This window comes from Colossoma macropomum, unplaced genomic scaffold, assembly GCF_904425465.1.
Source record: "Colossoma macropomum unplaced genomic scaffold, Colossoma_macropomum, whole genome shotgun sequence".
NCBI lineage: Eukaryota > Metazoa > Chordata > Actinopteri > Characiformes > Serrasalmidae > Colossoma > Colossoma macropomum.
In genome coordinates, this window is record NW_023494809.1 from 7,440,266 (window position 1) to 7,512,354 (window position 72,089).

A 72,089-nucleotide genomic window follows, 5' to 3' on the forward strand; every position below is an offset into this window, starting at 1 on the left:
AAATTCAAAAAATCTTCAAAAAGTTATATAAAGTTCATATTTTAAAAGGTAAAACTCATTATTTATCTTTTAGAATACCTTATTTAGAGCAGTGTTTTTAATCCTGCTCCTGGCCACCCACTGCACAGTTTTAACTATTCCCTGCCTAAACACACCTGATCCAGCTCATGAAGAGGGCCATAATCAATGGACGAGCTGGATCAGGAGTGATGCGTCAAGGAATACCAGGGGTGCACCAGTACACTTTGCTAGTTGTCTTACTCAAACATACCTGATAAACCTGCCAATTAACACAGGTGTGCTTGAGCAGGTAAATCAGCAAACTGTGCTGGACACCAGCCCTCCAGGACCAGATATGTGCACCCCTGCTTTAAACCATGCAGTGCTGTGGGCCACCAGAAGCAGGATTAAAAACAAGTTCATCAGTATTTGTTGACCTTGAAGAGTTAACTAATGTTTATGTTTTACGAATCTAAGCCTTACTACCTAATTTCTTCTTTACCCAATTTAGGTTCAGTAATCATGAAATTAGGGAAATTCTTCAACTACAATGTAAATATCATGAGTACAGTATAACAAAATTTGAAAATAGTTCATTTACTGTACCCTCGCCAAATAAAAAAAACATGATATGATGACCAAAAAGCAAAAAAACTAAAAGTTAAAACAACTTAAATATACAACTGTTACACGTTTCTGTGTTTCCTTTGGCCTTTGAAGCAGTGGTTCTAAAATCACTGTGGTTCTAAAATCCAAAAAGTGGATTGTTTTGGGGAGGAGGGGGTTGAAGACTAGTCACTACTTCACAAGATACACTTACCTTGTAGTTGTTTTGGCCATTTTATAAGAAACACCTACCATGTGTAGGCACATTTTGTACTAAGTAGTAACTAGCTGCACAATTCATCAGCCCCTCTTTAACCTATCCATCAATGCAAAGGGACCATCACAGACCTTGAGGAGAATAAAAACATCTGCAAAGCCCGTTCAATATACTTGTACTAGTGCAATACAAATGACCATGTTCAAGTCACCGCTATGTTGAGAATGGTCCACAATCAAAATAATATGGTCAGCGGTGGTCCTATTGTGGTCCCTTACCATAAATGCACACAGTCCTGTTGGGCTGATGAATTGTGCAGCATCAGATGGGCTACAGTCAGTAATTATAAACCTACAAAGTGCACCTATATACATATGTGGATGTAAAAATGTAGGTGCAAGGTAGGTAAACTGGCAAGTCTTAATGGTCATTAACAAATCCTCCGACACAGACATACTTACCTGAGATTATGTGGCCATTCCATGCGTCAACTACCCTACCAAGACCAAGCTGGGCCATTCTGCAAGTAAGGTTAGGCATGCAGTACTTGACTTTATTGTCCTCCATATTCAGGTCCTCTTTGTCCACCAGCTGCCTTTAGAGTGAAGTTCACTCTGTTGACATTGACCCACATTCTCTCGATTACATGGTTCTGCATTTGGAAAAAAAGATTTCAGAAGTTTCAGAAAAAAACCTCTTTACAAGAATTTGAAAAACATAATGCAAAGTATGATAACAATGGATCGGTATGCATCACACTTTGTTTTGACAGTGCCATATAGATTATTTACAAAATCTGGTAAAAGTTAGGTTTAGGGTTTTGGGTTCGAGTTAAGGTTAGAATTAGGTTTAAATTAGATTTCAAGAGTCTATTTAGAGTGTAGATCTAATATAATCTATTACGTTTTATCTTGAAGATCAGCTGCATGTGATGTTATGATCCAGTAACTGTGAAACTTTCACAGTTTTTTCACAGTCAAAAAGGCTGAACTAGAAAACAGGAGAGCCCACACTGCAAAATGCACATATACTGTACTGTGAAGTCAACATCTCTCTCTCAAATCCTCAGGTTCTTAGAAAGTATAGTACCCTGGTAGACGATGTCTGGACGAAAGGTGCCCTCTGCAGGTAAAGCCGACAGCCTGCAACCATTTCCTGAACAAATAAGGTAAGGTAAACTCCTTGCCACAGTCCACTTCGATCTAATCCCATAACCCATGTGAAAGGACAGCAGATCTAGACATAAAACAATGTTTTTCATTTACATGAGTGTCATTTACAGCACAGGTTGGTGGGTTTTTCACCTGTCAAACGCAGAACAACACCCCAGGACAGAAGTCCAGCCAATGCACTGGATGTCTACCGAGTTTACAAGTAAAGTTGTTCATTATCTTACTTTTAATTTTTTAGTTTTTGACAACATCTGATCAACAATACAGTCCCAAGCAGATAACAGTTAGCAACCTAGGATGAATTTGCCTAAAGCAGTGGTTCCTAACTAGGATTGTGGAGAACCCTGTGTATTATAGTGGAAGAATGGGAAACACTGACAGCTAGTGGACAGCAGAGATACTACATAATTGGAAATGTGACTTTTTCTAATATCCAATAAAAGTACAGAGCACAGCAAATTAAAAATCATGCATTTTAAACAGATGAAATATGCTTCCTTACCACTAATGTAAACTGTAATTTTACAGTGGGTTTCCCTGGTAATGTTTGAAAATGAATATGGAATTTCTCAGATATATAAATGTTAAAGCTTCTTCAAATGATCAAAACGTGTGTTCATTACTGCTAACAGTATGATGTATGATGTAGAATGGCTGTACAGAGACCCTTAGAGGGCTCTCAAAGTTTAGACGTTTATAATAAACATGCTTAAAAATGGCCGCAATACCATTTTATACTATTTTTAAAAGAAGCATGTAATCAGAATAGAACATTGTGAAGTAATGTTTCATTTTTTACACATAAAAATCATTAAAATTTGCTTTTTTGAGGAAAACGGGTGTCTTCCACAAGTGCACCATGCCAGAAAGGAGATTAAAATGCCTGCCAGGAGATAATGTGACCAAGTGTACGTTTTCTGTTGGGTTATTTATACTCCTCTGTTCATTATTACCCATTTCATTGTAGTTAAATATGTCTCATGTCATGGTAACTCAAGAAAAATTGGTTTGTGGCCCTGAGGCAACATCGTGAATACTTAATCTGTTTCACAGGAAAAATGTATATTTTTGATTGGTCAATGTTCATTTCTACCACAGGAGCTGACAGCTTAAAATATATTATTAAACAAGGTAATGAACACCAAGAACACGACATAAAAGAACAGTTTTGGAGACGAGGAAAGGTTTCAAGTAGAAATAGACAGCAAGGCCTTGACTGTGCATTAGAACAGGGGAATTAATTCTAGTCATGGAGGGCCAGTACAATGGTGATTTCCCTGCTCAAATAAAAAACCTGGCAATTAACAGTGTCATCATCTGGTGGGAAATCACCAAGATGTGCCAGACACCACCTCTCCAGGGTTGGTTTTACATAAATTGTACTAAATTATTTCAACAAATGGATGAGAGCCACATAAGAGGAATGAAGGCCCATCAGCTGTCCTTGCTGCTCTACTAGGCTTTGGCTGGACTAGCTAACTTACTTCATTCACTTATTAAAGTTGCTGCAAAGCTAACAGGGTTAAAGCGTTTCACATAGATAAAGAGTTTGACGATTAAGCAAAGAATAACAAGCAAGCCACTTGAAATTACGCTTGGATTCCTAAAGGGGACTTATTATGCTAATTTTCAAAGTTAATAGTTTTTTTGGGCTCTACTTGCTTCAATGTTCCAAAAACACATTATTTTTGTCATACTGTACATCTCTATTCACCCTTTCTCTGAAACGCTCGGTAAGAGGGCCTTACCACTCTGTAATGTCTTCCGGGTTTCTCAAACACTAGAGAGCGCTCCAGAGTGAGTTCAAAATGAATGGGTTAATATGGAGCATTTGAGCAAAACCATAGTTTATAAATGCTTAAACATTTTTAATACAAAATAATACAATCATTTCCTGAACACAGAACAGCATAAACCATTTTAACACCGCTGTTATATTTTAAGAGCTTTTGAAGTCCAGCTGTCAGACTTCATAACGGCGCCTCATGTACGGTAGTGAATGTAGCTGTAAACTCTGGACCTCCTTGAGTAGAAGTTTGGAAAACACACTGACAAAATTTTTGTGTATTTGTATTTATTCTATCTTTTTCGAACAAATAAACCCAGATAAATATATTTACATATTCTTTTTTCAGATTGCCTCAGAATTTGGGCACAACAATATAAAGAACGGCTCTTAAGTACGACTTGGCTCTCACTAGCAGACAGACCCTTCTCTTCTGAGCAGCTGTGGCTAGACAGCATTGGTTCTGCCATTTCTTTTTGAGCCAGAGTTCAAGTCAGGTCAGCATTTTCTCGACATTGTTACAAGACTGAACAAACTCCCGGCCTCCACTATGAGAGGATGTGCCGAGCTTGCCGATTGGCGGGCAATAAGGACTGCGTTACGAACTGACGTCACCTTTTAACAGAGAAAAGGGCTGGAATTCCAATGAGGCATTTCAGGCAGCTGAGAAAAGTGGTTTCTTTAGGAGGGAGTTACTCCCTCTGGCATATATTTTGGGCTTTATAACTTGGCAGACCTTTTACATCCACAAAAAGCTATCTAATGCACTACAAAAAGGAAAACCAGAAATGCATAATAGGTCCCCATTAACACTGCTGACCAGCATCCAAAACACAACATATTGTCACTGTCATACATACAAAAACTTTATATCTCTATTTCGTATCTCTATTTTTTTTTTTTTAGCAGGAAAAGCTGTGACAGAGTTTATAATGGAATATTCGGAACATAATGTGCATCATTTCAATACACTGTTTTGAATGTTTCTTTTTTTTAACGTTGTATTGAAATCATTTCACCATTGACTTCCAGTTAGATGCCAGAAGCCACTGTCTCAGAGGAGATTTATAGCAACCTTGCTGGGCCTCACGATTCAGACACTGTTGAGCCTCAGCTGACCTTCGCAGAGCTACGATTCCAACCAGCCATTTTAGACAGGTTAGTTGACAGAACTAATAAAAACATTACTTGGCAAATTTGTATAATACATTTCTTTCAGAGCAAGTTTTTCAATTGGCATATCTAATTTTTAGGCCACTCAGGCTTCTTATTTAAGGATAAATAGAGCAACAGAATGAAACCAATAAAAATCTTTTTGAAAGTCCCTGTTTGCAGACCGACCTGAACTAGGTAGGAAGACATCTTGGTGGTCTACACCAGGGGTGTCCAATCTTATCTGGCTGCAGGTTTTCTACTTAATCAATTGATCAGTCTTCAAACAACTGGTCGTGCATACATCTGCTTGGTTGGAATGAAAACCTAGAGCCACACCAGCCCTTTGTGGATAAGACTGGACACCTCTAGTCCACAACATTGTAAGAACACATAACATAGCAACATGAGAGACGGAATAACTTTCTGTGACAAACTCAAATTTATACACAAAAGATTTGTTTTAATATCAAATTGACAACATAACTGTAAATATATAAATTTCACACCGTCCACAATGCTTTTATAAAATATGTTACAGTGCATAAAAAAGAATGACAAAATATGTATGTACAAAAATATACAGTGCATTCTGAAGCCTGAATTATACAAATATGTTTGTACATCCACTTGTAAGTTCCTATTAACAATCTGCCTTCAGCCAGAAATGAACAATAAAAAAACAATTTCAGCAGTTTCAAATAAAGACATGTTCTTCAGTAGCTGAAGCTAAAAAAAAGAAATAGTTCATTTGCACAGAACTGCAATAAAACATTCAAGATCTGTTGCTGTTAATATTATAAGCATATATTAAATGTACAATAAATTAGCAGTAATAATGCATGAGTTAGTATACTCCCATAATAATTCCACAATACAGCATGCTGAAATTTACAAAGCCAAACAAATTGTAGTTTTTGAAAAACTACATGCAGTATGTACAGCATATCAGAGAAAAGCAGCGTAATGCACGGCCTCTGAACGAGCATCAAACCCCTCCCCTTAATACAGATCATCCAATCGCAGCTTAGAAACTGTAACTAGGTGGTGTGGGCGTCTCTGACAAGCTTTCAGAACTTTAAAATGATCACATGGTACAACAATGGTACAAACAATGGTTACTTCAATGTACACTTCAAATAATGAAAATAAATTAGTATTTATTAACAGCTATGAACACCTAGAGAACGCTGGGGCAAACACAATACGTTATCTTTAAAATCATCTACACTGATCTGCATTATGTAGCCTTTCTATAGGAGACCTTTTTTATGTACTCCTTACTAATATTTTGGATGTATTTTCATCTAATTATTACTAAAACATTCACAGGTTAATAGTCTATCCTTGCAAGTTAACAAACTTGAAAGCTTGTCAGATGAAGCAAGGGGGTGGGGCTTAGTCAGGGTCAATTCATTATGCATTGTTGCTTTAACAGTGAACAATATTATTAATTAGGTACTGTAGAAACAGTTAGCTGCTTTCTTAAACTCACAATCCACTCCATTTTAATCCCATTTTGGATTTGAAGTAACAGTGCCTTCCTTATCTGCACCAACTGTGGGCTTGGCATTACATACTTGGGCTTGGCATTACATACAACTGTGGTTATCCATCTCTGTCTCAAGATGATTTGCTATTATACAGACACATACCTCCTACTTTCTTGAGCTACACCTTAGCATCTGTTGTCCAGAAGATGATTTGCTATTATACAGACAAATACCTCTTACGTTCTAGAGCTACTTCTTGGCATCGGTTGTCTAGAAACCTATGTTCCTTGGGCCATTGTTTTGAGTTTTGAGTTGTGTTTCCTCTAAAAATGCAATGAAGTAAAGCCTTCAAAGTCGTGCTTCGTTGGACGAGTCACCGTTGACGGGCGGTTTCCTGAAAGAAGGGAATATATAATGATTATTCAGGCTGAAATACTTATATATCATGTTCTGATTATGTTAAAAAACTACAGAGAATGTCAATGTCAATGTAAAGTCGCTGTCTTAAGAAAACCTTGTATATCCAAAATGGTAAAGAAAAATCATTCTTAACTGTAATGTACATTAATATAACATCATTTGTATACTGTGAGTTAAGACCATTCCTATAAGTTCATTCATCATGAAATGTCCACAATGTATAGGGCAGCTACAGAGTTATAAGGTTTTGACATGACAGCAATGACATGTTTGTGATATGTTTCAGGTTCTGATCACAATCACAATCACAATTTTGAACTACAATGACTGCAGTAAGATGGGGAGCAAAAAATGGCTGACAGAGCTGCTGAGACTCTAACAGGGTTCAGGCTGTCACATCCTGAGTTCCTGAGTGCCATTTTTTGTGGATGGCAGTTCTAGTCTGCATCCACCCTTCTGAAAAGAGGACCTACTCGAATTTGGTGAGGGGAGCTTTGTCGCACGTGACCTCCGAATGTACCCCGTTCGTCTCCCTCTTTTGTGCCTGTAGTTTTGGGATGCTACCCCTCGGTTTCTCTAGCCCTTTCATGTCTCTGGATCAAAGCATACACAGACACAGAGACTCAGCCAAGGCAGGCCAGCTCACAGTAAAGGGTCACTCTTATATCATAAAAGGTCCCCTCTTTCATAAACACTTTCTGCTGTCTGTATTCTTTGTTTTCCCCATAAACCAATAGGCCTTCCATGGAGCACATGAAGAGAGCAGTTGCCAGTTTCAGTACATTCAGCAAACAAACAAAGAGGTGTTCATTAAAACTCAGTCATTATTCAACTTAAAAGAGCAAAAAAACACATTATCCATCTGTTCATCACAAAAAAAGATGTGAAGTTTTAATGAAATTCGAATAGAATAAAAGGACAAGATTGCTTACACAGCAGCATTGTTGATCACCCCTTCCTCCAAGCTCTTAGCCTCAGACAACTTGTGGCCAAACAGTTTTCTGGCCAGGAAGTTGAGCAGGCCACAGTGGTTTGTATAGCAACAGAACGCATCCACTGCCACCAGCAGCACCAGGAAGACGATTATGACAATTCCAGCCACTCCACCTTTACCCAAGCTAGGCTTACTCACGGCTGCAAGAGAGTTGAGCACATACATGTTTGTTAAAGAAATAGTTAATGCAAAAATGCAGGTGCAATCCAGATTTAACTAGTCCCAATAAATGTTTATGTATTGTCATCACAGTATCAGCATTGGCAAATATGTACATGGAAAGTATTGAAGGTTGACAATAGCCACAATTCCGATGTCAGTGTTCCCATACTGTTAGATATGTGTAAGAGTCAATGAATTATCAGTGAACACATGCTTATGATTGCGGTAGTCTAGTGAACCTTACCCTGTGGAATGGTGAAATTGAGTTTGGCTGGGCTAGAAGAGCCATTAATGTTAAATGCCAAGACCTCCATCTGGTAGTCTGAGTTGTACTGAAGATTCTGTAGCTGAATCTTAGTGGAGCTGGCAGGCATTTCCTTTTCTATCCAGTTCTCACCCTCCTTTTCCTGTCAAAGTGAAACAGATGATGTTAATTCTGAAAAAGTGTTCCTCTTAGCTAGTTTACCAAAACAGGTTTGAAAAGTTTGAAAAAGCATGAAAGTTTATGGAGCCGGGCACAAGTAGCTTTTTGGTCTAAACCTCCTCAAGAGGCAGAAACTAATGGGCTTTAGGGGCTGCAGCTCAGGATCCTGGCCACCAGGGGGCGTGATTGCAAATTAAATAAATAACTAAAATTAGAAAGTGCTGTATATATACATACATAAATGGAGGTTTGTCCTAGATTATGTGTAGTTTTGTGGAGAATTTTATATTGATATTTTATATCTAATGTTACTTTTATGACTTACATGCAATCACTGTTATAGCTAGATAAGCTTGAAAAGCAAACAATGAGTTCTTAATTTTAATTTCTTGTATTCTGATTTATTTTATGGCAATGGTGAGTGGTAGAGACCCCAAGGTAGAGTCACAAAATCCCTGAGCCAAAATACATGGATTTTATACAAGTACCCCAACTACAGAGAGAAACTGCTAGTTGTTTTTGATGAAAAATGACAAAGGTAAAATTATTCAGTTTAACAACTGACCATCCTGTAGCGCACTAAGAAATGTTGAATGGGATGTCCTCCATCGTCCAGCTGTTTGATTGGGATGGAGTAGGAGTTTCCCTCTAACTTGCCATCAGTAGAAGACAGCACAGGCTTGTCCGGCTCCCCTGCAGAAAGTGAAGAGACAGAAGAGCAAAAACACGACAAAATTAATGACAACAAGAATTTGGTGGCTAGAAATGTGCACAATACTGCTGGTTGCTAACAGGCTTCATTCATTGTTATACCATCAATTACAAGGAATGACAAAATATATGTTGTACTTCACAGCAGTTTAAAGCTACCCAATACATAGTATATGTTATGTCTATTTAATGAATTGACAGGCCTACTGATTTACCCTCTGTGATGGTGAGGATAAAGGAATGGCGAGGACGTCATCAGAAGCAGATTCATAATGCAGGGTGAAAGGTCATCAGCAGGCAGGTGAGGTCATGTATGGTCATTGGTCAGTTAGATGAGTGATGGATGGAAGAGGCAAATTATAGAGACAATGGATGAGCAATGAGATACGTACACATGATAAGAATGTAAAAACATCACATTCTGTATCAAATGTATATATATATATATATATATATATATATATATATATATACACATATAGTCAATGATCATATTGTGTGTGTATATACATATAATCATATATGGTTCACTAACCACATTAGCATGTTTAATCATGCTTTTCTACTATTCTAGTCTTTTGGAGACCTGAAAAAAGTTAAACCTGCTCCAATGTCAGAATATTTCATTGGCTATTTCAAAGATCCAGGCAAATACAGAAGCCAAAATTTGGAAATCTTTTGAAAAACAAGCCCCAGATCACATCTACCACAAGTGTTAGCAGATAAGATGGAATGGGAGGATGAAGGCAAAAGAGTTTCAGTGACACTTACGTCTGGCCTGGGTGCGGATCTTCTTCTCAGCAGACAAGCCACCAATAAAGTGTTCGCTTTTGGCAGCAAAGCGCACAGAATACTCAGTGTATGGAGCCAGAGATGTGACTACCAGCGATTCTAGAGATTCAAACAATATCTGTCAAAATCTCATCATGTAAGAGCCCCGCATGTGTACAATAATTTAAAGCATTGTAATTCGCTTGTTTACTCGCTAGGGCTATGTCTCAACAGTGTTGGTGCCTGAATGTAGGAATTAGTATGATAAGATATGGTAGCTATCCATGAAAAAACGCAACACAACAACAACAAAGTAAAAAATAAAACCACTCTGATTCTGTACTGAAGATGCTAAATATTGTGCCAATGGTGAGTAAATTACCAGAAGAAGGGATGGCAATCTGACTCCACTCATCTTGTGGTTGTTTTCTCCACTGGATGACAAACTTGGTGATGGGAGACCCTCCATCTATAATGGGAGCGTGCAGGGTGATGTGGGCTGATGTGGGTCCAGGTGAAACAGTGAAATAGATGGGCACTGCAGGTGCAGCTGGAGATGAGGGCGAAAAATTGATGAAGATAAACAAACTTAAGATATACATTTGATTATGAACTCACACAATTTAGTGCTCTGCTGTGTTGACTATTTTGTGGGTTATTGCAAAAAAATATATATTTCCCTTTTCTAGAAATTAATAATTTCCCTGATGATAAGCAAACCTTAAATCATTTATATTATAGCTTGGTAACTGTAGGATACTGTGTATCTAATTATAAATACAGTGGTTCCCAGCTCTTACTTATTAGCCTGAAATCCTTTGTGGTGCTGCCTGCCTTGTTGTGGGCTTTGCAGGAGTAGACACCGCCATCAGAGGGCTTCACATTCTCGATATTGAGCTCAGACTCTGATCCTTCTATTTTCTGCAGACCAGCACAAGAAACACAATAAGAAACAAGAATGTAATATATATATATATATATATATATATATATATATATATATATATATATATATATATATATATATAATATTGTAGAACATAATCATTATATGCAGCCATGCAGGACAGTTGGTCCTTTAAACAAAAACTCAGTTTCCTACCTTGCCCTCAGGGTTGAGCCACTCAATGGTGGGTGAAGGGTGTCCTGTGGCATTGCAGGACACAGACACGGACCCTCCAAGCTTCACTGCCATCTCCTCCTGGCTCAAGATCACTGATGGGCGTTCTGAGAACAATCAGCAACCCCCATTACAAAGTTAACAAACTGCAGAACAACCATCATGCTCCCTAAACAAGGTGATACACTGAACAACTATGTGATCCCTTAAACCCAAGATAAAGAAGTTAACAGTGATATGTTTTCACAAGAAATGACCTTTGAGGAACTATTTGACTACCTGACTTGATTAAAGGAGGTTTTACTACAGGATCAGAAAAAAAGGTCTATTTAAAAGGGCCACCAAATGCTAAAAATAATGGACAAATGGTGAATGACGGCACAGACAGAAAGGATAAAAATGTAGAGGAAATCTAGAAGCTGCTCTAAACCATTGAAGTTGGATTAAAAGAATAAAAGTTTCTAGTAAGGCCAAATGGAAATATTTGCTTACACTGCACCAAATTTTCCATGATATCTCTGTTTATCTCTGCAGTAAACTTTTGATGTAAGAATTGATTTGTGGTTGTCAACATCAGAAAAAAAAGGAAATGGAAATGGGCACAAAGCACTACTCAGGCTATGGTATCAGCTTCCCATATCAGTTTACTTTCTTGGTGCCAAAATAGGTGATACTGTTACTGTAAGACCCAAGCGATCCATACCAACCATGCAGGAACTCTAGCTTAGCTCACTGTTTTTCTTTTTAAGGAAAGAGGATTATACATGTGGTTTCAGCCTCCTTGCTTAGTTTAACAGCCAAACGATTTCTCACCTGAGACGTCCAGTATGAACGCTGCACTGTCATCTCCAAGCTTATTGGAAGCCGTGCAGGCGTATTCTCCAAAGTCACTTCTGGCCACAGCTGGGATGATGAGCTCACTCTTGTCTGAGTTGTATATGTAGCGAGAGGAATCTGAGGTAGAAGGCCTGAGAGGGAAGATAGATACAAGTTTAATCAAACCCATAACTGCACAATGTGAAAATGCTAACTGATTAATGCTGCTAAATGAATCATGGTTACTGGTGTCTACTTACAAAAAAGAGATACAATACTGTGCAAAAGTCAGAGACCACCCTTCATTTATTTAATTTCCTTTTAAAACGGCCATTTAGTACATTTTATTTATTTTTAAGGACATATTTCTGAGAAGGTTAAAGATAAGATAATCCACTTGGCTAGGAAAGAAGAAAGTCAAAGGCAAATACGTGGAAACAAATGGAGTTTTCAAAACCGGAGTTCAAAAAATAAATTAAAAATTAAGAGAAAATGGGCCTCCTCACAAATGTGCACAAGCTAGTAGACCACCAAAACTCTAATTATCAGATAAACAATAATTAAAGCTTTTTCATTTTGAGAGAGAGGAGAAATTAAGCTCCACTCTTGCTTCAGATTTGGAAAAATCCACAGGTGTTTCTGTCAGTCTCTCCTTTGTGAGAAGACAACTCATAGAGTTGTTAAACAAGAAGCTAGTGGTGTTTTCAGAACAATGGACTGTCCACCCCAGAGTCCAGAGCTCAATTTCACTGCATGAGTTTGGGGTTATTTGGATTGTGAGAATCAGAAAGTGCAACCAACTTCTAAGACTGAACTTTGGAGGTGTGGAAAAATATCCCTGCAGATTTCTTTGAAAAACTAAAAAGTGAGTGTCTTTGGAGAATAGAAGCTGTCATGAAGGCCATGTGGACACACTCAATACTAAAAAATACTGGATATTCTACTTAGTTGTTTTAGTCATTTTCTGTTTTTCATGTTGGTAAATAACTTGTGCATAATGGTCAATTTGACTATAACTAAAGGAAGTGAAGGGTGGTCTGTGAGTTTTGCACAGTAATCGGTGTGCTACTATATGAAAGTACTTACACTGTCCAGATAATGGTTGGTTGCGGATATCCTGAAACCAGGCAGATTACTGTCACATTTGTGTCTGGTCCCGCATGAACATTTGTCCGCTCACTGCGAATCATCACGGTCGGTGGAACTAGAGGAGCAAGAAAGTGGAGGAAACAGTTAGGAGAATAACTCTTTGCAACATTTATCTTTCACCAGATCCTGACATGATCAATGAGTTCTAGAGCAGCCTGTCGCTCTTGGTTTAGCTTCTTATTGAGCCATGTCTCTGTACAGTGTAAAAACTCTCACACCTTACCGTTTACAGCAACAGAGATGTCCAGCACCTTCTTTATGGTCGGTCGATCTTTTATGTTCGCCACACAGGTGTAGGTTCCATGATCACTCTTACGAATGTTCGTAATTTGCAGATTCCTATTCGGCAGAACTGTGAGATGACCACTGCCTGTGGAAAAGAAGGAGTGAGGGAGTCATCACTGTTGACCACTACCTTCTTTTTTTCATTACAATGAAATGAAGGCTTATAAAGCACATGCACTACTTAGGTTGTCAATGGTGGCATTTCGTGACATGGGGCAGTGCAGCTTTTTCGGAGTTAGTATTCTCTCACTCTCATTGTTAGACAGATGAGAAACTGGGTCAAATTTTTGGAGTTAGTATTCTCTCACTCTGAGTGTTAGACGGATGAGATATTTGATCAAATGGACAGAGCTGTGAAGATGTTGTCCAGCCGCTGGCCAGAAACATCCCTCAATTTGGCAACAAATTGGGTCATGACATGAGCCGGTGACCTCCCGCCCCATAACCATTGTCGTCCACCATCGCCACCCCTCCGCTCTGCCAGCTGCAGGCATCACAGAGAATGAGGAAGGCGAGGAGACTCCCGTACCACATGGATAGCCTGTACCGAGGGTCCTACCGTCATTGCTCAAAAGGTGACCATCCCGATACCAGTTGATCTCCACATCAGGCTTCCCAGTGACCACACATGGGACATGCACTGTCTGGTTCACCAAAAACTCATGGTATGTCTTTGTCTTGCCAAAGTTTGGGTCCTCTGACAATGAAAGAGCAATGAAAAGCAAATGTGAATCAAAGGGCTTCTTGGAATCACTTACAAAGCTGTAGATGCATGGAACTGTGCTAAAGTCTCATAGCACCTGGCAAAATGACATCTAGAACCAAATTGATGTATACATTTCTCACAAAACCACCAACATTTGAATAAACATTGATACAATAAATTGTGATTGTATATCTACCAGATCGGGTTCCTTGAAGCAAATACAGTTTTTGTAGTAACCATCCAATACCTGGCTGGGCTTATCAATATATATTGATAAGCCCAGCCAGGTATTGGATGGTTACTACAAAAACTGTATATATATATATATATATATATGTGTGTGTGTGTGTGTATATATAAAAAAATACATATGTATATATATAAAAATATATATATATATATACCTGTGATCGTCTAACCAGATCATAGATACCAATAAAATCACTGACAATTTTTTTTAAATGCTGACTAGGTCAGAATATTGACTTTTTTTGTTACAGTACACTTAGTATGTCTTGAATGACTTATTTTCTCAAAATAATGACTCATGAGGTCAAAATAAAGACAAAATCACAACTTAGTGTTTAGTATCTTGTAATAATGACTTATTATTGCAAAATAAATAAATACAAACTTGTTATTTTTACATCTCAAAATCTTGAGAAAATAAGTCATTTTGAGATATTAAGTAAATATTTCAAGAAAATCAATATTTTGAGAAAATGAGTCATTATTTCCAGATAGTAAGTTGATATCTGACATGATGCTGTTTTTTTTCCTCTACCTCCATAAGAGCAAGTACAGGCTCAGCAAGGAAACAAACAAAATAATTGATTTATATGTATTAAAAATGGTTCTTTACAAAATAACAGCACTGGTAACACAGTTATAAATGTTGACAGCACTTTCTCACACAGTATGAATATTAGATTTACGAAACACAAGGTGTCTTACCGTAGACAAGGATTTTGATGGATGCCTTGTCAGTGTGAGTTTCATAGTCACAATTGCATGTGTACGTTCCACTGTCTGTTAGGTCAACCTTCTTCAAGTACAGTTTACTCGAAGTTTCATCTACTTTCTCCACTACATGGCGATCTTCGTCCACGTCCTCCCCATCCTTCTGCCAAATAATATCTGCCTCTTTACCAGCTAGAAGTTATAAGGATAAAGAAAATACCACATGAAATAAAGATACAACAGAACATCATAATTCCTTTATGTGCCTTCTAAATGTTGTATGAATTTCTTACTAAGAGTGCTGCAGGTTTGTTTTGGAAGTTCTGGAATGTTTAGCTTGGACTAGGAAAGACTATTAACTGGCATACAACATTTACATTATGCTGTGACTCTTTAACCTTGAAAACTTTCTTCACATTTGCACATCTTGCACACTAAAATAGTTATTCACTGATGAATTCCACAGATTTTTCAGACTTTTTGCATAATTAAATAGTCAGGATGTAAACAAAGTCATTTAGAGTGATTTGATATGAAAATGTTGTTCTAGAGAAACCTCAGAATCATTCACAGTGATGGTGATAGGAACCAGACGTCTGAAGAGTTTACTTTACTTTGTTTACATCTCAACGACTGAATTATGCAGAAGTTTTGAAATGTCAGTGAAATTCCCTTTTAAAGAGCTGCTTAAAGTTTCTTTAGGCAGCCAAACATGTTCTCTCTGGCATGAACCCTTTATTTGTATATTTGTAAGAGTACATATTATATATACATCAGAAAAAAAGAGAACAGCTGACTAACCTTTGCACAGTAATAAATGTTCAGTTCCGACCTTGATGTCCGTCTCACTGGTGATGATCTCTATTTTAGCATCTGAAAAAAGAAAAGAGCATTTTATTATTCGCTCCTCGCTAGGAACAATGAGACTGAGAGGACAGAAAGAAACGCAGAGAGAGAACACACACTGAGAGAGACAGCATGTCTTTAACAGTTATTATTACGCTTAAGCATTCATAAGCCCTCTATTGTTAAGTGAGAGACAGAACAAGACCAGAAATAGCTCCAAGAGACTAAAAGCAGATAAAAGACAGGCGACCAGGAAAAGAGTGAATGACCCTTGGCAGTAGTGGACTTCCTTTACAATGCACTATTTCTTCCTGTATAGTAGCTCAGACCTCCTCTCAGTCAGAGATATCTACAGTGAGATGCATGTAAAGTGAAATACAATACAAGCAAATTAAGCAAGATGATAATCTGATAATATCTAAGGTTTGTACCTCTTAATAGGGACATTATCCTTATTAATACTTGGATTTTATAAAAGCAAAATGCTTTCCACCATATGGGAAAACTGTACCTTTTGATAACACTGATATAAAATTGTGTGTTATTATTATATAAATTCATACAATAACATTTTATTTGAGTGTTATGCCACTTTTGTTTTATTGTCCCTGCCAATAACCTTTTCAATAAACGTTTATATTATGTATAAAAAGTGCTACATAAATAAAGTTATTTTTTTAATATTATTATTGTTTTTATTATTATTATAATACATTCAGAAAGCAATCATTCTTACCTGCTAGTCCTGAATACAGAAAGAAGAGGGCGAAGAGTCTCAGTCTGAAGAGAGATGCAGCCATTGCTGTAAGAGTCATATCTTCCACAGTTGTTAAACTCTGAACACCTGCTGTATAAATGCGCACGATACCCACTGGCAGCTGCGGTGGGCTGCAGGCTTTATACTCTACGAGGAGGCTGAAGACAGAGACAGACAGGAACCACTTTATCAGTAAAATCTTCGCTGTTCCCCAGCCAACACTCCCACCTCCTGATCTTTTATTCAAATTATCCACCGACGAGCAGGGTCCCAAAAGCTGCCCTGCCCTCACAGGCGCCGAATGTACCCCCCTCCCACACTCACTCCCACCACTCCTCTCCAGAACACCGGATGGAAGGAGGTTGACTGTCTCTTGAGAGTTGATAGAAGGAGATAATTTATCATACTGTCATCTGCTTTATTAAGGGGCTCATCTCTGAAGACGCAATACAGGCTCCTTGATTGCTGATTCCCATGTACTTTGTACATTTCTTCCTAAAATTCATCAGTTTTCCCTGTAATGTGTAGTGATTTGAGGTTGTTCAATGTGGAGCAGTGCTTTAGAACCCTGGCCCTAGAGTAACCCCTGCCCTGCACAGTTTTCCCTGTTCCCAGCACACCTGATCCAACTTATCAGCTCATTAACAAGCCCTCTCTTATGGACTCCTCACCCTGCTGCCATCTGACAGAAGGTACCAGAGTGTCCGTTCCACCACCACCACCACCACAACAGCGGACAACTGATGGCCCCCAACATATTCCTGGACTAATCTAGACCCTTTCCAACGTTCACCATGGACTGATCACAGTCTTACCATCACTGCATGCCTTCACTTTCAAACTATTTGAATCTGCTATTATACAATATTTCTATACAGTTTACAATGATAATGTTTACACTTGTTCCTTCATTACTAACATGCTACTTGATGCCAATTCATGCATATATGTGTATATACACATATATGATGCCTAATCATATGAACTATTTTGTGGTCCTGCCTAGTATTTACTGTCCTTTATATTTATTATCTGCTGTGTTTATTGTATGTTCAGCACTCATTTCACTTTATGTAGTCCTGTGTAATGTTCTGCTATCATGTGTTGCACCAACGAGGCCTATAGAACCTCATTTCATTCCGATGCATAGAAGCTACGCTGTGGAATGACAATAAAGACCACTTGACTTGACTTGACCTAACTTGACTTGACTCTCTGAGTGGGGTTGATGTACAGCAGGAAAATGCAAACATGTGCAGAACAGGGTTTACTCCAGGACAAGGGTCGGAACGTGCTGTAGAGGACGTGTTAACTTATTTTCACTTATAAAAGAAACTAAACATGATTTGAAAAGTGTTAGTTTTCCATGATATGAGTGCTTTTAAGGAGAAGTAAACTGAGTATAATTTAGGAAGTTGTGCAGTTGAGAGTGGGGTTACTACTGGTCCTTATGTCACATATTTGTCATGGATTTTTCAGTTTCATGTGAGACCAAATATTTTCCATAGGGTTTTAATCTGGACTCTGACCAGGCCAAAATCTTCAATATAAACCATTAGTATTTTGGGCTTAGTCTATTTTTTTTTCCACAGAGTGAATGTTAGCTATTACCCAGAAGACAATTAAACACAAAGAGGCAAACAAATGTATGTGTGAAAATGATCCTTATTTTCCCATATACTTTTTAAAACTAATTTTATTTTCATTGTAATTTGTGGCATTGTGTGAGTTTATATGTATTCAGAGCTTTGTGGGGATTCTAGGGATTAAAGAACATATTTGTTTTACTCACATTTTCTTTACAATTACTGTTTATTTGTTCAATATTTAACATACTGGAAATAAAATAAAACATAAAATGTGCTGAAGTCTAAGGTTTTAGTACATTTTAATATATATATATATATATATATATATATATATATATATATATATATATATATATATATATATATTATACATTTTAAGCTGTATGTTTTATTTTTTCTGGTATGTTAAACTCAGCAAATAAACAGAAATTGTTCACTAAAATTTGAAATTATATATATATATATATATATATATATATATATATATATATATATATATATATATATATTCTTCACATTTTCTTTACAATTACTGTTTATTTGTTCAATTTAACATACTGGAAATAAAATAAAACAAAATGTGCTGAAGTTGAAATTCAACAAAACATTTTGTAATTGATGGAGTGTTTTTCAAACTTTTGCATACAACTGAATGGTTTTGAAACTTTAACAGCTTAATAAAGTTTACATAACACATTACACTGTTATTCTAAAAAAAGAGGAAGGTTTGTTTTTTCCATTATATCAGCTCTTTATAGGAGAAGTAACTTAGTTAAACTGAATAGAATTTAGGAAGTTGTGCAATCGGTGTGGGATTGTCGGTTCGTATGCCATGTGATGGTATGGCATGGATTTTTCACTTTTTCAGCCTCAAGAACCATAAACTTTCAATAAATTTGCACTGTCAAGTGCTTTTTGCTTTATGCATCATGTTACTATATTAGCTGTTAACAAGAAGGCAATGAAACACAAAGAAAGGAAATAAATGTGTGTGTGGAAATTGAATTAGCATCTAGCTATTTATCAATCTGCTTATTTATTGTAACCAAATATTGGTATTGTAACCTGTTATATTAATATACTGTATTATCCAAATACATTTTATATGATACAGATATTTCTTATTAACCTACTAATGTCTATAAATGATTTTTTTTTTCTGTAGGTTATTTACATTTTTTCAATCAATCAACAGCCACTTAATGTATCACAAAACAAAAAACAATCCAAATTTGATTTTGATTGAAAGTATTTAAAATTAAATGAGTACTGTTAGATGTTCGTCCAAGGTATAACTATACAAAATGTAATCACTTTGAACCAATCAGAACAATCTCTCTAGGCCTTTTGTCCCATCATACTACATTTAGCTGTTGGACTTGAATGGGTTAATATATCATCCATATATATCTGTTATGATAAGTATGTCATGTTCACACACTTATAAATCTAGTATTTTGAACTGCTGATTTTAATCATGCTGATTTTTAAACATGATTGTGAATAAAAGCCTGCGATGGACTGGCGACCTGTCCAGGGTGTATTCTGCCTTCCGCCCAATGACAGCTGGGATAGGCTCCAGCACCCCACCGCGACCCAGAAGGATAAGCGGTTTAGATGATGGATGGATGGATGAATAAAAGCATGAAAATTACACATAGGCTGAATAATTTCAGTGGGTACTGATAGATGTTCCTCTATAACTATACAAAACTTCACTCTGGACCAAACATAACACATTCTGCCGCATGTTTATAATTATATAAATATATTTAATATTATTCAATCAATGTCCATATCCGAAATTTGAAATCTCATTTGGTCCATATGTTCTTTGACTTTTTTCACACAGATCAAACCATACGGCTAAAAAGTGATTTAACTTTAATTAATCATATTAAATTTTGGTCACAGGTGACTATATTTGGAAAATCCAAATTCGATTCTGAACAAAAGTATGAAAATTACATGTAATCAAAAAAAGAAGAGGAATAGATGATCATCCATGGTATAATAACACAAAATTACATCACTTTAAACCAAATAGTTCTGCCACACTGTTCATTATTATACTAAAAGTAGCTGTTGGACGTGAATGGGTCAATATATTATCCAGACTAATCTGATATGATGTATTTCTGTTGTAGTAGTAGTAGTTTATTGTACTGTTAGAATAGGATGTGCCTCCACCTCCTCTAACATTGATATGACATTGTGCGTCAGTTCCACAGCAGAAGGAGCCGTGTGTCTGGACAATGGGCCAACACTCCACTACGTGTTGTCTACTGTATACGTGAACACTTGCCACGAGCATACGTGGTTATGCAGTCACGCACTGTAGTAAGCGGCAGGACAGGACTTTAATAAACAGGCGACAGGTTATTTTTAGGTTTTCCAATTGTTTCTCTCACCTGCTCTGGCACAGGACAACACACGGCCTGTTGCGTGCAGAAATACAATGCGTTATTGTGCTGGGCTCATCCTCATGGGACATGACCAAGCATCTGCCTGCACGGCTACACCGTCTTACATGAGGGCATTTTAAGGAATTGTTGAAGGCTAAACCAAACTTAAATGCCATATTTGACCTAATTTTAAACAGCTTTGTGAAACATTACCTTTGTTGACTTTGCTGGCATTAACAATGACTAGGTTCCCTCTAAACACATAGAGTTCTTACTAAACTCAAAGAATTCTTACTAAACACATAGAGTTCACTCTAAACAGACTTCACTCTAAACAGACTTCACACTAAACAGACTTCACACTAAACAGACTCCACACTATGCTACTCATTGTATGTGCACTTTGTAGTTCTACAGTTACAGACTGAAATCCATGCTGTTCTCAGCATACTGTGTTAGCCCCCTTTTACCCTGTTCTTTAATGATCAGGACCACCACTGAGCAGATATTATTTGAGGGGTCAATCATTCTCAGTGTACATGCTAATTTAAAACTGGCCATTTTTAAATAAGGGACATATATTTCAGCCATATATCGACAAATACAAACATATATGTGTATCACTATTATGATAGAAAACATTATAAGTAATGTAATAAAATGATTAAAACATGTAATAAATTAAAAATACTGTTCCCAGACAATTTAAATAATTTAATCATTAAAAGCTGATAGATAACAGTAACATGGTAACTGTACTGGGACATATTCGACCATATATCAAGGACGTATTTAATTTTATGTATATGATAGCAGAGGAGGGTAAAGTTCAGCTTCTCACTGCTGGGCTTTAGTTACATTTAGGGCATCATATGCCTTCAAAGAGGGGGGACAATTATTTATTACTGCCCAACACTAATTCTTCAGTGATATGAAGCTGAAGTCCACCAGCTTCTTGCTTGAATTTTCCTGTTCCACCTTAAATGGTGCCTCTGAAAAACCTCTGTTTGGAGGGCCATGTAGCCCTAACACTTCGCCCCATCCCTCTGTCTCAACAAAAATCAGGACACCCTACCCCTAGATGTGAACGCACAAAACTGAGGATGTAAGGGTAAAGTGGTAGGGGCAAGGGGTAAAATGGCATTGGGCCTCAGCCAAGAGACCACCATAACAAGAAAAAATAAGAAAGTTACAGCTGGGGGGCGACCAAAATGAGAAAAACACAGCTTGTCGCCCTAACAAAGAAAAATTGATGCCAGTTCCAGTAGACTGGCTTTGTTGTGCCAACTGGGGTGGCGGTGCCTCAAATAAAAAACTAAAACTAGAATGGTGCATATAATGAAAACACATGATGAAACAGCTAAATAGTGCATATTATCTGTATTAAAAGGCAATTCTACCAATTTTCCAAACTTTCTGAACAATTCAGTCCTTGAGATGTAAACAGAGTCATTTATATTGGTTTGATGTGAAGTGGTTCATTTGTAGAGAACCTTATAGTGGTGGTGATAGGAACCAGAGGTCGCAATGTCTACAGCACAAATATAGCCATTTTATTTACTGCCCAAAACCATTTGTGAACCTACATGTGTCTTCTGAGTTTTACATGTAACGTTGATGATGGTAAAATAGTGATAAATCTGAAAAAAGTACATTTTCTTTGGGGGCTATTTTGCCTTACAACACCCTGCATGTACCCCTCCACCATGAATGGATTAAAACACATTTTCAGCCAAAACTTTACCACAAACTTATCGGAAAACAATGTCTCAGATATCCTGCAGTGTGTTTATAACCATTTTGTGTAATAACTTTCTGTGAGGGAGCTTTAAGAGGTATTAATCTATTCAGACATCTGGTTTCTATCACCACCACTGCGGACAATGCTGACTCTGTAAGTTTCTCTAGAACGGACCATTTAACACCAAACCACTCTGAATGACTTTGTTTACATCTCAACCATTTAATTATACAAAATCTTTTAAAAATGAGTGGAGTTGCCCTTTAAGCACATCAACCTAGAGATAACCAGCACAAGACCAACTGAACTCTATCACGACCGGCCTGCTCAAAAACACAACCGACACAGCATTCAACAAATACCATTAAATGAGGTAATATGAAAATACTAGCAGACAATTATAAAACTCCCATGGAGATACTCACCAAAATTGATATTTGTCCTATTAAACACGATTTATCTCCTCTTAATATTACATTTTTTACATTATTTACCTCAATACTTTTTTCAATTAGCACCTTAGCTGCATTAGTGGGCTGTGTTTACTAAAGCTGGCACTAGAAGCTTTTGATAGGAGAAAATGTGGCCAATCATTTTAAAGCAGTCGTTTAATTTCGCCTAGCAACAGCCTCTCGATTGGTCGAAAGGCTTCTCAGCCAGTACTTTTCGGTGCTGCTGACTGGCTAACAGCAGTGCACTGAATCTAATGGAGACTTAGGAATCCAAAGAAATTATACACTGCCATTCATTTTTAACCCTCCAGCCAGTTTCATAAACACATATCAAAAATCAAAAAATGATTTAGTATAAAAATACTTCTATATTTCAGGATGTTTTTCTTTTCTGTTATTTCTTTTTCTTGTGGTAACCGGTAGAGATGCATAAACACCACAAACTCCGGGGCTGACAATTTCTTTTCTTAACCACAACTAGGCTGGTCAGTCAGCTGGCACCATCATTAATATCACTTGCTTAAATTAAAGTACTTACGATATGATTCACTGTAAAACGGCAGTATAAAAGTCTAAAGAATGTCACTTGAATGGGCTTAGACGCTTCAAATGTCCATGTTTTAGTCAGATCCGCCTTAAGCAGAATCAAACCCTGATCTGAATCCCAAATGGCTCCGTGTTCCCTAAATAGTGTGCTAGGAAAGTTTTGAAATTCCAGTTTCTGCAGCCAAATAGCACAATATTTGTCGAGTGTGGAAGTAGCTGAATCCAAACATGATTTTGAAACTATTTTTGGCTATATTATCCACTGTTTGGACGCATAATTCGTAGTGCACTATGTAGGGAGCAGGGAGTCATTTGAGATTCAGCCCAGCGTGAGAACAGGGGTGCCGTTAGCTTGGTGCTATACAAGAACAGGAAATCACATTGAGGCGCTAATGTAAATTAGTTGTCACGGTGGTAATTTGGTGACCAAAAATACTTATGATTGAAGTGTTTTGGCATTAAACAGTGCCATGATATGATATGTTCATTATTATATGAAAAAAAGTTAAACAGTTAATGAAATGACCGCAATGTGCAGAGGTGGGTGACCGAATGTTCTTCTCTTAATTCAGTAGTCCGCGGCTGCTCGGGAACACATAACTACATTTCTTCGGGGAGTAATTGTTTATATCAGTTATTACAACTTAAATTATTTACTGAAAAATTGTGTCTTTTGTCATGTTTTATGTTCTCCACCCTTCCTCATGATAAAATCGCAGTAACTCGCGGCCTCTCAGGGCTTATTGCGTAATTTATGATAACACTTGCTTGATGACACTGACAAAAGCCGGTCATGGGAGTCCACATATGGGAGACAATGTAGAATGACCACATCCCTCAGGTAGAAGCTTGTTTTTCCGTTTTCCCTAAAAATATTAAAAATACAAACATCAACCACTTATTTAACCCCTCAAGCTGCAGGATTCCATGGGTTGCACTTCAATATCTGATTCTCATAAGTACGTAACCTACAGATTAGCTTCATAGCAGTCACAGAATATATCCTGATTGGTAAGTCTTAGAATTAAAGGTGTAGTTCAGGCAAAAACGGTAATGTTGCTAACAATGAATGAAATCAGGAAGCCACCAATAAGAATTATGCTGATTACATCATGCTGCTTGGTGGTTGATGGGTTGCATTTATTTTAAAGCCAGGTTAGCATCTTTGGTTCACTTGTTCCTTTAATGACAGAATCATGAGTCTGAGTTGAAAGGGTTAAGTGGGTTAAATGCGCCAATGCTTGGTAAATAAGTAAATAAATAAATAATTGGCAGATAAAAAAATACAAACAAATTGATACAAACTTCTTTCAAAATAAGCTTTAAGAAGCAATGCTAGCCTTAAAGTGAAGCTCAACAACATATGGCTCTTGGAATCTTTGTAACTCCATGTTTGTAGTTTTTAAGTTTTTACATATGTTAAAAACGCTGAATTCCCTTTACATCGTGTTAAAATTCTATAATGAACGGACCAATAAAAATGTTCCACAATTACTTGGAATGCAATTTTTTACATTGACTTCCATTCAAAATTCTCAATGTTTTTTCCTTCTCCTGTAAAGTTGCCACATACGAGGTTTTGTCCTAACAGCGATGATGAGTAAATGTTTCAAAGCATGATGCCCACATATTCAAAATAAAGGAAGAGAAAATGCTGGGCAGTGATTACTGTGCAGAGCGATTAAAATGATTTCATTTTTTGGCATCGGGTCAGACACAGTCTCGACTTAGGGACTGAGGGATGGTCGCCTCATTCAGATCAGTGTCATGTCGCATTTTCTGAATGATGTCTGAAAGTGAGGTCAAAACAAGGCTGGCCTGTATTAACCTAACGACTCTGACCGCAGCTGCCCACTTCCTCTACCTCACACTGATGTAATAATGAAGTCATTTCAGCCATTGCATGCTGGAATGTGCCGCGGGCATTTAAGGAAATTCATTATCATACAATGCAGGGGCAATCAGGCAGAATGCTGTGTGCCACTGCAGAGCACGTCCGCAGAAGTCCCTCTACTGCAGAAACCGGGAACCGGGCCAAGTCATCCATCATGGTCTGAGAGTTAAATAAATCAAAGTCATGAGAAAAAAAATAAAAACCTAATGTGTTTTTTTCCGGTGGTAATGATTTGTTTAATTGAGGACATAAAATAAAAAGCATGTCGCTTCGATCTGTGTTTGGATCAAAACTGTCATGCATGAAGCCCCCCCTTGATTCAGATCCTTAACTTCAAAGAAAAAAAGGTGGAGAAAAGCAGAGTAAATAAGATACATTACTAGAGTCGACTTCCAAGCATTCATCAAAAGCTAACCACTGCAAGTCTCATCATGCTCTGATTGGGGATATCCTGAAAACTAGGGCACCATTTACTGTAAACTGAGAAAAACAATCTGGGCCCAAATTAAGTAATTCAAGTCCAAAAGCAAGATAGCACAGATCAGAACCTGTTTTTGACCTAAATATAGGAGAAACTGTTGTTTATGTATTTTAAATCTTGCTTGATATTTGCTGAGTGAGCATTTTTTTACAAACGCTTAAGCTACAACTGTATCTTACAGGCTGTCATATCTTTTACAACCCATTATAAGTGCTTGGCCCCACTCAGAATTCAGCCGACTGATATCAACTTGTGCATAATTGTGCCATGTTTTGTGTATCTATAGGTCAGTTCATATGCACATACAACATATGATCGTATGCAAAAGTTTGACAGAATATGGTCAGTTGACATGTTTTATTGATTTTCTAAGTGAAAATAAGTCAGTGCAACATCTACAGGTAACAAACTTAAATATGGTATTTTTTGCAAACTTTAGTGCACAGTTTCTATTTATTGCTGACTTTAACATATTGGAAAAAAATAAAATGTAATGTAATAATTGTGCCATAACATTTGCACAGGCCACATTGTATGTTTTATTTTTTTCCAATATGTTAAATTCAGCAAATAAACTGTAATTGTACATTAAAATGTGGCAGAAATGTGTTCTCTGTAGAGGATCTGTACTTATTTTCATAACAACACAACAACAAATCAACAAAAACATAATATGACCAGGGTTGCCCAAACTTTATCATATGATGCAAAAGAGTAGCTGTATGTTTAAATAAGGAGTAGCTTCATAAATATTTGCATAAGTTAGCATGTATTCAAACACTATGGGTCAAACTTTTGCAAACACAAATGTTTCTTCTGAAATCAATTGGATTATACAAACTGTGTGTTCACAGTTGAACACCTGTGTCAGCAATGGGTGTCCCTTAAAATGCACTTATTACAGGGGGTGGCTGGATACTTTTGGACATTAGGGGATTAAGGAAATGCAGATTTCTTGTTTTTGCATCGTGATACGATACATACAACATTTATTTTTGTACTTATTTCTTTTTTTGGTAATGTCCAAAATACAGGTGGACTCCTCAACTAAATACAGGTGGACTCTACAACTGAATAGAGGTGCAAATTAGTAGCTATTAATATCTGATGCTGACACTCATGTTGTCTCCACAAGGCTGAAGTTGGCTTTCTGTTCACCAGCTTCTTAAAACAGTTTTCTGTTCCACCTTAAATAGAACAGCCATAACATGTAACTGATGCACAATTTAAGGTGGAATCGGAAATTCGAATAAGAAGCTGGCTAATTTTTGCATTTCTCTTCATTCTGGTAACTGACATGTTTAGGTGATGTCTTCACAAACATGACATCAGCAATGATGGCACTTTGTCACCGTTTGGTCTGCTCTTTACCCATCAATACTGTACTCGACTGAGAAACCTCACCATTTCAAACAGCTTGGCTTAATCAACCATCTGAGTTAGCTAACCAGCGCAGTTGTTTTTCCAGTTACAAGAGCTGCACAGTGAATACATTTAGGGTTAACACTTTTAGGAATACAATGGATTGTATTAAATAAAATTGGGTTATAATAGATTATACAGTAGATTAAATAGTAGTTATTAAATAGAACTTACTAAATAGATCTCACAGCCTGTACCATTTTGCAACTCCCCATTGAAAAAAAAAATATTATAACACTTATACTGGACATATAGTGTAAATTATAGCTTTATTTTAATATCATCCAACTAAGAACTGTCCTTTGGTCAAAACCAGTTCACTCAGGCCAACAAAAGCTGACCCAAAACTCCAGTACAGTTAACAAAGAGGCCAAAGCGCATGTTACAAGACAGAGGGTTCTTTGAGTAATGCCATAGGAGAACCATTTTTGGTTTCCAAAAAGACCTTTCAGTCATTGGTTCTTTGGAGAATCATGTTTGTAAATTAGATATTTAAAGTTTAAAGAGCTGCATAATGTAAAGCATCTAGAGAGAACCAATGAATTAATAAAGAACCTTTAAAAGGTTATTTAGAGAAGCAAAGCAGTTTTTCTATGGAGCCCTTTTTTCAGCTTTTTGTTATGAGTGTATATAAATCTTTCTGAATATTTGCTCAAGACTGAATTCAGCCGAATCTTTTTTTGGTTCATTGCTTAAGACCTGTGCCTGAGTGGGTGATCAGGAAAGTTGGGAGATGTCCCAGTGGGCCAATAGCCTTTTGGGTCAGTTACTGTGGGGCTAATAGACATAAACCCATGCATATAAACACAAAACACTTCGCATAGATAATTTAATTTGGGAGTTAAATCAGTGGTTTGGTGGTACAGCCTTGGATTGCTGTCTGCAACCGATCTGTTAATACCATATGGAAAAATACCATATGGAAAAAATATAATATACATATTAAATGTTTTTTAAATGTATTAAGTAAAACATAAAATATATGATTTAATATATTTAAAATACATTTCAAATACATTGCAGTCCAGGCTGAAATACACACAACAATGTACCATACAAAAATAAATAAATGTAAACGTATTTATAAAATACATTTGAAAATGAATGAACACAGTCAAAATACTGTCTAAAGCACTTCACTGTTTGGATAACTTTTGACATGGGTTAATGCAAAGTACAATGCAAAACACCGAAGTTATGTATGTTTAGTTATATCTGTTACCTTTGTTGAAACTATATACAAAACTATATATAAATCAGGGCATTTTAATGTGTATATATATATATATATATATATATATATATATATATATATATATATATATATATATATATATACATTAAAATGCCCTGATTTATATATAGTTTTGTATATAGTTGTTTCCATTTGGGTTGTAGAGTGTTTACAGATATGCCTGTTCAAATTCAGTGTAGCGGTGTGAAACTGGGTCTGGCTGGCACGACAGCCAGTACACTTTTTTTATCACTCACTGATATAGCAGTTTCCATACTTTAACCATATGAAGATGTACAGCAAGAACAAAAAAAGCACTTAAAGAGGGTTCAGTGAAATCAAAATTAATATCGGACATACCTGAGCGGGTGGGCAATGAGAAATACTGACAGGAACTTGGCTTGTCAAGAATTTTTAGAAATGAAAAACAGCGAATGGAATTTGGCGTAAATGTAAGTAGTGTTTCATCAAGCTGCTCAGTTCACATCAAAGAAAGCACCCAGTTTTGCCTACGTGACTCAGTGGACGCCTGCATTGGTTACTACCTCACTTACCGTATGTCGACAGGGAGAGTGGTTCTCTGGCATTCATCCCATGGCCAATTGCGCTGTGGAGGACCATTGACACCACTGGGATTTCAGCTGATGTTGCAGTAGACCTCACAGCTGCACGCCAGAAGTGTCGTCTTATTTAGCTGAGGTAATCAGGAGTTGCTTGCAATGTGACTATGGGTTCTTACATTTGTATCCATGTCTATAAGTCTAAGGCCTGTTCCTATAATCAAGTGGCAGGGAGAGAACTGTGTTCTTTTAAAAATACACAGAACCTAAATGCCTTAACCAAAGAGATTCTTCCTCTTCTTTCAATATTGGGACACATTAATGACTTTAACTTTTAATGTCTGTCAGAAAGCCTTGTATTAGGTTCAGTTCCCATATAGGAATAAAGTTGGTAATATAGACAAAACTGCTTTAAATCCTAAATTTGAAAAATGTATATTAATCACTAGCTAAGTCACTATCTAGGTAAGCAGTGTTTAATCTGTTAAATCAGCAAGTGGCTTAGCAGAATAACCATTTGTCAACTGTACATGGGCTTGAGTAATTAGAAAAATCTGAATTACTTAAAAGAAGAGGCACTTAAACACATCAGCTAGGAAAAAGTGAATGAAAGAAGGGGTAACATTAGCAGTTCATAACTCCACTGTTTGGGAGTTTGTACTGATTCACACTGTTAATAAGCCTAGTTTTATCATTTTATAGTTGTTTGGCATCCCTGTGGAGATGGTAAAGATACCCTTCTGTGTCATTTTAGTCATTTTTTAAGCATAAAACACATGAAAAAACACAATGAAAAAAGCAATTTCTTTAAGCTCTCACAGTGTATATGAGCATCTGCAGCATGTAAATAAAGAAAGAACCCTGCCAATATGGCGGAATGATTCCATAATGCAGCGCTATGTGATGTCAATTGCCTTTAATTCAACCAATGAAATTCAGTACCGAGCTTCCAATGCAGCTCAGTCAATCCAATTTAAGGGCCAGAACTATCAATTTATAATAACTAGTATCAAATGACCATATGTCTTGTTGTCACCAATGATAAGTGTTATCTTTATCAATCCCTCAATGTAATCATTTAAAAAATGAGTCTTTTAAAAATAAGTCTTTTAAAATAATCCATAAAGCTAGCTGGCTAAAAGCTCACCTTCAGGACATAACTGACCTGCAAACCTTAACACCTTAGTGCACAGATGATTTATCCACATAGGGCTACAGCAGCTTCATCAGAAGTCAAAGTCATTCGTTCCACGTGATGTGAGTTCCTCCAGGACACAAGTAGCAGACGACAGTACAAGCAGACAATAAATACAGTAAATACAGACAAGATACTATACTAAACACTATACAATAAACCATAAAGTATAAACAATAAACCACTAAGTCATGGACAACAGAGACTAAACAGTGGACAATAGGGTAGGGAGGAATAGGACAACTGTTAGTCTTCAGCAGCAATGAGTATATCTATGACTATCAGTCTACAATGATAATACTTTTTAGTCAGAAACCCATTTGCTCTGGCAAAAACATTATGCTGGCTAACTTTCACTGCAGCTTATCTTTTCCCTTTGCAACTCAATCTCATCTTGACACAAACCCCCTTGCTCTCTCAGCAGCACAGGAGTGCTTTAATCAGTCCTGCCACCCAGTTTGAGCCCCACGTCGCTTCGGCCTTCTCCAAAGCGCCGCCACACCTCTGACCCTATCAGTAGAGGCGGCTGCTGGCAGGCGGCCCCCTTCCGACACTTCCATACCGATAGCGTATCAATCGCAGCGGCCCTGCACGGTCTCCTGCAATGGTCCGCCTGGTCACTGGGGATGCAGTCCACCCATTGAGGCCCTCGTATCACAGCGATTATCAGCTTGCTCATTTTGCCTCATTATGGGGGAGCGTGCACTTCCAGAGCTCGCCAACGGGAGAAGCCTCCATGGGGGTTTTTGTTTTTGTTTTTGTTTTTTGTTCCCCAACCAAGGCCCCTATTCTTCTAGGAATTTCTCTTCCTCGCAATTGTCCAGTCTGAGATTTATCTTTCATGGACATTTGAGCCTTGTTTTCGAGTACCTGTGTGGTATGCATTTGACCGCACATAGAGCAGTGGTGGAAGAAATGTTTTTGCCTTTTACCCAACATGTAGTCAATCGGCAAAGACATGTTTGGTGCCCAAAGTTTGCTTCTTTAGTTTTTCACTGGAGCTACGAGGTGGTGTGGCTAGCAAGTAAGGAAAGCTTTTATCCTACCAATTACCATCATGCAAACTGCGTGCCTAAATTATCACATACTCGCTCCAAATATGTTGAGTATAAAAAGGTATCTAAAATATATAAAAGTGTAAATGTAAACCTGTAAAAAGGCAGCATTGGTGCCAGATAAAACCTGTAAATTAGAAATACTTCTTAGAAATACTCCATTTCACTGTAATTCAAAAGTTTCACTAGTTCAATTTTACCATAATATTAACAGTAACAAGCATTAAAATAAACTATATTTTACATAAATCACATTTGTTTAACTTCCTGACAAAACTGCCATGTTATTCATTTCAGTGTCAGCAAAAAAACAAACAGAAAACATATTTCTACATAGAAGTGTCAACAAAATAGAAACTGGATAAGCTAAATAGAATATCATTTTTGTCAGTATTCTTGCTATACTCACTGTATGCTGTGGAGATAATGTAAACTGCATAATGTAGCTCTCAAAACCAAGGTCATTGTCAAAACCTAGATTCTTGACATCTTTTTTCACCTTTATGGACAATATGCCTTTGTTAACAAGCATTATTTTGTGAGCCTCGGTTCCAATAACAAGGATGTCTACCATTATTTTATTACAGGTCATTCTAAGACAACTGCTAGTTAATTGTTAGAATACGGACTGTAAACTGAATTCTGATGTTATATTTGTTAAGTATACCAGCAAGAGGACAAACATATGAAATAAATGATGTAGGACCCAGAACTGACCCTTATGGAACACTGCAAGGTATTGCATGATGCTTAGATGCCTAATGCAGCATAATAGTCATGGTCATTTAATTGATTTCAAAACCAGTCTAGCATTGAGTCAGAGATGCCAATTTTAGTTCAGTACAATACAGTCAGTCAAGGACAATCTCATGGTCAAGTGTATCAAAGCTACCACTAATATTTAAAAGAAGCCAAGACGGAGACCTTGTCCCTGTTGACTCTCAACTCATTTAAAACAGACAAGTTTTTGTGTCAAGTTTTTTTGTCTTTGTTTCTATGTTATCTTAAGGATTCTTTTTTTATTAAGATTTTATGTTTAGATTAGCCATTTAACAGAAATTCAATTATTTTGCCAAGAAATGGGATGTTGGAACACTAAGCACTAAGGGGTCAAGATTTTCATTCTTAAGGAGAGGCCTGACAATTGCTATATTTAGTGTAACTGTAAATATTATGTCTTAGATACTTTACTTTACATTAATTGCTTTTATAATTAAGTTTCTATTTCTACTGAATTTTTGTAGCACTCTCACTTGTGTCAGTAGAATACCAAAATATGAAATAGTAAGGTGTGAGTTTTCTCAGAAGCACCAAAGCATGAAGGTGATGGGCTTAAACACCAAGTGTTAAGTATATTGCCACTGTCCAAAAAACAAACAAAAAAAGCATGTCTCCATTTCGTTGATTTGTATTTTTCTACAATAAAGGACGCAGCGGCCGTCCTTTACTTCTTTACATTGTGGAAAAATGTCATGATGAATGAACCAAGAGAAATGCTCCAAAATTGCTTGAAATGAAATTAACTTGCATTAAAGGCTAAGAAAAGATTTGGCCTTCTCTTGTAAAGTTACCAATTTGGAGATACTTGTTTCTCTTTCAGCAGTGATGATATGTTAACACCATGATGCTTTGATTCTGTACTTCTGTTCAACTTTTTAGACCAATCCCCAAAACACACTGAGGCCACTGAGATTGTAAGGAATCAGCTAAAATAACCACAAGTTTCCTACATGTTGACAAAAGCCTAAAACTTAAAATATGTAATAAATTTAAATACATAAAATGCTGTTTTGTTTGCAGTAAATCCACTAAGCAACCCTTGGTATTTTCTGTATTTCTGGAAAACAGTGGTTAAGCTGCCCCAGTGCTGAGTTCAAACAGCCCTTAACTCTTTCTGAAAGCAGTCAGTCTGGCTGACCTTGATAGAAAGCATAAGCCGTACTCCCCAAAACAATGACCCCACACCCTTCACATTTTGGATGCCACTTGACGCCAGCTCCCAAAAAGTATCGTCCAGCGGCGGTTCCCGGCTTTGTCCTCTTTTTATTTCAGTAAACAAACAATGGTCGTGTAGACAATGGAGTAACGTTTTGGAGCCAGGAACGTCGGCCTTTCTAATAAACACACACTGATAACAGACGCATGCACACACACCCGCAGACACACTCCTCCGCGCCTGAGACAGATGCTCCAGGAAAAGGAGAAGGACAGATTAGGGGGTAAAAGCGTTACTGACGTAAACCATCCTGCACCTTCACATGTGCAGCCAGGGTCACAGTGAGACTCAATATTGTGTCTTTTTTGCACATTTTTGATGTTACACACTGTTGTACCTCATTACTTGGATTTTTAGTCCTTTTTCATAATTTTAGGGGTCCAAGCACAGTGCATGGAACCCTATTGCTTTTACTAGGATTTTTATGCTATTTTTACTCAGTTATAGCATAGTTTTTTGGGTGACACTAAATTGCAGTTGTGTAATTGTAAAATTAATTTATCTGTAATTACAGTATTGTGCAAAAGTCGGAGACCCTCCTTCATTTATTTAAATCAGTCAAAACAGCCATTAAGTACAAGTTATTCATTTTTTTCGGTGTCAGGAAAATGCAGAAAACACATAACACAAAAACATTAACAACTAAATACAATTTAATTTTGTTATAATTGTCCACTCTTTGCCTTTATTACAGCTTCCATTCTTTTCAGGAGGCTTGCGCGTTTAGTTTTTGAAAAAATTTGCATGAATATTTTTCCACATGTCTGAAGTTCAGTCTTAGTAGTTGGTTGCATTTTTTACTACTCTTTATCCAAGTAATCCCAAATATATTCCATGATACTGAGGTCTGGACTCTGGGGTGGTCAGTTAATTGTTCTGAGTGCTTCTCTGAGTTGCAGTGTTGTTATTTGTTTGTTGAATTTCTTTTCTAAGGGTTTCTTGACATCTACACATCCTTTCAGACTCATAGTGTTGTCTTCTCACAGTGGAAGGATGAACACAAACACTTACAAACACCTTTTTTGAAACAAGATCTGAAACAAGAGTGGAGCATCTCAAAGATGAAAGCTTTAAGTGCTGTTTATCTGATGGGAACAGTTCTGGTGGTCTACCAGGTCTTGTATGGTTGTACAGAGTCTAATTTTCTCTGTATCTTTTAATCATTTTTTTGAACTCCAATTTTGGCAGCCTGTTTTTCACTTATTTTCCTTTGACATTTCCCTTCTTTATGCAAGTGGATTATGCTATCTCTTTTCCTCAGAAATAACTGGATAACTTGTACTCTTAATGGCTGTTTTGACTGGAAATTAAATGAATAAATGGTCTTCAACTTTTGCACATTACTATATCATTTCAACAGACTTTTTTTTTTTACTATTTTTCAGATGAACAATTGACAATGTAGTTTTTTCGTGACTGGTGAAAACACTGGTGAAATACAAACATAAGGCACAGGATGTCAATATCACTTAAATTTATAGTGGGTTTTTTTGCTCATTTAGAAACAATGTAGTTATTCTTTAAAATTATTCTTAAGACCTTTTTACAGTATCCTTCTGACATTCACCATAGACATCCCTAAGGACAGTTTTTGTATTCCCAGAAGATTTACAAACCCACCGTATTGTGATTTTGTGGACACCAAACAATGATGCTGTAAGGCTTTTTTCACAATCGCCATAGAACACACTTCCTGCCTGTTTTAGATGCCCATCAATTTTAACGCTACACATTTTTTCCTTCAGTGGCATGCATGATTTACAAAGGAAACAAACTGGGTTTTCATCATCATTATGAGCAAACAAGTCAACATTTATTGTGTTTAAATGCTATTTTTATTGCAGCAGTTATACACATTTTTTTTTTTCAAGAAAGCTGCAGTTGTGCTGTGTTTTATCTCAGCATGGCGATCTTTGTGGAGAGTTGTTTTCACAGTGGGGGGTTCTCACTTCTCCACGTTTACCCCTCATTGCTCACTAGCAGCTCAACGCAGCATTTCACACATGGCGAGTCAACAGTGTCCGGGTTAATCTGACAACAGAATAATAGGGAACATACATAGTTTGATTATGTTCATTTAAATATATCTGAGTCAATTTCCAGAATGGCTGCTGGGGGGACTGCAGAAGGGGGCTATTTGACAAACATTTCCCTCCAACCTGAGTAAATAAGCATAGAAACTAGTGACCAAACAGGTCAGTGGCTTTTGAAATGATCACATCATCTGTCCAGAAATGGAAGACTGAGGTCACTTTTAATGCAAAAAAATATAAACCTGCACTCTTAAAATAGAAGTGCCCCTTTTGGTTCCCTAATGAACCTTTCAGCAGAGGGTTATTTGCAGGAATACTCCAGCGTTTTTCAACGCAATCTCTATCTGCTGCATCTGTAGCTCACGGTCGATTACCACGGACAATAATTTAGACACATTTCCCTGTACTTGGTGCAGAACAAACTGCCCATTGACTTCTATTATAAGTATGTTTAGAGTCAACATGTTTACTGTTCTTGTCCAAGTACAGGAAAAAGTGTTGTCCATGGTAATAGACCATATGCTACAGATACAGCAGATAGAGATATGGTTGAAAAATACTAAAGTATTCAATTAAAGAATTATCTGGTAAAATGTTGTCTAGGCTGTAATGGAGATGATGTGAGTATGAAGAACCTTTTTAATGTTTGAAGAACCTCCACATAATGTGAAGTTCCACACCAAGGAAAGATTTTTCCTGGAACTCTAGTCAGGTCCATAAATAGTTGGGTGTCTGTCTACCGCAGCATATTTAAGTTGAAATTAAGTAATGAATATGAGCTCAAAGTGCAGACTTTCAGCTTTCATTTCAAGGTATTTACACCCAAATTGGGTGAAGGGTGTCGGGGCTCAAAAATAATTGGGCAAACTAACATAATCATAAATTAAATTGTCATTTTTAATACTTGGTTGCTTAAAGTCAGCAACCCATAGACATCACCAGATGCTGGGTTTTTTTTCCCTAGTGATGCTCTGCCAGGCCTTTATTGCAGCTGCCCTTAGTTCCTGCATGTTTTGAAGGCATCTTACCTTCATTTTGGCTTCAGTTAGTAAAATTCACGCTTGATTGAATTGAGGTTAGATGATTGACTTGGCCATTGCAGAACTTCCATTTCTTTTCGCAATATGCTTTCGATGGTTGTCCATTCTATACTGTGCAGTGCCACGGAATGAGTTGGAAGAATTTAGCTGAATCTGAGTAGATAATACACAGCTCAGACTTAATCTTGCTGCTTTTCTCAGCCGTCACATCATCAATAAATGCAATGGAGCCAGTTCTAATGGCAGCCATATATGTTCACACCATAACACTACCTCCACCATGCTTCACAGACGAGGTGGTATGCTCAAGATCATTAGCAGTTGTTTCCTTCGTACTCTTCTCCTCCCATCATTCTGGTAGAAGCTTATTAGTGCCTCATCAAGTATGTTCCAGAGTTTGGCCTACTCTGATCTGGCCTTCCTGTTTTTGAGACTTACCAATGGTTTTTGAGACTTACCAATAGTAGTGAACTCTCCGTATTTATTCTAGTTTTATATGAGTTGTTGACTTTGACACAGACACATCTATGTGTGATCCACCACAGTTGTTTTCCATAGTGATCTGGACATTTTGGTATTTCTGAGCTCACCAGTGCATTCTTTCTTTTTATGTACTACATCATTTATTTGGCCACACTTAATTTTTTTGCTATCTGTTAGCTTTAATTTTTCAGCCTAATGATGGCTTTCTTCATGGGTGGTGAAGCTTTTTGGGCTTAATATTCAGAGTGAACAACAATAGATTCCTAATACAAATGGCACACTTGAAGTCAACTGTAGACCTTTTATCTGCGTATAAATAATGAGGGAATAACACATACCTGGCCTTGGAACAGGGCAGCCACTTGTCTAGTTACTTTTGTGTCCCTAAAAATGGACAGCTATGTATGAAAATGTTTGTAATTACTACACTGTTTGCCCATTTTGGATGTACATATCCTCAAATTATAACTGTCTGCACTTTTTCACACTTGTAATTTAATTTCAACTGTTCAACTGCTACAATAACAATAACCCTATTGATGTTTAAATATTTATGGACCTGACTATATGTTGAAGCCAAAAACTGTTAAGTAACCTTTATTTTGAAGAGTGCAAATGCTGGATTATCCCCTGTCTGGAGCTTTTAAGAGCTAGACAAGAATACAAATAGACTGCCTTGGTGATATTAATAAGGCAAATTCAATAACTCCATAATTCTCCATCAGTACAGACACTGAGACTCATGTCCTTTACTTTCTCTATTAATCATTTCCTGCTTTATTAAAAATACCTCAAGTATCTATATATAGTTTAGAGATAGCATTATTTGTCTAGTGGGCAGGAAGGAAAGAGTCACTGCTCTACAAGGTGGGACACAAATAGATGAATCCATAGCACAGCATGCATTTTTTCTACACTCAAGTTCCTACATGGTTCTTGGCTTGGGTGTACGGTTATAGGAAAACCTTTAGTAGGTCTAACTATTACTTTATGTGAAGGTTCTTTAAACTTTAAATATGTTCCTTACACTCATGCAGTTCATTTACAAAAATAGTTCTTGAAAGCTGCACTATGTAAGTTTTGGGGATTTAAATGATCAATTAAATGATTTTAGGCCTTACAGACCGACTCACAGTAGCTCATGCACACTATATTTTAATGTGTTTTTTCTTCCTGACTCAGTAACACTATTTCTTTCAGTTCTAACAAAAATATTTTGCATAGTGCAGCTTTAAGGTGAGACACTGCAGGTCTCAATGAATCAATTAATCTTTCCCAATTGATACTTTGATATAAATGATACAATTACTGATATTCCTACAAATATTTTTTTTGTATTTGAAGTTTTCCCAAAAACTATATTTAGACATGCAAATGAAGCTTTACTGTTGCATATTGTTGTCTAGTCACTGAATGATGTTAGAATTTAAATGTTGGAATCTCATTGTTTTATTGTTTAATTAAGAACATTTTCTGCACTGTTATTATAAGACATTGTAGTGTGTAATCTAGTATAAATCTAGCTATTAACAGTATATTAAGACATCTTTCAGAATATGGTTAGGAATGCACACACGTAAAGTTTCATGAAAGCAGGTATTCTAGAAGCTGAAATTTTGAAAACTGCATTACCCATGAATTGAGATCTCAGAAAACATGCACCAGTTGTATGAATGTTGTCTTTAGAATGAAGGTAAAAGACATTTTTACATGTAGTTAGATTCAAATGGACACTAGCTTTTCAGTGATATATGACATGAGGTGGTTGTCATGGTGTGGGCAGTAGTGATGTATCATTGGGCTCCTTGAGTCGACTCTTTTAGGAGGAAGCTGTTAGGCGACTTTTTGTTGAAGCTGTTTTTCTTTTTTTTGTGTAAAATTAAAACAAAGCAAATGGTTCTGCCCTCTCGTAATCCCCAACACCTGTTTGTTGTTTTTTTATTGTCTGGTTTTGTTCTTTGCCGTTTTAATTTAGTTCTTAGCCATGTTTTCAAGTCTGCCTTAAAAATTCTTCAGATTTTAGGATTTTACCTGTCTTTGTATGTTAATGACTAACAGGTTAATGGATTCAGCCGCATTTTGCTCATCTGTTCATCGTGTGCCATTCAAAATTCATCCAGTGAAACTACTTACGAGACTTATTAGATGTTTGTTTTTTCTTTACATAACAAATCTGAACAATAGTATTTCTAAGTTGGCTAATTTTGAGAGCAAAAAAACTGACAGTGCTACTGAACGAAGGGCCATTTGGGAGCCGAAAGGGGTGACTGTTGAGCTTTTGAGCTGCTTTTGAGTTGCTAACTTTAGGAAAATACAGTTAGATGCGAGTGGAATTTACAAATTAAATGTAATTCTGTTAAATGTTTGACTTGAGACCAAAATCATCAATTATACCTGTAGTGTCTTGCAAAAATACCCATTAAAATGTTCTTCAGGGAACCAAAAGTGGTTCTTCTATGCCATCACCTTAAGCCTTTATTGTGTCTTTATGTTTGAAATTGTGGAGTGGTTCCCAGTTCTGTAGACTTCCTGCTGGAAACATGACTTTCTAATAAGTGGCAAAACCAATTTTCTTTGTTATAATGTTCATATGTATTTGTTGACTCTAATGTTAGTGTTTTTCCAAGGTTCAAATAGATGCTTACTACCCAGATACACAGCACTGCTTTCAGTATAATCTCCTCAGGTGGCAAGACTTCTGCAGTCAAACCCATGATGTTAACGCTTCTGTTCATTTCAGTTGTTTGATGCAACTGGAACTTCAAACAGAAGGAAAAAGAGAACGTGAGGTTTTGGACTGGTGAGCATTATGGTTACTATTTTCTCATGTCTCTTAGAAACAAGAAATAGGCTTATCCTGGCTCCGAGGCTAGACGGCGTGGGCCGCATGTATCCTGCCCACTTAACCAGCTTCATGTTTTTGTTTTAGCATCAGTGAATAGACTAAACAAAGGTGGTGGCTTAGGATAGAAGATCTGATATAGTAAGAGGAATATCTGATCACCTAGGTGAAGAAAAGCAACAAAACAATAGAAGGAAGAGTCCAGCATTCCGACACAAGCGTGCACATGTTAATACTCCAGTCTTGATGGGGGTAAGATCTAACGAACAGAGTGAGTGGTTAATTATAGCATCGAGCCATAATGGTCCATCTATGTCAGTAAGTGCACTCACCAAAACACCATCCCTAATAGTACAGTGTGGACATTTTGCTATCTGACCTTTGGTGCGATCATGGCAAGAACTACTGCAGCCAGAGACAAAAGTTCACTTTTGTTCCTGAGTGGTCAAACATCTCATGACAGCCATGCAATTAGTTCCACCTCAAAAAGAATAACACATAAAATGCATTACTTGACTGAACATCAAGGCATGATGCAGGAATTCACTTTGGCAATATGGGACCCAGGATTTTTCTTTCCACCAAATTATCAATCAAGTAGTGATTTTTATAGATATTTCTAATTATATGATCAGCCAACTTCCAGCTTCATTAAAAACATATATAAAGTATGTGTGTGTGTATTGATATAACTCATTTTTGTGCACAGTTTCTATATTTTGGTTTAACATAATGGAATTAAATAAACCCTAAAATATAATACCAAAAAAATATATATGTTCTATAATTTTTGCACAGGCCACATTTCATGTTTTACTTTTTTCCAATATATTAAATTCAGCAAATAAAACAGTTTTCATTCAACTGTGTTCTTCTGTAGAGAAAGTTTAACTTCTTTTCACTTACAAAATCAAAACAACATATAATTTAGCTGCGGGTGTTCAAAGCTTTGCATACAATGGTATACATAAAAGTCAGAGACCAGCCTTTTGCTTACTTACTTTCCAGACAAAATGACCATCAACTTCCCCGTTATTCATTTTTCAGTGACGGCAAAAAAGCATAAAGTATACATTTTTTTCAGAAAATTACACAGAAGCCTCCAACACTGAGTATAATGTCAGATATATCAGTATTTAATTGATACACTCTTCACTTTACTCATGACAGTGTTGGTAAAGCAGCCCTGCAGTTCCAGAAATACGAGCCAGACCGCAAAGGAAAATTTGCATTATTACAGTCATTTATGAGCTTTTAAAATCATTATGAAGTTGTTCTCAGTCCCAGTCCTGGGAAACTCATGCTGAGCACATTTTTTATGTCACCCCTAATCAAGCACATCTCAGTCATTATCAAGCCTTTCATGAATTGGGTATGTCACCGCAGGGAAAACTAACAAATGGGCTGATGTTCAGATTCACAGTCACAAGGGACGGTGTCCAGATTCTGAAGACTTGATGTAAAATATTGTTTCTGTTGTTTTAACCTATTTCTTTGCTCTACGTTGTTTAATAAAAAAGTATTTGAGTTGAATAAAACATGTTAAATTGCTTGTTACCACATTGTCATTTTTATGCTGAGCTGCACTGACAAACTAGTGTATTTTATAAACAAATAAATAAATAAACTATAGTGTGGTCACTATTCCCACAAGGTCAAGCTCTAGAAGAACTTTGTGGTCATCCTAGCTATATACGAGTATGCACACTGTAAAAAACGGTTTGTCAGCATTTTGGTAACAAGCAATTTAACAATTTTTACTTAAATAAATATTTTAAGTGAAGTAATGCAAAGCAAAATAAACAGATTAGATGAACAAAAGCAATATCTTACATCAGTTAAAACCTCAAAAGCACCTCACTTTTACCGCAGAGTTGACAGAAACAGCTTTCCTCCAGGGCCTCGCTTCCCACATGCACACATGACTTGTGTTTACAGTCCTACAGCAAGACACAGGCTACAGGAATTGCAGTGACACAAGACAGTACAGAACAGTACCAATTATAATCTATAATATAACCCTACACATTAGCAAACAACTTGGTTTAAGAGCCAACTGTTAATACCACACAGTACAACAGTGACCCGTACCTGCTTTGTGAGCCTGTGCATGTGACATTTATATGTAAATGTGTATGATGTGGTCCTAAAACTCCCACTTTCAATTTATCAAAAAATAAAATCTAGTATTTTGATTTTAAACATACTTGTGGAAATTTCACATATTGATGAAAGTGAAATCTGGGATGAAGGCATGCATATTAACTTCAGGACTCTGCATATTGCAGAAGTAAGTAAAGTATTTCTGCTGTAAAAATGACTGAATTTGTTTGGAAATAAATATTCAGCATGTTTAAATGTTTTTTGTATTTTGTATTTTGGTGCACCCAACAATATCTTATACCCAAATGCTGTGTTTTGGCTTCAGTAGCGCAGCAGATCCTTAGAGTACGCTTTGAGAATGGCCAAGAAAAGAAAATAAACATGCAGGGAGTCAGGAAATGGCAGAAATCACACGCTAACATCGACAACCTCATCGCAAGCCCAGAAATCACGTCTCTCTCTCTCTCTCTGTGTTTGTAAGTATTTATTTATCTTATTCTTTATTTTGGAGAAAAATGTGCTTTGAGTTTGTAGTACTTTCCCTGACCTCCTTTTTTACACTGAGGTAAAAGTAAGCAACAATTCATGGATGTCTAAAGAGACAACATATCCTAAGAGATTGGGTATAATTAGAAACCAAACAGTTTTATACTCACTTTCCCTTTTTAACAGCACTGCTGTGCCAAAGTGGATGTGCAGCTGGTTTTGGAAGAGGTGGTGAACCCTGACTGAAAGGTTGTTGAACCCTGTAGGTTTTCTGCTGCTGTTACTCTTAAATGTACAAAACACACAAAAGCTGAGTACAAAACAGCATAAAAAATAATAAATAATAAAAAAAAAATTAAACAAATACAAAAGTGAGAACGCACATTCCAAAGTGAGGACACAAATACAAAAATGAGGATGCAAAATACAAAATAGAGGACGCAAATACAAAAGAGACAAGGCAAAAAACCAACAGGAAGATGCAATTACAAAAGAGACAGCGCAAAATACAAAAGTGAGGACGCAAATATAAAAGTGAGGACGCAAATACCAAAGTGAGGACTCAAATACCAAAGTGAGGACTCAAAGACAAAAGTGAGGATGCAAAATACAAAATAGAGGATGCAAATACTAAAGTGAGAATGCAAAAACAAAAGTAAGGATGCAAAAACAAAAGTGAGAATGCAAAAACAAAAGTGAGGATGCAAATACAAAAGTGAGGATGCAAAATACAAAATAGAGGATGCAAATACTAAAGTGAGAATGCAAAAACAAAAGTAAGGATGCAAAAACAAAAGTGAGGATGCAAATACAAAAGTGAGGATGCAAATACAAAAGTGAGGATGCAAATACAAAAGTGAGGATGCAAATACAAAAGTGAGGACGGAAAATACAAAATAGAGGATGCAAATACTAAAGTGAGGACATAAATACTAAAGTGAGGACATAAATACCAAAGTGAGAATGCAAATACAAAAGTGAGGATGCAAATACAAAAGTGAGGACACAAATACTAAAGTGAGGACGCAAATACAAATTTTTGTATTTGTGTTTGTTTTCTCCCTTAATGCTGTTGTGTTCTCAGCTTTTGTTGGCTTCATATATGTTGTTCTCACATGATTCAAAGGGCCACCGTATAAATTAAAGAGGAAAACAGAATTTTTCTCACTTTTCTGAAATAAAAGTTTGATGCGGTATGTAAACACAGTTAAAATTCACTTCCCAGCAAATTTATAATTTGTCTAATATAAAGAAAAAGAAGTGGACTAGCGGTACAACAGAGTCCAGAAGTCTTAAGTCCATTTCTTGTGTCATGAGTTATTAGAATGTTACAAAGCTGATCCCACACTATGTTATTTAGACAGGGATAAATCAATTTTTTAGGTTTGAGAAATCCTTTTTTGTGAAACTAGTCACAATACCTTATCACCACTGGACATCTTGACCTCAACATTAACATTTAAACATTCTTTGGTCTCTAACCAGCTACTGTAGGGTTTGTTTTTTAATTGTGCAGAAATGTCCAAATGTGCAGACATCGTTAAGGCACAATCAAATAATGAGACATCATGTAATTAGGGGTAGCTATGGGCCGGAACTCACTGGCACTCAGACTAGAAACTTCACATTGGAAATAAATGTGGTGGTTGCAAAAACATCATTGTTGTCAGCATGCAGAATTTCAGCTTTAGCATTTTTAATGGAGGATGTGCGCTAGATTAAAGCATTTATTAGTTGATCTGTGAATCTATGAATGGGATTGGTAGAGGTATATTTCAATTTTATGACATGCTCATGCATAAAAAAGAAACCTAGCCTTTCCATTTCCTCCGCTGGACATAATCTAATGTGAGCAATGTCATTTGACCAAAAAACTGCATTCATTTTATCATTCATTGATGGTGGCCTTGTTTGAACTTTACTGTATGGTTCTTCAGCAAAGCTATATATGGTCACTGAGATGGTGAATTCAGTTTTGCAGCTCTACTTGCTTTATTTGCACATCATTATTTTTATCAAACTGACACCTTCTTTCAACTTTCAAACCATCTAAAAGGAATTGACCTGTTCACGTTTCACCCATAAATGCATTCCTTCATAGCAACTGTTGCTAGGTGGGACAAGCTTTACAGAATGAAATTGAGAAATTCTAGTGATTTTTGTTTAGAGGTCCTGCATAATTTTGAGTCTCCAGTTTAAAATGCTGCACTACCGAGCTGATCTATGTTACTGAAGCTCGCTGAAACTAAGCAGGTGGGAAACGACAACAACAAATTTGCTAGCATGCTAACGTTAGCCTGCTTACATGACAGAAAACAACATCCAGTCAGTTCTGACAAAACATGCTTTCACAAGCATACATAATAAATATAATTATAAAAGTCCATTTATATATTATATATAAATATAAATGTATATGTATAATTATACATAAACATAAATATAATCATAATTGCAATCATTTTTATAACTATAATTTATATAGTATGCAAAGGTTTGGGCGTCCCTGGTCAAACGACATGTTTTGTTGATGTTTTTAAGTGAAAATATATAAGTAGATATAATATATAAGTGCCCTGCGATGGACTGGCGACCTGTCCAGGGTGTATCCTGCCTTCCGCCCAATGACAGCTGGGATAGGCTCCAGCACCCCACCGTGACCCAGAAGGATAAGCAGTTTAGATGATGTATGTATGTATGTATAATATATAAGTATATATGAGTATAGATAAATATTACATGCACATAAATACACACTTCTGCACATCTGAATGCACAATTACTGTTTATTGGCTGAATTTAACACAAAATGTGGGCTGTGCAAAAGTTATGGTACCTTTTATATTTATATGTTTCATTTTTCCAATATGTAAAATTGAGCAAACAAATAGAAACTGAGCGTTGAGCAAAAAATAATGGCATATTAAAGTGTGTTAATCAACAAAACATAACTTGACTGGGGGTGTTCAAGCTTTTGGACACAACTGTAGCTGTGTGGTACAACTTCCCTTTGATAGAATGAGATTTTTGCAGGAGTTCTGTAAAGCCCGTTCGACAGTTGCTACAAAAGAATGCTTGTGGGTGGAGCATGGATGAGTCAATTTTATTGAGGTGATAAGATCTTTCAATGCAATAAAATCAGTGCAGATAAAACAATTACAGTATCGCTTTCGCATTATCAGTATCAGGTCGTCACTCTGGTGTAATCACACTGAGTGTCATCCCCAGTCAGTGACTGATGTGGCTGATTCTTCATAAGGCACTTCAGTACACATTAAAGGCCCAAGCCCAGACAAATGAAGGAAAGAAAAAAAAAAAACAGATGCACCAAGGAACGCCATGTCTCTGCAAGTAAATGCATGTCTGATCCTCCCTCGCCCTCTTTCTTTTTCAATCTCTCTCTCCCTTGGGCTCAGACACCAGGGCATTTAAAAGCTGACCCCTGGATCCGGAGGGAGCAGAGAGAGAGACTCTGTCGCCCACACCCAAGGACACCCACAGTGGTGTGTTTCCGCTGGGATGGTAGCAGACTCTTTGATTTGCTGTCCCCTCTGCAGCCTGCCTGTCGCGGTCAGATTTCTGCCTGATTGCTGCTGCTGCCCATGCGGAGGGTTATCGTGCTTCGGCCATCCGCTGGCATGCGAGCAGAGAACGTAGGCCTCAGAAGCCCTCGTCCTTTGTCGTCAGTACGCTGATCTCAGCTGATTTGCGCAGACCACGAGGGTGCATGTGGGACCTATAAAAGCGGGATGTTATAACAAGTCTCCACGGTACACTTGGGCCGACCCTTGGACTCGAAGAATTGACCCCTCCCTTCCCAGCTTAGTGCTACTGTCTTTAACCCTTTAAAGGAAAGGTTTGGCACAACATGTGCTTCACATAATTTTCCACTTACCCCAAGACATGTTCGGTGTCTGAAGTTTGCTCCTTTATTTTGCACTGGAGCAACGACGCTAATGTAGCTAATGAGTAATGGATGGTTACAACCTAAAAAATTGCATTTTGCAAACTGCATGTCTATAATATCACATAATTGCTTTAACCCAAAGGGATTTATATAGAGAGTTTTCCAAAAATTCTGCATAATTAAATGGTTAAGATGTAAAAGTCATTCAGAGTGGTTTGATGTAAAATGTTGTGAAATATGATGTTCTGGAGAAACTTGCTGAGTCACAATGACAGAAACCAGACATCTGAGGCGTTTACCGCCTCTCAAACCTCCTCCTTGAGGTCTACTTTCCTGCAGAGTTTATCTCCATTACCCCCAAAACTAATACTTATGATCAAGCCAATTAAGGACTTCTGAAAGAGTTAATTACCTGGAAAAGTTACACTGGTCAGCCAGCTCCTTGTTTCTACACTCTTTGTCCATTTTTATCAGTTCCACTTACCATATAGGTGCACTTTGTAGTTCTACAATTACAGACTGTAGTCCATCTGTTTCTCTGCATACTTTAAACCCCTTTAACTCTGTTCTTCAACGATCAGCACCCCCACAGGACCACCACAGAGCAGGTATTATTTGGATGGTGGATCATTCTCAGCACTGTGGTGACACTGACGTGGTGGTGGTGTGTTAGTGTGTTGCGCTGGAAGGAGTGGATCAGACACAGCAGTGCTGCTGGAGTTTTTAAACACTGTGTCCACTCACTGTCCACTCTGTTAGACACTCCTTGCTTGTTGGTCCACCTTCCTCGGTTGCTACACAGTTTGTGTTGGTCATCCTCTAGTCCTTCAGCAGTGGTTACAGGACCACAGTTGTCTGGATATTTTTGTTTGGTGGACTATTCTCAGTCCAGCAGTGACACTGAGGCGTTTAAAAACTGCAGCAGCACTGCTGTGTTTGATCCACTCGTACCAGCGCAACACACACTAACACGCCACTGTAATGTCAGTGTCAGTGCAGCGCTGAGAATAATTCACCACCCAAATAATACCTGCTCTGTTGGGGTCCTGTGGGGGTCCTGACCATTGAAGAACAGGGTAACAAAGTATGCAGAAAAACAGATGGACTACAGCCTGTAATTGTAGAACTACAAAGTGCTGCTATTATGGTAAGTGGTGCTGATAAAATGGACAATGAATGTAGAAACCAGGAGATGTTTTTAATGTTATGGCTGATCGGTGTATGTCAGATGTGGTTGGAACCAGATTGAGCACGGAGGTAAACCAGGGTTGGTGACCACAGCTCTAAAAGCTCCCTCAAAATAGTTCCAAAGAGTCAGCCAGATTTATAATTTTATCATTATTTTCATGACGTGAAACTCAGACGAGTAGTGTGGGTTCACCGGTGGCCTTGGATAGTAAATGAAATGGCTATATTTGCATTGGGACATTGTGACCTCTGGTTCCTATTAACACCATTGTAAAGTATTTGGTAAGTTTCTCTGCAATTTTACATCAAACCTCTGTGAATGATATCCCAATGATGCAAAAATTTTGAAAAATTTATTTTAAATAATCTCAAATGGACTTCCTTATGAGGTTACACTGCACAACAGTGACACTGTTACATAGAAAAATGTACAAAAGTACAGACTAAAGACAAAAAGTTTTTTGTTTCTATTTCAGATTATGAGTCACAGTTTGAGGCAACTGTATGATAATTTAGGAATGCAGTTTTTACAGTGCTAGTGAGAAATAATCATCCTTATCTCTAACCGCTTAATTCTGCCAGGGTCGCTAGCAGTTGGGAGAGCAGACAATCCCAGATGATTGTGTCCCCTGCAACATTCTCCAACTCATTCTGGGGGATCCTGAGCCGCTCTCAGGTCAACTTGGAGATATAATCCTTCCAGTGGGTCCTAGGACGACCTCGGAATCTTGTCTCAGTCGGCCGTGCATGGCCGGGAGGCGGCCAGGGGGCATCATGATCAGATCAGACCACCTCAACTGGCTTCTCTCAATGTGGGAAATATTAACACCTAATATTAACCAACTCAGAGAAAATATTAACATTAAATTTCTTCTAAAGAACCGTTAGTGAATTAGGCCCATCGTTACCTACTATAGCCTTTTAGTTCCAGCGCAAACCTAAAGAAGCAACCTTCAGATACCAAGCATGTCTTGGCTGATTGACTGCATGTGGGTGAGAACCCATCAGCAAGTCCATTATTTGTAGTATTTACAGAATAATAAAGCTTAATATTGGTAACTAAAATCAGCTTGGAGTTTGAGGGGTTAACACATCCTCTAATTAATCAAAGCACATGCACAGTGTTGTGGACGCGTGAGTGCCGGCTGCCCACGAGGGATGTCTACGCTCACTCTCTCACAGCACACACACACACATGCACAAACACACGTGCCCCACCCTAAGGGTCTCGTCCTTGGCTGTCGGCAATTAGCGGTAATCACAGGAAATGAATTAGTGTTATCAGTGGACAGAGAGGCAGCAGCTGGTGTAGCTGAACCCCACCACAGTCACGTAGGGTAGAGACCCTCGGGTGATATGCCCTCCGAGAAAAATACGTATGTTTTACCGACCTTTCATACACCGACAAGCACGTACACACACAGGCAAGTCATTCACTCACACTGACCCAGATTCAGCAAATGTCTCCAACTGAGGCCCTATTTGGTTTGGGGAGTGGGCTCGATTAGTGTTACGTACATCCTTTTTTTTTATGGGCATGTAAGGCTGTGTTTCTTCTGTTTCTCAATCAAATGTGCCCTCCAAAACAAAAAAAAACAAACAAATTAAAAAAAGCCTTTCAGATTAAGATTGCATGGCTGCAATCTGCCGAATGAGCAGAGTCTTAGGCCCCGTCCACATGTATCCTGATATTTTTGAAAACATTTTTTTTCTCTGTGTTTTGGCCTCCTGTCCAAACATAAATAGCATTTTCATTCACTGAGGTTTCAACCTCGCCAGGGTGGAGTGTTTTTGCATGGACGGGTAAAACACAGCTAGTTGGAAACGCTGACATCAAGCTGTTAACTTGTGCATCTCTGTGTCTGTTTTTATTTACTGTATACAGTGTCAAACATTGATTCTAAGATTCTAACAAGTGATAAAGACACACTAAAAGTATGTGGACACCCCTTGTAATTCCTGGGTTTGGGTGTTTCAGCCACGCTCACCACTAACAGGTGTATAAAATCAGCACATAGCCATGCAATCTCCATAGACAAACACTGTTAATAGAATGAGTTCAGTGACTCTAAACATGGCACTGTCATAGAATGCCAACTTTGCCAAAAGTAAGTTTGTGCCCTGCTAGATCTGCCCCGTCAACTGTAAGTGCTGTTATGGTGAAATGGAGGCATCTAGGAGCAGCAACAGCAGTAGACCATTCAAACTCACAGAGAGGTGCTGCCAAGTACTGAAGCGTGTAGCCTGTAAAAATCACCTATATTCTGTTTTCTGTTTTTATTCTGTTAGAGTTTTAAGCTGCTTCTGGAAGCAACAAGCACAAGAACTGTGTATCGGGAGCTCCATTAAATAGGTTTCCATGGCCAAGCAGCTACACATAAGCCTAAGATCACTATGTACAATGCCAAGTGTCAGATGGAGTGGCATAAAGCACACCACCGCTGGATTCTAGAGCTGTGGAAACGTTCTCTGAAGTGATGAATCATGCTTCACTGATAGGCAATCTGATGGATGAATCTGGGTTGGGCAGATGCCAAGAGAACACTACCTCCCAGAATGCATAGTGTGAACAGTAAGGTTTGCTGGAGGAGGGATAATGGTCTGGGACTGTGGGTTCGGGCTCAGGCCCTTAGTTAATGCTACAGCATACAAAGACATTTTAGACAATTATATGCTTCCAAATTTGTGGGAACAGTTTGAGGAAGGTCCTTTCCTGTTCCAGCATGACTATGCCCCTGTGCACAAAGCAAGGTTCATAAAGACATGGTTTGACAAGTTTGTTGTGGAGGAACTCCAGTGGCCTCCACAGGGCCCTGACCTCAACCCCACTGAATATCTATGTGATGAATTTGAATGTCAATCGAGAGCCAAGCCTTTTTGTCCAACATCAGGGCTCATATATGCTGTGTTGGTTGAATGAGTGCAAATTTCCACAGACGCACTCCAAAATCTTTCGAAAGACCTTCCCAGAAGAGTGGAGGCTGTTATAGCTGTATCCATATTAATGCCCATAGTTTTGGACTGGGATGTTCAACAAGTTCATATTAGTGTGATGGTCAGAGGTCCAAACATTCTACACCTCATAGTGTTTATGACTTGATGATCATTATCCAAAGTCAGATTTGAATTAAATTCTAACTCCATAATTCAAATGAGGAAAATCTAGAAAAACTCATCTTCTCTACCTGATCAGGACTGTATAGATGTGTCAAACTTGGTTGCGTAGCAATGGCAAGGCAACAACCCCACGGTAAGCAGTAGGTTTTCTTTCGCTTTTAAAGTCAATGTGAATCGAAAATTAAAATACATTTTTCTTCCTTTGCATGACACAATTGTGAGTTAAACAGGATATTTGGGCAGGAAAAAAGAGAAGGCGGGACAAGATTTTATTTTTCAGGACTTGATTGGAGCTGGAAAACAGGCGCTCCAAAATGAACAGAGCCAGACTGTGATTTTCAGCAGAATCAATCTCGTTTGCATAAAAGCCAAAGGAAAAAAAAAAAGTTAAAATTAAAATAAGTAAAATTTATTCAAAAATTAATTACTATAACATATATTTGATTGTGCATTTTCTGTAGTAAACACTTTTTATTGCTTGGTGAAAGCTTTATTTCAATGTTTTTTTTTTCTTTTAAAAACATAGATCAGGCTAGCAGGCCTTTTGCTTCTGCTTTTCTTACACTTTCACGGCGAAAGCAAAAGACTAAAGATAAAAGAAGTCAGGTATTCATTAAAATAAATCCTTGTATGAATGTGACTACCTAACGTGAAGAAGAGAGGGACTGTGCAAAACTGCTGACTAGCAAAAGTCCTAACAATAAAAGAATAATTGCAGCACTGACATGCATGAACCTCTTATAGGAAAAGAGCTCTTCCTGCATTAGCGAGTGACTTGTATGGCAATTTTCCAAAAGTAGACATTCAGCAATTATATATTAGGCAACAGGATATTCATGCGACTTCCTTGCCCACTAGTCTCAGCAACAACATACACACCAACAGATGCAAACCTGCTGACATAACATCATAACATGATGTTTAAAGCTATTTATATGGCAGTAAGCATTTATTTGTTTTGAAACATTAGAAGGGCCGGCGCCAGCTATAGGCGGAACAAACGATGGGGCTGGGGACTCCACATTGCAGGGGTCCTCCCCAACTTTGCTATGGGTCGCCAAAAAGAGTAAACAAAGCAGTATTTTTCTTATTGGACATCTTGGTTGGATGCCACTGGTCCTAAAGCCAATCAATGTCACTGGTTCAAAGTGGGCCTTCTTAAAATATGACCATGTTTACAGTTAAAATTCGATTCTGCAGAAATTTTGAATTACTATTTAAGTAATTTATGACATGCTGTTGTCAATTTGAGATTACTAGTCACAGTTTGAGGCAACTGTGTAAGGCACCCAGCTTTCACAGTGCTAGAGGCGCTGGAGGCTCTATGTTCCATGTGTCAAACACAAGGCTCGCGGGCCAAGTCAGGCCTATGGGACAATCCTATTTGGCCTGCGAAATTATTTTTTCTATTAATATTAGCCCAGTTCACCTTGAGCTGCACTACAATCTCCAGCATGTACTTCAACGTAATGTGCGCTCCCCTAACAACAATCTATAGGACAGGGGTTACACAATAAAAAGAAAAGATGCCAGACGGCTAGTTCAATATTCCTGGGGACATTTAAAGAGGTTTAATGGTTATCTGTAGCTAATGTAGTCTATTTTTTATGTAAAACTAATTGTTTTTATTTAAAACTATTTTTAAATGGTTCAAGTGTGCAGTGACTATTTTGCTGTTGCAGTTTTGGCATATTTTGAATAAACAATGGCCAGTTCAGGTCATAGCAAATGTTAGTTTAAAATGAAATAACGCAGCTTTTAGTGGTTGAGTTTGACACCTCTGCTCTATGTGTTCACTGTTAACTACATTAGTCTTGTAGCTAAAGTGAAAACCTTCAGACACCAAACATGTCTTGAGTGACAGCATTTGGGGTAAGGGGAAATTTGTGTGAGGAATCAGTGACAGTGTGTGTTGCAATGTGAGGTTTAGCTGTGACAATGACAATATGTAAATGTATTTGTTTTTTGTGACATCACAAAAACAGGTAATTCAAAACAGGCCATTTTTGTAGCTGTTTCCACAAGCCAGCTATGCACAGGTTTATCTGTACATTCATCTTTTCAATGTACCTTAGTTGTTACATATGGTTATTATTAAAAGTGAAAGGGCGTTCCCAAATAATAAACTGTAAAAAAAGTTTTTTTTTCTAATAAAAATAGTTTTATTGGGAATGTTGCCTTGCATATTTCAGCGTTTTCACTGCTGTAACACACTCCCTTTACTCTGGAAGGGTTTGTTTAAAAAGCTGATTAATTATATCAGGCATGTCAGAGCAGTGAAAACTCCAAATCATGCTGAACCAGGGTGAAGAAGGCTTGCTTTAGAGACTGACCACCATGTGTACTGCACTATTCCAGCTCCAACAATTACATTCCAACTCAACAGCACCAGCAATCCATCATGAGCCTTAACATCCTAGCACTGCCAGGAGCAGAAGACAGTAGAGCGAGTGCAAATGCACGGCAGGGCCTACAAGCACAATAGAAAGCATTTACACAGCTGAGTCTATGGAACCGCTGGTGAACGATTTATGACCAGAAAGCTGGCTGGGACACAGGCAGGGGTCAGAAAAGTGTGAGTGAAATACAGCTTGTTCCAATTAGTATTGTTAATCTTTCAATTCATTGTTATTCTTTATTCCCTTGAACAGCAATGGCCTGTATGTTGACCCCAACTTTGAATCCCTCACATTCACTCCCATTGCTACATTACTTAACTTACCTAAAACTACACGTTTGGTGGTTTGATTAAATGCTGTGTTCCAGCATTTTGGCTAGACTCAAGATTAGCCAAAATATTGTATGTCCTTCAGAGCAAACCAGTGGTGTTGTCCAGGAGATGGCAGCATAGCTCTGAGTTGCATTGCACTGTTTACCTATCAGGATCACAGCTCTGTTGAGAATGACCTGCCACTTAAATAAAATCTGGACACCAGCAGTTCTGACAACAGATGGTCTGTAATAGTACAGCTATATTTTGGACCAATAAGATTTTAAATTTTTTTCTTTTTTTAAGATTTTAAGGCTAATAACTAAACAATAAGCCTGCAGTTTTATTACATTTCTGCATAATTAATTTCATTAAAACAGTCATTCAGTGTGGTTTGATGTTTAATGCTGTGTTCCAGAGAAAATTACCCAGTCAGAATTGTTAATTACAGCACTGAGAGGAACCAGACATCTGAAGTATTTAATACACATATAAAACTATACATTACCAAAAGATATTACAAGAAATGGTTATGAACACACTGTCTGATGCCTGAGTTGCTCAGAGGTTTTTGGTCTAAAAAACTACTATTTGTCCTAAAACTACTTTACACCAAGGCTCACTACCACTTGTGGTATTACACTACAGAACTGAACACTACATGACTTACTATGTGATCTAAAACTAGAGTTTGATGCGCCATTTGTTGTTTTATGCAGTATTTCGTAGCAATATATACTTCTGTCTAATTGGTTTGATAAAATGGATTTATATAATTTTCTTTCCTCAGTCTTTTCTCAATAATCAGCATGCAACACGCAAATAAGTCATACAACTATTGGGAATCCCTGTGGTGTCCTGTTTGCTAGCCTAGCAATCCTGCCTGCTAGCCTAGCCACTGATCTATAGGCTAAGAAATTCAAGCAAAGCTAGCATTAGCATAACTCTTACCTCAGTAATCTAACCAAAATGTAAAGAAAACAGCAACTCTATCTTTATTTTGCTCAAAATGGATACCAGAGACAAGTTTTTTTTACCCTTTTAAGCCAAACTGAGGTAAGATATCTAGATAGCCAACTTTTAGCTTGTTGTCCTCATCTGACAAGTCATTTTTGTCCTTTGAGCAATCCATTCTCTCCAGCGAAAGGAGGATTTCGCTGCTGTCGGAAGAAAACCTCGTATCTCCATTTTTGTCATTTTTCAGTTTTTGACATAATTTGAAAAGACCTGTTGCCTTTTACATTGTGTGTAAATTTCATGAAGAATGGACCAAAAGAAACGGTACCAAAACGACTTGGAAAAAAGTCTGGTTCCATTGAGTTACATTAAAAATAGTTTTTTCCTTTTCCTGTAAAGCTGCCATTTGGAGATTTGAGGTTTTCTTCCGACAACAGCGATTTGAGGACAATTACTATAGTTATATTGCTGCAATATGCTAGTGAGCTTCCTATTAGTGAGCATTAGCTATCTGCCTTCCTTCAGCATTCAATCGGGAAAAAAAGCAAAACAGCCTGGCCCAAAGTCCAAAAACTCACCCCAAAGCGGTAATAGTTTCTGAAAGGTTTCTCCCACTTTAAAGATGCACAATAAAAAGGGATTTTTCAGTAGGCCGTACCACCAGAACAGCAAATAAACACCATGACTAAGACAATTTGTTGAGTGGACATGAAGATGGTTTCCAGCCATAACTCTCTGGAGGCAGGCATTTGACCTTCTGCTGCCATGGTAACATCCCCAGCTGGACTCAAGCCCCATTGACGAGATTAACTGACCAGACTCGAGGCTAACCAAAATATGTCCTTCAGAGCAAACCAGTGGTGTTGTCCAGGAGATGGCAGCATAGCTCTGCGTTGCATTGCACTTTTTACCTATCAGCATCACAGCTCTGTTGAGAATGACCTGCCACTTAAATAATATCTGGACAACAGCAGTTCTGACAACAGACGGTCTGTAATTGTACAACTATATGTTGGACCAATAAGATATGTTAAGTGAATATCACAGATATATTTTGGGAGGATGAATTTTTGGTCTTTACCCTGGTGGGCAAAAACTACACTTCACTTCAGAAAACAAAATTATCCTTTTTCCCCCCAAGAACAACTGTTCTAAGAGAAATTTGCAACAGTACATTACATTTCCAACAGTCAGAGAAAGCTCATATTAAATTTTAACCTGAAATTACACGCCATGTTTAAAATCCACCTTCACATCTCAGACCAGACTGGACGTACCAGTCTCTGAAACAGATTTAGCACTAAATGTACAACAGTTGACTCTTATATTCCCAGCAGCCAAGGAAAGCTCAGGCATTAGCTTCCAAAACATTACGAATGTATCTGAACCTTCTTCTACAAGCATCAGGACTCTGAGTCATCTTTGTAACACAAGTGGACAAGTGGGCGAGCAAGAACTTATTTGTGTTATCACAAGGAATAATATTTCCACAAGGACTGATGAATGATTTTATGACATGGTTGGAAGGGATACTGCATTCCTGGATGTGAAATTAAGGTTGCATGCCAAGATACTAAGTCTCATAAACTCCCATATGAGATAAAGAAATCTATAAAGTGTGTGAAATGTTCAGCATAGCCTGTATTCATATTAGCAGCTGGTTAAACTCATTATAACAGTTTGTAAAATGCAATCACACATTTAGGATGTTTTATGGAACTTTAATCATCACAATGCTATAAAAGTACCATAAAGTAAATGCTGCTAATTGAAAATAACAGAAATCACAGTATAATAGAATAGAACCCAACACTGGTTTAATCACTAATCTATATATTCATGAACATTTCAATAATGCTGTTGAGATTAAGGTTAGATTAGATTTCATATTACAAATGCATTTGTTTATAGTGTATGATTATTCTGTCTGGGTGTTCATTTGCGCTGGTGGTCTACGTTACACAGAACTGTTCTTGCAACCTTCGCCTTGCACAAGAGTTAGAAATAGCGTGTGAATGGTATGTTTCAGCATGTGCTAATTTTGCAATAAACAGACAAAGGGGCTACGCTCAACAGCATTTTTGCACACCTTGTGCAATCCAGAACGACCGCTGAAGCAAACCCCATAACTCTTAACTGATATTAGTTTTTCTCAGTTACTCCGCTGTCCATTCAGAAGTTCAGAAACTCTCAAAGCAGATAAAGCACAAACACTAAGCTGAGGTTTGCCGACCAAGAGAACAATTTCTTGTGCAAAGTTGTCTCCACAAGATTCAAAGAAAAAGCATAAAAGCAACAATTTCCATCAATCAGGTGAGTAAATCCTTTCAATCAATCAACCCAAAAAACACAAAACGGAACCTATTCGTTGTCTGTTAACGCTGCATGCATCTGTCGACACTATTGCAAATAATTTGGCAGCACTTTAAAAATAACACTTTCTGTGGTTCATGAGTGCTTTAAAATGAGTTTATTAATGGCCATTAATTATGTCTTAAAGATCTTAAGATCATTAATAAGCATTTACAACTCAAAGAACAATGGCCACAGTGACCTGCTGTTTGGTTAATAGTGATATTCATCAGATATAACAGCTCACTTTTTCCTGTTGTATTAATGTGTACAAATTTTAAACCATTTATAAAGCCTTTATAAGGGTAGGCTTATTTTAAAGTTCTACCAATAATTCTAGAATCTGCAAAAGTGTAATAACATTACATGGTGGAATCTGTTTTCTGGTTGGTAGATTTACTAGAGATACATTTTGGTGTGCTTTACTATATACCCCAAATATTATTATTATATTTTATATAGAGAGATAGAAATATACATAACATTCAGAAACATTTGTCCTACTTTTTTCTTTCTTTTTCTTTCATATTCTTGAAACAAAGGCAAGAGTGGAGGGGGCACACATTGTCCCAAATTATAGCCGAACCCTAGACCTGAGTAGCGCTAAGCAATTCAGAGAAAATATCTAATTGTGATTGTAACTGCGATTTTACATTTCAGGCAATAACACCAGCACATCCATTTTTTATCTTGAGGCTTGAATGATGAATGCACTGCGCCAGACTGGCAGTTAATTGTTGTAGTGTTGTCATGTACACAGCACATGGGTGTTGGCTGCTTACGATTGCTCCAAATCAACTACAGGCAGCTCATGAGCTCCATATTACTAGGTTAAATTTCCCCACTTAAGACAATGTTGTTGATAAAGTCAGCTTCTTTCAAATTCTATACTTATATAATATATAATTGTGATTTCTACATAAAAAGTGTTCATCTTTCAGCCCTAAGTATCTGTCAGCTGGGGAGGATAGACTGTGGCAGAGAGGCCCAAACAGAAGCATGTATACCATACTGAACTAAAATTTCAAGTGAAATTTGGACAAAACAATTATAGTCCATGTCATCACTCATGGCTTATCCATGTCAGAAGGTGTAAGAAGGTCTAACCCAAAGTAACACACTAGTATTCATATTAATACTAATTAAATAAAATGTAACTGTACTTTTATTGCGTCATTGCATTGACCCCCAGTCAAATGACGTTTTGTTGATTTTCTAGGTGAAAATAAGTTGATACAAACAAGGAACAAACTTAATTGTCGATATTTTATGCCAATTTTAAATTTCTACTTATTTGCTAAGTTAAACATCTTGGAAAATATTAAACACTTTACAATATAAATGTGTCAAAACTTTTGCACAATTCACATTTGATGCTCTTTTTTCCAATATGTTAAATTCAGCAAATAAACAGAAAATTGTGCATTAAAATAAGCATAAGTGTGTTCTCTGTAGAGGATCTGTTAACTTATACACTTAGAAAATCAACAAAACATCATTTGTCTAGCCCACCAAAACGTTTGCATAGAACTGTCTAAATCATCTTTACACAACAACATTTCAGGTAAGTCTGTTATTATGTAAATCAGTTTTCTTTAATTACAGTCTTACCTGTATTAACTGTTTTAAAAAGTCTATGAAAAATCAGTTAAAGCACCGAAAACACAAGTTTGTAAAAGGAGACTTCTGAAAATAACAAAGGAGATTTGTGTCTTAGCAATCGAGACAAACCATAACTCTTTAATATGATAAGGGATAAGGTGATTTCTCACTTTGACTAGATTTATGATAACTCTATAGTTTATTAAAAAATTTTTTTTATTCCTCATCCCAAGGGAAACTAATTCCACTTTCCTCCATTTCTTTGCGAATGACCTCATTGAATTTGGCCTCCAACTCAGGGCTGAAGTGATTCTTCCAATCTCCAGCAATTCCTTAGAAAGAACAGAAAACAGGAGTGAGACTCAAACTCTACCACACCTTTCAAAGCATGTGCTGCTTTACACCTCAGGAGAACAGCATTCAGAAAACAGCTTGAGGCAAAATGTTTTCACCTGCTTACCTTTTCTGAGGAAAGCTGACTTGCTGCTATCCATGACTTCCTGTGGCACCAGCGAATAGTTGGACATGTTGTTGTTTTTCATGTTTTTGAACAGACAGTGTTCAGTAACACGATCCAGAGCTTCTTCGCTCATCTGCCGGCCAAGAAAGCGTAACATGCGCTCCAAAGCCCCACGAAGATCCTGAAAATTATGTTTTTATTATTATTCCATAAATCACAGGACAAAGAACTGCTCTGAACAGACATTAATTATGTTCAGTGGTTCCCGAATCAATGGTCCTGGAGGCCCACTGCTCCTATCACACTTGATCCATTAAATCAGCTCATTATAAACAGCTGAAGTGGGTTTGTTAAAGCAGGGAAGACACTAAAATGTGCAGGGCAGCAGGCCAGGACCAGGGCTGCAAATTACTGTCAATATTCTATCCAGCATTTGGGTGCAATTGGGAGCATTTGGGTGCCTTTGGGTGGCGGGGTGGGTTTATGTTATGCACACACCCATGTTAAAATATCCGGGCTTTGTTTAAATCAATTATAAATTCTAGGGATTGTGATTTTGGGGATTTTGGGGGCACGTCAGTTCTGTTGGAGAATTCTATTTATTTGAACCAAATCAATCTGTGTAGTACATAAATAAAGGTATGTATAATCTTTTTAGCATGAAAATCAAATTGAATCTCAACTTGAAAATGGCATCTAAGCTGAACATATATGCACTGTTACGCTGTGCCCTGCATGCTGTGTGTGTGGTGCAAATGTTAACAATTTAAGGTACAAATTCAGGCGTGTATCAGGAACAAATTTTGCATTTTGTGTATTGTTACACCCAGAATATTTGTTAACAGTTGCCAATATGTTCATACAAGACAGTTGAAAGTTAAGCTGTAGGTTATGCTATACGGACAAAAGGATTGGGGCACACCATTTAAACACTGACTTCAGGTGTTTAATTCAGTCCCATTGCCACAGATGTATAAAATCAAGCACCCAGCCATGCAGTCTGGCTTTACACACATTTGTGAAAGAATGGGTCGTTCCAAAGAACTCAATGAATTCGAGCGTGGTTCTGTAATAGGATGTCACTGTTGCAACAAAGTCAGTTTGCAAAATTTCTTCCCTCCTCGCTTATTCCACGCTTAACTGTGAACGGTATTACTGAAAAGTGGAAGTGTTTAGGAACCACAGCAACTCAGCCACAAAGTGTCACACAAAAACTGTGAACCGGGTGCTTCATGGCATGGGTTTCAATGGCTGAGCAGCTGCATGCAAGCCTTACATCACCAAGCATCAATGCCAAGCGTCAGATGGAGTGGAGTAAAGCACACCAACACTGGACTCTGGAGCAGTGGAAACGCATTTGTGGACTGACGGATCACACTTCTCTATCTGGCAGTATGATGACCGGGTCTGGGTTTGACGAATGCCAGGTTTTTCAGGGGCTGGTCTAGAACCCTTAGTTCCAGTGAAGGGAAATCTTAATGCTTCAGCAGACCAAGAGATTTTGGACAATGGTATGCTTCTAACTTTGTGTGAACAGTTTGGGGACGACACTTTTCTGTTCCAGCACAATGGAAGGTTCATAAATGGTTGGCTAACCTTGGTGTGAAAGAACTTCACTGACCTCAACCCTATCAAATACCTTTGGGATGAACTAGGCACTCTTGTTCAATCACAGTATCTGGCCCCACAAATGCTCTTCTGTATGAATGGGCAAAATTCCCACAGACACTCTCCAAAATCTTGTAGAAAGCTTCCCAGAAGAATGGAAGCTGTTATAGCTGCAAAGGGGGACCAACTCCATATTAATGCCTATGGATTTAGAATGGGATGTCATAAAAGCTCCTGTAGGTGTCCCAATACTTTTGTCCAAATATTGTATGAAGAAATTAAAAAACAACTGCAGATTTAAACATTCACTGCTTTTTGGCAGACCACCAAACTGAACTCCCTAAAAAGCATGGCCTAAATGGGACAGTTTTCATATAACTTTTTGAGCTACATTAAATGCCGGCTGTAGAATATGATCCATTTTACCCTCCTTAAATGCCCAGGACCCTCCAGATCCCAGCTTCCGTTTCTCACTCCTATAACTCCTATAGTAAATTATATTACTTAAATTATAGGAGCGTCCTGTGTTAAGTTAACACAGTGTCCGTTTCTTTTCAGAAAACGGTACAGACATGCTGGTGAAATGACTCACTGTCACTACTGCAGAAGTTCATATACACTGATTTTTAATAAAGTGTATCAAAGCTTTTGAAGTCTTGTAACATTAGTTAAATCGTTATCATTGCAATTTGCAGCGCAAGGCTGGTGTGAACAAGTAAATTAATTCCCCCTCATATAGCCCACTAACACTACCTCAGTACATACAGAATAACTGGAAACAGAAACACTTTACCTGAATCAGCTCCTCATAAGTGATGTAGAGAATCCGATCTCCTAGATCAGTGTTTCTCCAGCTCTTCACATGGTCAGTCCACTTTCCAAAAAGAACTGAACAACAAAATCACATCAAGTATTCTATTGTGCAATAATTCTACAATTGATAATAGTGTCTGATTGAGCCTCTCACCCTGCCCTGCGAGGAACTTGTCCATAAATTCTTCAAACGTTCCTGGATCATCCAGAAAACTGGCCATTTGGTGGAAATAAAAGGAAGACACCAATACATCTTTTGGGTTCCTTGCAATATAAATGACCTACGTATGAACGTAAAGACACAAGGGGTATAAGAATAAGTAAGTGCAGATGTAAAGCAGTGATCTTATGCATAATTATGTTTACTTTTTTATTTAGACGTTATCTTACACCATCAGTGAAGAGAAAAATGAATGTCCTAAGCTGTCAACATTTTTGAGGTGGGAACAACAGATGAAACTATGTGACCTGAGCCAAAAACAGACATTATCTTGGAATAATCTTTCTGAGTAGTTAAGATTAAATACCTGAACTGCTGTTCATACCACTGATAGAACATCTGCTTGTTGTTGCATTTTTTACCTTTGCCTTAGAAGACGAGAAGGTGGAAGGCATCAGATGGTAGAGCATGTGGGAGACCATGGTCCTTGGAGCCCTCAGCTTGTCCATGACCAGGACAGCCCGTGTCTCCTCGAGCCAGGGCACCCTGTCCCAGTTTGGGATGCTCTCCACTGGAGTGAAGTCTCCGCCATTGAGAAGCAAGGGAACAATTTCTTGCATCCATGTTGTACCTGAAAAGAAACCAGTGATAAACCCATATTCCATATTTTGTTTGGTTTCTTTAGAAGATGATTATCAACCATCCTGACCAAAATACTGTCTAGCTGGTAGGGGTGTCATGATACATATAGTAACAATTGTTTTGCCAGAAGGTAAAACCCAAACACAAGATCTGACTATAAATAAACTCATTGTGTTTAATTCTGACATGTAACTTTATTTTTGTTTACTTTTGTTATTATAAAACTTGATAACACATGCTTGATAACACATCTTGCACTTTTACATTATTGTTAATTGATCTTCTAAGAAAATGACTTGTGCCAGTTCTCTCTTCAACAAGCACTGTTGTCTTTTAATAATAATAATAATAATAATAATATATAGCACTTTTCATGCTAGTGGCAGCTCAAAGTGCTTTACAGACAGGTTATAAAGCTTAACAGTAATAGAAGAAATTATAAGTATTGATTTAAAATCATATAAGACAATAACACAGATGAAATTAAAAGAAAAATACCAGAAGACGTAGAGTTTTAATTAAATGCTAAGTTAAAGAGATACGTTCTTATATGCTTCTTAAAAGTGAGCACTGAGCTTGACTGTCTGAACTGAGCTCCACAGTTTAGAAGCTGAATAACTGGCCTCTCCATGTTTTCTGTATTTTACAGAAGGTGTTTGCAGAATGCCAGTATTTACAGATCTAGGATCATGTGTTGGAACATAAACAGACAGAGACTCTGTGATGTAAGCTTTAAGGTCATTTAGAGCCTTAAAAACTAGTAGCAGCACTTTAAAATCTATCCTGAACGATACAGGCAGCCAGTGCAGTTCTTTTAAAATGGGAGTGATCTCTTTGTTTTGTCTTTGTTAGGATGCTCATGTATTTTGTATGAGTTGTGAAGGATGTATTGTTTTCTTAGGGAGCCCAGTAAGAAGAGCATTACAGTGATCAACTCTGCTTGCAACAAATACATGAACAAGTTTCTCTGAGATAGAAAAGGCCAAACTTTAGCGATATTTCTCAAATGATAAAAAGCCAACTGTGTTTACATGCAAGATAAAACAGAGCTCAGAGTCTAAGATCACATCCAGATTTTGTACTTCAGGTTTGGTATATGAAGCTAAAGAACCAGGTTTCTCTGAGTTTCTGTACCAACGATCAGTATTTCCATTTTTTCATGATTCTTGATTATCAGAAGGAATGGAAATGTATAACTGGGTGTCATCAGCATAGCTATGGGGTAAAAAAGCTTTTAGACAAAAAAAATTAGAATTACCAAAAAAATAAATAAAAAGATAGATGATATGCAATATCAATAAATAAATAATATACAAAAGTTGTTAGCATTCTTTTCTAAATCGGTATTGAAAATGTATCGCAAAAAAACACCAATACGTATCATATCGTATCGTATCGTGACATGTTTGTTTCGTTGCACCCCTACTAGATGGGGGGAAAAAAAAACCTGCATATTTTAGCAACTACTTACCAGATTTTGGATAAGAGATGCAGAAGATATCTTGATCGTCGACTTGGAAGTTCTCAAAATATTTTAAGCTTTGAAGGCTGTGACTCTCCTTAGGGCACTTCAGCCCGTGGTATATGATATAGTTCTTATCCTCCATGAAAAAGCAGTGAGGTTCTACTGCTGGGAGCTCGAATTTAGATGCTCAGTAAAGGACCTGGCTGCCCTCGAAGCTTCTCCAGCGCAAATGTGTAAAAAGTAATGACCACTCGAATGAATATAAAGCCGGCCTGAGGACCAGTGTGCAACTTCCCCTGTGCAATAATAACGTTTCAGTAACGTCTCATCCGGTGCCACTGTCTGCGCTCAGACGAGGACAAAAACAAAATCGCCTCTTTGCACACGAGGGTTAAGCAACGTTGCAACATTCACGCTTGAGCAAAACGAGGGAAAAATAAGGCTGTAGCCTCTTACTCACCAGACTTGGGATATGAAATAACAAATACGTCGTCGTCTTGAACTCTGAAAGTCCTAAAATAGTTCAGGCTGTCCTCTGAGTGGACGATCTTGGGGAGAAGAAGTCCGTGGAAGTACAGGTACAAGTCCTCACTTGCCATACTGACAGGATATACAGTGCAGTGAGGTTCTGTCTGAGGTAGTGAATGTGTTCTCTTGTAGGACTGAGAAAACCGGCCCTCCTGACACTGTACAAACTAGTTTTTCCCCCCTTCATCTGCATTCATACTTCAGATAAGCCCTGCTTAGAATAGGACCACAGAAACTTCGGATTAAAACCTAATACTTTAGCTTCCTGTAGAACACCTTTAGATCCCATGAGGAAACCAGAACAGGCTTTGCTCACTTGTTAAACTATTAGTATCCTTTACATTGTGATATCAACCCATCTAGAAAGCCGAAATACATTACAAAACCTTCAGGAACCAACAGAAACACTTGATGGGTTCAATGGGTTTCCTCAGCTGGGAGAAGACGCCAGCAAATGCAGTATATACTAGCTATAGCTATCATATACAGATATACAGCTAGCATATACAGCAATACTGTTTTTTTCCTGACATTTCATAACACAGAAAGACCTGCTTATTGAGGGTAAGGGTAAAAGTAGCCTAAATGGCTTCATTTGTGCTTTCCTCAGTGCTGAATTTGCTCAGTCTTTTGCTGTAGACTGCAGAAAATGCCCCGCTGGAATTCAGTGAAGGAAACTTGCTACCAGAGCAGTTGCTACGCTTTTTGTACTGTAAGTGGATAAGTGTGGGATACTGACCTGCACACAGGAGTGAGAGGCAAAGGATAGGTTTCCAGGGTTTTTAGACAAGCTTTTAAAGGGGAGTTTTCCGAATGAATGGACAATTCAGTCGTCAAGTCGTTCAGAGTGGTTTTATGTGAAATACTGCATTCTACAGAAACGTACCGAGTCCGAATTGTTTACAGTGGGGGTGATAGGAACCAGACGTCCGAAGCATTTACTACCTAAAATCTTCCTCACAGAAATGTTGAAATATATGCTGTTGCTTTATGATAGTTTTGAGATGTTTTGGCCTAAAACACACACACACACACACACACACATATATATATTGACCGGTCACTTCATTGAGCATACCTTCTTGTATCTACACTCTCTATTTTATCAGCTCCACTTATTATATAGGTGCACTTTGCAGTCCTACAATTACAGACTGTAGTCCATCTGTTTCTCTGCACACTTTGTTAAGCCCTTTCACCCTTTTCTTCAATGGTTAGGACCCCCACAGAGCAAGTGGATCATTCTCAGCACAACAACACTGACGTTGTACTGGTCCGAATGGATCAGACACAGCAGTGCTGCTGAAGTTTTTTAAACACTGTGTCCACTCACTGTCCACTCTATTAGACACTCCTAACAAAGTTGGTCCACCTTGTAGATGTAAAGTCAGAGACGATAGCTCATCTGTTGCTGCACAGTTTGTGTGAGTCATCCTCTAGTTCTTCATCAGTGGTCACAGGATGCTGCCCACAGGACACTGTTGGCTGCATATTTGGTTGGTGGACTATTCTCAGTCCAGCAGTGACACAAACAATGCCTATTATTCCAAAGGAATTCCAAAAGGAAATTTCCAACAATTTGTCTTCCATAGGCTTTTATGAGGCATAGAATGAGAAAGAAAACTTGCCAGAAACCTTTAATAAAAAGTTAATGCTTGTGACATAACATTCTTCTACACTTGTGCTATTATAGCCATCTTGTAAAACATGTAATTTTGGTACAACTATGTTTCTTTACCTACTTTCCACACCCAAACCCTGAGCTGATACGTACATTATAGTCTGCAGGTACAGAGTACGATCTCACATTCGCATTTTTATAGATAATGCAGGAGCACACTTCAAGTACATTACAATACATTTAAGACATGCTAAGCTGCCAGATAATACTACAGTAAAATTTCTTTGTGTGACACCCTGAAGCTACATTTTTATTATCGTATGTTCATGTGTTTAATATTGACTTATTATCCAACTTGACCGATAATCCAATCTGATAAGTTGGCAACCAATTAGTACTGAAATGCAATTCTAACACTGTTGTAAGTGGGGAATAAAACTGGCACCCAGCATTCAAAATCCATATTTTATAGACAATAATAAAATGCAATATTGGTCAGAAAAATTGCAGTGAGATATTTTCCCTGATCCTTTAGCCCTTTAACAAAAGATTGGAACTAGGTCGGCTCTGATACAGATTCTCTGGATCAGACTGGGACACACCAGAAAACGTTCATTCCTAATGCACATATGATATCCTGTGATATGGTTTTAAACCAGATTACTGCTCAATTACCCTTAGATTCTAATTCTGAAAAGTGATATGATGCAACACACTGGCCAGTGCTGCAATCGCAAGCTTAATTCTAGCTTTTAACAGTCCCCCACACTAGTGCATCCTTCGTGGGCAGTTCTTTTGACCTGATGACCTAACTCAAATAAATACTAAGGCACTATTCCAGCTACTCTCTTCCCCGCCCACCCTCTACCTCAAAAAGCACAGGACAAAAGGCACAATTATGTGTTTTGTTGCCACTGTGGGGTTAGATGGACACATTAGATAAAGCTGAGAAACTAATAATAGTACTAGTACATTAACTACAATTTTGTTCAGTTACCATAATGAAAATAGAACAAGCAATGCCTTGTAACTTGTATTAGCCTGACAGTAACCCGACAGTCTGCCATTGCTTATGTGCCAACAAGATTACAACAACATGGTTGAAACACAGGTCACAAAGATGCTCAGTTCCAATTTAATGACCGCAAATGACCATAAACATGACTAATTCCGCATGCTTCAGTAACAAAAATGTTCATTTTTCAGCTCATTCCTGAATAAATTAATAAAAGAAGAAAATGAAGAACAGATTTCTGTACAATTTTAATTTAATTTGACAGACATACAAAACACAATTACAGTACTAACAATCTGGCTGGCCCCTCTGTTAAGACAAAAATGTCCTATATGGCATTGTGGGTATTTTCTTCAAAAATACCTGAACGTGTAGCAACATGAGAAAAGCCTCAGTTGCTGTGAACCAGTGTGATGAAGAGGAAGAGAGAACAGAGGGAGATGGCACCGGTGAGCACCGCCTTCACCAACAGAGCCGTCCAGCTCCCAAGGAGGAACACATGAACAAACAATCTACAGACAGAAGGAATAAAACACAATAAGCGTATGTAGTTCTAAGTGCTTTGGATTATTCTGAAAGTGTACGTACATGGTTGACCAACAGCAATGAAATGCAAATCTGAAAAATGCTGAAAGGGTGAACATTATTAATGAGACTGTTAAGCATTTCTGTAATTTCTACAATAATGTACTGTGTTTAAGTATGTTATGCAATTTTATACAGCATCTCGTGGAAAACACACGTTACAGAGTGATTGTAATAATATTGTAATAATACGTCAAAACTTACAGTATCATGAGCTTTACTGTAAAACTAGGTGCCACAAGTCCTGTGCTGAAGTACCACAGTCTTCACTGAAATTTTGCCACAAAATTTTCACTGACCATATAATTTAAAGTGCAAACAAATATAACAATGTAGCCTGACAATTGTTCTTGATGTTATAATATTATGCAACACAAACACAAAAATAACCAAACATTTTCCAAAAAATTGTAATGAATTAGCTGATGATGTTTGGCCACCAAGTGTTAGATGACATGCTAAAGAGAAATAAAAGTTGTGAAAGGAGGTCTGGCATATAGAGCGGTAATTGCCTGTATTCTGCTCTTGGACATGCAAAGCCTAAAGGCCTTTACACAGCAAGCATGACCTATTTGTGCAATATTGTCAGATGACGGTAAATTAATTCGATCACGTGTGCAAGTGATAATAAAAGGGCATACCAAACTATGCAAGGGCATACCAAACTTGATTGTTCAAATGAAAAAAAAAAGAAACATTATTTTATTTGTGCTCTACTTAATATTTATGAGCTTTTGGCAACAACAGGATTGGTCTTCAGCTTCCTTGCAGATGTTGTTAGCATCTCCAAGAGCAGCTTTTGCTTTTGTCACAGCATAATGAAGGCTTAGTACTTACTGCTGTATGAATGGACCTAAAGAATTGGAATTTGTACTGTACCGATTTTATTAAAATGACCTATAATTGACATATTGGTATGGCATAATATTGTACTGAAAGGTCAGGTACTCACTCCATTAGGAAGGCCTTGTAAACGCAAAGTCCCAGCAGTACAGTTACAGGCAAGCGGAAGCTTTTTGGAAGGTCATACCGTGTGAACATCCATACTACTGCAGCCATAGCAATGTAGTGAACCTGTAGAAACAGAGACACAGACTAAGTCTTTCAAGCATCGCACACAAACTATAGCAAAATCATGGACAGACCTTCCTATAATGACTTGTTTCACCAGTTTTACTAGTCAAAGTAGCACTAGTATGCCAGTAATTCTGGGATAATGTAATGTCCAAACTCCAAATTTCAAAAATAACATCTCTTTGTACTTGCTTTTCTTGATTTGCCTATGTCAGCTCTGCCAATATATTTACTGAGGCCATGGGCTACAGCTTAGGCAGTTTAAACTGAGGAAAACAGACGGAAATTAAGTTTTATCTAATGTTTCAGACGTGGCTTTGGTATGTTAAAGCTTGCTACTATGAGAAAAGTGAAAAAAAAAAATTGTAAAGAATTAGAAAGGCAATACTGTTCAGTGCTAGGCTGCTCTAATTCAAAGATGAGATGTTTATTGGAGAAGAGAAAGTAGAGCTGGGCGATATGGCCAAAAATGTTATCACGATAAACAAAATTCATATTGTTCGATATCGATACATATCACGATAAATGTCAAATCATTATTTCTGTCAAGTTTGAAGGCTGATTTTTGCTCCTGGGTGGTTAATTGCTGTTTTAAACTATGCTTTATGGTCAGAACATGACAAACACTCACCAGACAGTGGAACATTACACAAATCTGTCAAGGGACAGTGGGAGAAAGTTTCTGGTGAACTGTTTTTATCAGCTGGAAAAACACAGCCGCAGTTTTTGTAATTGTCATAATTTAAGAAAGAAAACTGATTATTTTAGCTGTCTGGTGACGAATGCTTGGCTATCCCGTTACAAATGCTAAACAAGTGGCCAACAACAGAGCTAAACTGTTTAGTTTCTCAACAATGTCAACTTAGTGCGTACAACAAACATTAGCTGGCTCAGTACGTCAGTGATGGATCACACTGCCTTACTGCCATCACTCCTACCACATCCATGTCAGCACATCACAGTGTTCAGACATCAGCTAACAGACAACTGGATTTCTCTATAGTAGTTTGAGGGGTGAACCGAAATATATCTAACACCAGACAGAGTCCGACTTTTAGCTACGTTTAAACTGAAAGCGGTCCTATTGTGTCTTGTTTGATCTACAGTATCATCAGTTCACTGTGCTGTGCGAGTGACAGAGCGCTGCTTCAACTTAGCCAGCTGCTAAAAACAGCTAGCCTGGAAAGATCGTGCTCTCCCATTCTCCAATGCCTCACAGCTTCCTCAGTTCACTTTTGTTTAAATCAGGGCTGTAACAAACATGAACCCACTTCTTTCTTTCACTTTCGTTGCTTGGGAATGCACTAATACTTAAATATGACGGAGCGTTGTAACAGCGCTTTAGTTGTGTGGAGCAGACGTGATTTAACGCCGGTAAAACTTGTTAAGTTAGAATGTAAGGAAAGAGGTGAGTTCACTCTAAGCCAGTAGAGTTACGCCACTTATCTTGTCACTCACACTTGGTCACAGGAGAACAGATCGGCGATTGCTCCACTCAAACAGGGAATGTATAACTCCACATTTCAGCCGTTGCTAAAGTATATTTTTAAATTACAAATTCCCAGCCTACCCAGGGAGACGGGTGTGTGGGTGGCAGCCTAGTTCAACAAGTCATTTTTGTAGTCGGCACATCATTCAGGCAAGTTTTAAATAAGCTATCTTAATAACTTGTGTGTAACTTTACACACTTTATACTAAGTAACTTATGAACTAGGAAATGTGATGGAAAATGCAAATCTGAGTGTAACATTTCCATGTCTAACATTAGAATTAATGCTCATAAACGTCTGACATTTAAACCCTGATTGAAACATGTAGTCCGAGTCTAAATCTGGAGAGGGCCTCAAAGGAGAAAAAGAGAAATGGGACATTTTAGAAAATCTCTCAGAAGTGCTTATGTATGCAAGAACAAACTGCTCTTGACCCTTCTATCCCATTAACCCCTTATGTAGAGAAGCTAGAAAGAAGAGGGGAAGGTGCGGGTGTAGGAGCTGTGTGTGTGTGTGTGTGTGTGTGTGTGTGTATATATATATATATATATATTTATATATATATATATCTGTGTTTCAATAAATTAAGAGGTGCTCTTAGGGAGTTTTTCCTTGCCACTGTTGCCACTGACTTGCTCATGGGGGTTTGGACCCGGATTTCTTTCTGTAATGCTGATTTTTCTGTAAAGCTGCTTTGTGACAACACCTGTTGTAAAAAGCGCTATATAAATAAACTTTGCTTTGCTTTGCTCTTCACCGTGTCACATCTGCTTCCAGAATTTGCTGAAATTTTATGGAATAGATTCTTCCATCTGTCCATGCCACTCAAACCCAAAGCATAACAGATTCACTCCGTGCTTAACAGTTGGCAAGGTGTTCTTTTCATCAAATGCTACTATTTTTTCCCCTTTAACGACTGTGGCTAAAGAGTTCCATTTTTACTTCACCAGTCCACAGCAATTGCTTCCAAAAGGCCTTTGGTTTATCTAGATGTTATTTTCCAGACTTCTGCACCGATTTTAGTAGTGAGGTTGCAAGAGAAGTTTTCTTCCATTAACTCTAACCCCTAAAATTACTATCTGAAAGTTTTAATGAAATATAGTTCATTAAAAGTTAATGATATACAAACTAACTGTACATTAACATTTGCAAAAAAAGTCATTTTTAAGCAGTTTACTTCAGAGTGTTCACTTTTTTTGCACGTCAAAAAACAACAAAATGTAATTTGCATCCAACTGTACATCAGAATTAAATCATGTGCTAGCTAGCTATCTGAAACAATAGCTTGCGACACTCGATGTCCTTCAAAATCATTAAGCATAACTCTTTGCAACAGCAAACATGTCTGTCACAATTCTGACAAACTCTAACCAACTGCTATAAACACACGCATCTCTTACCTGACGCCTCTGCATGGGTCTAATGATTCCCATAGGGTCGTACTTTAAGCCGAACAACTTGTTAAGCAAGGTATTGTATGAACGGCTGCTCTAGGTAATAGACAGCTCTTACAGGAACAACTAGTCTTTAATTAATGGTGCATTAATAATTCACTTGCTAAGAGTTTTTCATTTTATACAGCGATTTTATATGGACGTAAATAATAAATAGGCACTGCTGAAATTAACTTAGGTCCTCTTTTGAGACAACTGGCTGCTTAATCAAAACAGCAATTAAGCAAAACAAATGCATCTTTACTTACCAAACTGATGTTGGAGTCAAAGCTCATTTGGATGTATTTCCAATCAAACTCAATGCCTCGAGCTCCCACCCACAAAGGAATGCACCTGTTAATTAACAATATTAATGATGACGTGAGGTAATGATCAAACTACCTGTTATGTAAATGCTTGTGAACTAGGGATGCAATGGTACATTATAATGGTATATTATTGATCTGCTCAGTACGCCCCCTACAGTTCAATATCCACATCTGAACCATGATATTGCGATATGTCTGTCATTTTCCTATCATTTCCAAAACTTGCTTATTGCGCTGCAGACATTCAGATCCACAGAACATCTCTGAAGCCCGTCAGCGCTCTGTACACAAATTCAAGCTGGAGAAAAGAAGGAGAGCTAAAAAAAACATTCTCTCAGCTCCAACACAACAATGGTAAGTGCAATATTTCCAAGTCAACGTGACTCAGCGTGATGGCAGCCAATATTTAGCTACTGGTAAGTTATCTCAACTAATATTACTAGCCTAGCTATTTTTAGCTCGTACCTTTCAGCTCGAAAACAGCAAGTTTGTGAAGAGGTAGTAAACGGATATAATAAGTAATGCTGAAAGCTTTGTTTCATTCTATTTATAAGAGTAGTTTGTAAAAATGAACTTGAACCTATTATTGGTTCTCTCTGCTGGTGTTCTATAGCAGCGCTATGCTACATGACGCTATGCGGCTCATCCGGTGTGCAGTGGCCTTTACAATGTCCTGTCCCTCACACATTTCAGCAGCAAAGTAATTCCCAAACGCTATGAAACATCACAGAGAGAAATTGAAAATAAATTGAAAGACACTAAATAATTCTCTTTATTAATTATTTAAATTAGAGAAGGCAAAGCTCCTACAGGTTGACAAAGCTAAGAAGCACTCAATTTTATTGGATTTCTCCCAATGATTTCATTTGTACAGACAGAAACTAGCCTAGTTAGTCATGCTGCCAATATTTCTGAATGGAATGTTTTAT

The 72,089-nt window shown here is 37.6% G+C and overlaps 3 protein-coding genes across 6 annotated transcripts in view; all 3 read right to left on the reverse strand.

The window, feature by feature from the left end:
- Positions 1-5,358: 5,358 nt before the first annotated feature.
- Positions 5,359-16,767, reverse strand: ncam3 (neural cell adhesion molecule 3). 3 transcript variants are annotated; one of them, XM_036558764.1, is made up of 17 exons: positions 16,527-16,767; positions 15,746-15,817; positions 14,939-15,136; positions 13,838-13,975; positions 13,217-13,363; positions 12,931-13,048; positions 11,842-11,996; positions 11,011-11,135; positions 10,709-10,829; positions 10,291-10,458; positions 9,909-10,028; positions 9,353-9,355; positions 8,992-9,119; positions 8,247-8,409; positions 7,779-7,980; positions 7,320-7,439; positions 5,360-6,820 (listed from the first exon to the last, which is right to left on the reverse strand). In XM_036558764.1, exons 1-17 carry the CDS (start codon positions 16,603-16,605, stop codon positions 6,775-6,777), a joined length of 2,103 nt encoding a protein of 700 aa, XP_036414657.1. In that variant the 5' UTR covers positions 16,606-16,767; the 3' UTR covers positions 5,360-6,774. The 3 variants fall into 3 exon arrangements, with proteins under 3 accessions (XP_036414659.1, XP_036414657.1, XP_036414658.1); XM_036558766.1 differs by lacking the exon at positions 7,320-7,439 and having other exon boundaries at positions 5,359-6,820; XM_036558765.1 differs by lacking the exon at positions 9,353-9,355.
- Positions 16,768-58,147: 41,380 nt separating this feature from the next.
- sult2st3 (sulfotransferase family 2, cytosolic sulfotransferase 3) lies at positions 58,148-63,921 on the reverse strand. Of its 2 annotated transcripts, none has more exons than XM_036558821.1 (6): positions 63,546-63,921; positions 61,401-61,609; positions 60,973-61,099; positions 60,799-60,893; positions 58,398-58,578; positions 58,148-58,269 (listed from the first exon to the last, which is right to left on the reverse strand). In XM_036558821.1, the coding sequence occupies exons 1-6, from the start codon at positions 63,682-63,684 to the stop codon at positions 58,154-58,156; spliced, it is 867 nt and encodes a 288-aa protein (XP_036414714.1). In that variant the 5' UTR covers positions 63,685-63,921; the 3' UTR covers positions 58,148-58,153. The 2 variants fall into 2 exon arrangements, with proteins under 2 accessions (XP_036414714.1, XP_036414715.1); XM_036558822.1 differs by lacking the exon at positions 63,546-63,921 and adding an exon at positions 63,092-63,512.
- A 2,554-nt stretch (positions 63,922-66,475) lies between these two features.
- tmem147 (transmembrane protein 147) overlaps positions 66,476-72,089 on the reverse strand; it is a 9,236-nt gene continuing 3,622 nt past the window's right edge. The window contains exons 6-8 of the mRNA XM_036558006.1: positions 71,101-71,185; positions 67,787-67,908; positions 66,476-66,761 (exon numbers count right to left, since the gene is read on the reverse strand). Of these exons, the coding sequence (XP_036413899.1) occupies positions 66,641-66,761; positions 67,787-67,908; positions 71,101-71,185 (328 nt within the window). The 3' untranslated portion in view covers positions 66,476-66,640. The remainder of the gene's footprint in view (positions 66,762-67,786; positions 67,909-71,100; positions 71,186-72,089) is intronic.

Coding starts and splice junctions, on each gene's coding strand:
- ncam3 (XM_036558764.1), bottom strand. CDS start 16,605: ATGACTCTTACAGCAATGGCTGCATCTCTCTTCAGACTGAGACTCTTC. Junction 15,137..15,745: donor ACATTTATTACTGTGCAAAG/GTTAGTCAGCTG, acceptor TATAACTTCTAG/CTGGTAAAGAGGCAGATATT. Junction 8,410..8,991: donor TCTTAGTGCGCTACAGGATG/GTCAGTTGTTAA, acceptor TCACTTTGACAG/GAAAAGGAGGGTGAGAACTG.
- sult2st3 (XM_036558821.1), bottom strand. CDS start 63,684: ATGGCAAGTGAGGACTTGTACCTGTACTTCCACGGACTTCTTCTCCCC. Junction 61,610..63,545: donor TATTTCATATCCCAAGTCTG/GTGAGTAAGAGG, acceptor GTTTCTTTTCAG/GTACAACATGGATGCAAGAA. Junction 60,894..60,972: donor CAAGTTCCTCGCAGGGCAGG/GTGAGAGGCTCA, acceptor TTTGTTGTTCAG/TTCTTTTTGGAAAGTGGACT.